At 37.8% G+C, this 62,046-nt stretch overlaps 1 protein-coding gene across 1 annotated transcript; it reads left to right on the top strand.

Annotated features, from left to right (window-relative positions):
* Window positions 1-3,134: 3,134 nt before the first annotated feature.
* LOC122062972 lies at window positions 3,135-35,692 on the top strand. Its single transcript, XM_042626638.1, has 9 exons — window positions 3,135-3,337; window positions 20,842-21,122; window positions 21,278-21,443; window positions 32,020-32,453; window positions 32,534-32,591; window positions 33,345-33,374; window positions 34,518-34,838; window positions 35,150-35,160; window positions 35,217-35,692. Exons 1-9 carry the CDS (start codon window positions 3,135-3,137, stop codon window positions 35,480-35,482), a joined length of 1,770 nt encoding a protein of 589 aa, XP_042482572.1. The 3' UTR covers window positions 35,483-35,692.
* The last annotated feature ends 26,354 nt before the right edge of the window (window positions 35,693-62,046 follow it).

Raw genomic sequence — 62,046 nt, 5'->3', positions numbered from 1 at the left:
TGAGAGAAATAATGATTAAGAAAAAAAAAAATGAGAGGGTATAGAGTGGTGCTCAAAGAACCCTACCCTTATTTTAACTAAACAAATCCCACAATATATATATATATATATATATATATTATTAAGGTAATAACTTAATATCTGAATGCCTTTGAAAAGAATTTGTATAATCATACTAGAATTCTATATGATTAAGTCTCAAAGCATTTAAAATCTATAACCTATTTTGGTCATTTACTACATCGAAATTATCTCCAAACTAGTATCATGAACATACATGTACTTTGATAGAAAAATAATAATTTTACTAAGTTCAAGGGGAATTAAAGGGTAGGAAAATAAAATTACAATATATATATATATATATATCTTTCAAGTTTAAAATTTTGATTTCCCTTCTCTTTAATTTCCCCTACAACCACTCATAGCCTTAAAGACTCCAAGGTCATTACTTTTGGTTTATGAAAATAACTCACACTTGGGTTATATTTGGTATGCAATAAATTCTACATCTAGAACGCATTCTTAAACCAGTTTTTCTTTATTTTCTTGATTCAGAATATATTGTATGAACCAATAATCTATTCTGAAAAGGCATATAATATACAGCTTGCGAATAGGCCATCTCATAGCTCCTCTTTGCCTTAGTAGTATTAGATAATACCAGGCTAATTGGAACCATGGAATAATGCAAGCACCACATTACAAGATTAGTACAGATTGAGGAGCATTAATTAATATATACAATCCACTTGGCCACTTGGCCACTTGGCCATTTGGCTGCACTTAATTTCCCTTTCAAGTAATTTTGAGATGCTTTAAAATGATGTTCAAATTGATAGCATGATTGGATGAGTGCATCACATCCTTATTCAATAATCAACTCTCAATTTATTCAACCCCGCGTGCCATAAAAGTATATGTATTCAAGAAGGTGCATGCTAAAGTCCACGTTTTGTGGTTCATGGAGTTTGGCAGAGACTCTCCCTCCCTCCCTGTTTGTAGTTGCTGGGCCCAAATGCTTATTTTGATGTTTCTAGTGCTAGCCCTTGAGCAGTAACATTGTAATTGCACAGCAGGCAAGTAAAAAGTTATTATCAAAAAGATAATTTACTGGATTCCATGTCTAATTTACGTTTCTACTAGGGAACATCTCTCTCTCTCTCTCTCTCTCTCTCTCTCTCATTACTTAAACTTGCATATTGGGAATTTCTTATCTGATTTACATAGAAAAGCAAAACGTCCATCTCTCTTTCTATGTGGCACTATAAAATCTTTAGATTGCCCCTATGAATCCCTTACATGTATTCTCTTCTCTCCTTCACAAACCCTACAGGTTGCCATCACCTCTCGGATAGGATTTCTCTCGATGGGACCAATAGAGTGATCCCAGGGCAGGGCTGATCTAGAAATGCGTGTTCGGATCCTCCCAGCCTTAGGATCACTCTCTGGCTCCTAAACTATATGGAAAAGAGCCAGATCCCACTCCAAACCTTTTGAAATCTATTGATCCCCAATTATTGGATATGTAATGAATAGATCATTGATTGAGGATTGACCTTGATCAGTTGTTTCAATTTTATTTCATATGCGTATTTACTAACTATGATCTTGAGATCAAATTGAGTTCTCCTTTATTACAAGCTCTCCCTTCTTTTTTTCTTCTTCTTCTTCTTCTTCTTCTTGTGGAAATACGTCTCGCACTGATCGGTACGTACAGAATCGAAGCATGTAATTAAGAGAAGCACGGAAAAATTAAAGATGCAAAGGCACAGGATTTATGTGGTTCGGCATGATTGCCTACATCCACAGGGCAATAACATGGAGCTCACTTCACTAATACAAGAAAAAATTACAAACTCACACACCTCACACCCACAACACTGTACATGGGACCCACCCAACAAAGGAACTCACTCACAGTACAACTCTCACCAATCCCCAAAAGAGAACATATACAGAGAAGTTATACACTGGTATTTCCCTACAAGTGATCCCACACCCAACATAAGAACACCTTAAGAGACAATCTCAAGCTCCAGTTCTTGATTCACTTTCTCTGCCTTAAGCTGAGTGCAATGTGTCGAACTCCTCTCCCTTCTTCCCTATTTATAGGAGAAGTCCTGAGTTGTTTAGCATGTTTAATGTGCCGTGTTCGGTGCTGTAGCTGCCTCGGCCTCCTCCTTTTTCAATATGGTAGGTAAAGGGTGGTGCCGGTTGAGGGCGATGTAGGCCATGGCCGGTGCCCCCTATCTTCTTATTTCTTCTCTTCTTTGAATTTTGTGTCAATAGCTTCTCATTTACAAAGGTGAGGTGAATATTTTGGATTTTGTTTTTATATCAATGATTTCTTGTCTTGTTTCAATGATGTCTCTGTCGACATCATTGTTCACATTCTGTCACTTGAAAACTAATTTGAAAATAGTCTTCACAGCTCTGAATTTCCCAAACGTCATGTTTGATCAAGTAACCACAAGCCTGTTGGTGTATGATGTCTTGTATTCCGTCACAGTTTAATCTAGGAAGTACTGGTGCAACACCTAGACAGGCAGGACGACGGTCCTGCTAGCTGGTTAGCGGGTCGTGGGGGTTGCAAGGGGGGCAGGAGGCCCCCCTGCATAGCAGGGGGTGTAGGGGGCGTAGACCCCCGCTCGAATTTTTTATTTGAGGACAATTGTAGTCTAATCCGTATTAGGGTTTTTTTCGCTATATATTTATAGCGAGAATTTCTTTCTCTGTAATACAAGCAATACTGAGAGGTGTGAGGACGAGCGCTGTAACCCTATTCTCCATTGATAGTGAAGTAGGATCTCATCTCACCGGGGATGTAGGCAACCTTGCCGAACCTCGTAAAATCCGTGTGCATTGTTTGTTTTGTTTTTCCATTATCTTTTGCATCGTTTTAGGGTTGCATTTCTACAAAGCCCACAAGAAGTTTTGCACCAAATGAACTTCTTCTTCATAACAAGCTTTGTCAAAATATCAGTAACGTTGTCGTTGGCGTAAATCTTTTATAAAGAGATTACTCCATCTTCCACCACATCTCGAACAAAATGATATCTTACAACAATGTGCTTAGTCCTAGAGTGAAACATTAGATTTATGACCAAATGTAATGCACACTGATTATCGAAATGAACAATTATCACATTCTGCTTGATTCTCAGTTCATCAAGCGACTTCTTCAACCAGATACCTTCTTTATATGCATTCATAGCTGCGATGTACTCAGCTTCATTGTAGATAATGCCACCATAGACTATAATCGGGACATTCAACTAATTGCACCACTGGCTAAAGAGAAACAAAATCCAGTGGTAGATCTCTGTCTATCATGGTCTCCTGCAAAATCTTCATCCACAAAACCAACCAACTATAAATTTTGGCTACTGTAATAGATAGCCATGTATGAAATACCCTTCAAGTAACGAAAGATCGACTTCACAGCAGTCCAATGATCTCGACCTAGCTTTGCCATGTATTTACTGACTGCTCCCACAACTTGTGTAATGTCTAGTCTAGTGCACATAAGGCTTCCTACCATTGATGCATATGGTACTCGAGACATCCCTGTCTTCTACGCTTCTATGCAAGGACTTTGTTCCAAAGACAACTTGCAGCCAATAGGAAGTGGGGTATTAACTAGTTTAGCATTTTGCATATTGAAGCAATGCAAAATATTTTCAATATAATACTTTTGAGTTATCCAAATCTTCCTATTTTCACGGTCTCTGAGTACAGTCATCCCAAGAATATGATTTACGACACCCAAATCTTTCATATCAAATTCCCTTGCTAAACGAGCTTTTAGTTCCACAATACCATCTATACTGGTACTTGCAACCAACATGTCATCAACATACAATAATAAGATAATGAAGCCACCATTACCATGATTGCGAATATAGGTATAATGGTCTGCTTCACATCTTCTAAATCCCAAGCTCACAATGAAAGAATCAAATCGCTTGTACGAGCATCTTGGTTTCTGCTCCAAGCCATAAAGCGATTTGTTCAACAGACAAACCAAATCTTTCTTATTTTCTTCAATAAATCCTTCGGGTTGAGTCATATAAATCTCCTCATCAAGATTGTCGTGCAAAAAGTAATTTTAACATCCAACTGCTCAAGCTCTAAGTCAAGTACATCTTCCATGCTTAACATAGTACGAATAGTTATCAAACAAACAACTAGAGAAAAGATTTTATTTAAATCAATACTTGACTTTTGAGCATAGCCTTTCACCACTAATTAGGATTTGTATATTTTAATGTTCCCATTAGTGTCTCTTTTCAGCTTGTAAACCCACCTGTAACCAATTGCTTTATGCCCCTTGGGTAACTTTACCAGATCCCAAGTTTTATTTCTATGCAGAGCCTCCATCTCCTCTTCTATTAATGTTCTCCGTTGGGGGAGCGTCGTTGGATTCATAGGCTTCTTGATATGTACAGGGTTCAAGCTCTTCAGTGATACATGTGTAAATCGTGACATAATCTCTAAGCCAACTGGGACATTGTGTAGCTCTCCTGGGCCGTCCTTGGTCACCCTGAGTTTTTGCACCTGGTTCTGTATGCTCCTCATCAACTTCATCTCCACTAGTTTCATCAGTATCAGTCAGTTGTTCTTTAATATGTTGATTTTAAACTTTTTTGAGAGATTCAAGTTCAAACATTTGTGGCAAGGTTGTTCTTTGTCTTTCTGCAATAAATCTTCATTGAAGACAACATTTCGGTTAACGACTAGTTTGTGGGTAGTAGGATCCCACACCCTGTACCCCTTTACTCCTTCTACATAGCCAAGAAAAATACATTTTCTAGACCTCGCATCAAGCTTAGTCCTTAACTCCTTAGGAATCCATAAGCATCACAACCAATGGTACGGAGAAACAAATAGTCAACAGATTTTTCCGACCATACCTCTTTAGGAATTTTACCATTTAGAGTAGTTGATGGGGAATAGTTTACCATGTAACAAGCTGTACATACAACTTTAGCCCAAAAATGTTGCTTCAAGTCAGCACAACTCAACATACTCCTAGCACGATCCATAAACATACGGTTCATACGCTCAACCACTCCATTTTGTTGTGGAGTTCTCAGAACTATGTAGTGTCTCCGAATGCCAAGTTCAGTGCAAAAATCTTTGAATTCTTGTAAAATGTATTCTCCACTATTATCGGTTATCAGACACTTAATTTTTGTTCCATTTTGATTTTTTACCAAAGCTTTAAATTTCTAAAATGAAACAAAAACTTCACTCTTCTTTTTAAGGATATAAACCCAAAATTTTCTAGAATAATCATCAATAAAAGAGATAAAATACCTCCAGCCACCCAAAGAATCAACATCTGCTTCCCAAGTGTCAGAATGTATCAAATCAATAACATTCTTACTTCTAGCAGTGGAATCGGGAAAGGGAGCTTTGTGGAGCTTTCCAAATAGGCAATCCTCACACAAATCCAAATTAATAGATTTTAAACCAGGAAGAAGGCCACGATCAAGAAGAACCTATAATCCTTACTTAGTACCTGTAATCCTTACTTACTCATGTGTCCCAAACACCTATGCCAGATTGTAGTAGATTCTGTCACAGCATTAACAACAATAGCTTCACCGACCATAGTGTCTCCAATCAGCCTGTACAACCCGCATAATAAATCCCCTTTTCGCCATGATGAGTGCTCTTTTAAATATCTTCAATCGACCCTTTTCCCGAGTAATTTTTAAGCCATCTTCATTAAAATTTCTTAAAGACAATAGACTCTTCTACAGGTTTGGTATATGTCGTACACCAGGAATTGTATAAGTGATGCCATCAAACATCGTGACTCAAACATCTCTGATCCCCACAATTCTGTATGAATGATCATTACACATGTAAACTGAACCACCACCATGGAATTGATATGTATGGAACTAGTCTCTGTGTGGCGTCATATGGAAAGAAGCGCTCGAATCCAAAATCCACTGATGATTCATGCTCTCATCTGGAACCGTGCCATCATCGGATGAATCGTCCTTCTTAACAACATTGCCTTGAGAACTTGTTGAAGTAGATGATATATGAGAATCAAACTTAGAATGTTGTTGATTCTCATTGGATTTATAACCCTTACGCAAGTGACCCTTTTGGCCACATTTCTAACCAGGACCATTTTTACGCCATTTCAATTTGGATCTTGACAATCGACTCCCACTGAAACTTCCATCTTTGGATCTCCCTCTAGCCATCATTACATTACCAGAAGAGCCCTCGAGTGTTTTTCTACGAGACTCTTTTGTGAGCAACGTAGCTATAACCGTCTCTGTATCAGGTCCGTTCTAGAACTGAGATTCTTGATGAAAGATTCCTATGAATCGGGGCATAGAACAAAGAATAAGTGTTAACTTTTCTTCATCATCGATCTTCACTCTGATGGCGGTTAAACTGCTCAATAGGGTATTAAACATGTTCTTAGAACAAGATACCTTCCTTCATCTTCAAACTGTATAATTATTGACGAAGAAAAGTTTTATTAGACATCGTTTTCCCTTCGTAGAGAATCTTCAGTTTGTCCCACAAACCTTTGGTGGTGGTTTGATCAGAGACATTGAACAACAGGGAATCATCTAAGGAAAGTAGTAAGTCTATCATTGCCATTTGATCTTTTTTTGCGAGAGCAAGGTCATCCATACTTGTCAGTTTCTTATCTTTTTCGTCAAGTGCAACCGTACACTCGTCTCTTACTAACACTGCTTGCATTTTTAGCTTCCATAACCGATAATTTGATCCGTTGAATTTTGACACTTCGAACTTTATAAAAGTTGAAGTAGGCATAACGCAAAGCCGAGAAACATAAGTACTATCACGTGCTAATAAGGCTCTAATACCAATTGTTGCAAAAATATGTCCTGCATTGATCGGTACGTACGGAATTGAAGCGTGTACTTAAGACAAACATAGAAAAGTAAAAAATACAAGACACAAGATTTATGTGGTTCGGCATGGTTGCCTATATCTACAGGACAATAACATGGAGTTCACTTTAAGGAAAAAATTACAAACCCACACACCTCACACCCACAACATTATACATGAGACCCACCAACAAAGGAACTCACTCACAGTACAACTCTCACTAGTTCCCAAAAGAGAACATATACAGAAAGTTATACACTGACATTTCCCTATAAGTGATCCCACACCCAAACACAAGAACACCTCAAGAGACAATCTCAAGCTCTAGTTTTTGGTTCTCTTTCTCTACCTTGAGCTAAGTGTTGTGTGTCAAACACCTCTCCCTTCTTCCCTATTTATAAGAGAAATCATGAGTTGTTTAGCACGTTTAATATGCCGTGTTCAGTGTCCTAATCGCCTCAGCCTCCTCTTTTTCAATAAGGTCGGTGGAGGGCCGGTGCACCCTCTCTTCTTATTTCTTCTCTTCTTTGAATTTTGTGTCGGCAGTTTCTCATTTACAAAAGTGAGGTGAATAGTTTGGATTTTGCATTTATATCAATGAATTTTTTTGTCTTGTTTTAATGATGTCTCTGTCGACATCATTGTTCAAACTTTTAAAGAAGACTGCAAAAATTAGAAGATTCTCTCTCTCTTTCTCTCTCTCTCTCTCACAAAAAATGGAGAGATCGTTGGCTTGCTACCTCATGGATCAGTGGTGATCTAGCTAAGGATGAGACCGTCGTGATGTCCTGGCACCTATCTGCAGAGGAGGCACATATAGGTGTGGGGATGCTTGGTGTCAAGGAACTCGACCTAGAAGGCGAGCACCAGAACCACCTACTCTGGGTCTTTCTCTTCTAGACCGTGGCATCCTTTTAATCTCAAATTAACTTTTCTTAGAGAATCCATGCATGTTCACTGTCAACCTAAACTATTATCTTTGATCTTGATTGCCAACCATTAGCTCTGATAACACTTGTTGAGGTAGGCAAGACTTTGTTCCCTTTCATAAGCAACTCATAGAAATGTGTACAACACACAAAACTATATAAATTAATCGATAGAATTACATATGAGACACAAACTTATATGCAAGAACAAAGAACACATGAAATAAAATAAGCACAGATATAGAAGACAAAAGAATTACTTGATTTGACAAAACTTCCTACGTTTGAGAAGAGAGATTCAATCTCCCACAATGAACAAGAAAAAAGATACAATCTTCATAATTTGATTTACAAACCCAACTCCCTTGAACACCCTTTTTCCTTCCCCTTCATCACTTGGTTACTCTCTCACTTTCTCTCTCTGCCTTGGTGTCTTTCTACTGTTGGTTTCTCACTCTCATTCCTTGTTAGACACGTCTCCTCTTTTATAGACTTGTCCTTCTTCACTCTTTGGAAGACTCTACTGATTGCAGTCACTTGGAAGGTTATATCTTCCACTTCATGGAAGCCTCCACTGTCTTGGAAAACTCTTCTAATTTCCTTAAAAGACAACAATGGAAACCCCAATGAGATTGTTGACCCAAATCAACTAACAAATCTAGATAAAAGACATATACCCATCAACAAGATCTGTTAAAGCAAACACCAACAAATACAATAATAAATAGTCAACAGATCTGCACAATACAGAGATTTAACGAGATTCACACATTGATGTGATGTGTTACGTCCTCGGACAAAGAAAAAGATGTTTTATTATGTAGAAGAGAGATAACACTCAAGTAGCGGTGAAAAAACTCGCCCTAAAACCCTAGCTTGAAAAACCCTCTTTAATTACAATGATTTGCTTAACAAGATGATAGTACATTACATACTTCAAGTCGTGATCGGTCGAATCGATCCATTGGGTCGCCGTCTATCGGTCCAACCCCTCTGCTTCCATTATATATCTCAGAAAACTTCTTATTCGTCACAAAAAAATATATCAAAATAAATCATTCTTCAAAACGGGTCAAGAATTCAAGACTAACTTAACAAGATTAATTGCATTGCCATCAATCACACAGGGCATCTATTTGCCAAACTCTCCTTGGAGGGTCATCTCGGTGCAATGGCACTACTTGTTGGGGGAGATACACGCAAGGTTTGCGACGATATTAACCAATGATTGGGGATCTACAAAGTTAGTGCAGTACTAATGATTGGTGGTGAACTGCAGGGCTTGTGAGATGTTTAGTCAAGGGAGAAAGAGAGGTACATGTTTACTTTTCTCATGCAATCATTTTAGAGTGGTTGCCTGTGATTTCTTACTTTTCGTGACAAATGGTCCCAACTGGTATGGCATAGTCTGAGTGGTGCCATGTGAGAAAGGAAGAGGGAGAGGAACTACACAAAACCAACAAACGTTTGGTAGAATGGGACAAATATGAAGAGTACGTTGGACGGGTAGATGCGATACGGTACCCAATCAGGAAGGTAACCCCTTTCATGTAAGGCCAAGACCATGATGAGTGAGAAATGAGGAGTGAGGACCCATTCCATCTCATATTCTCATCTCAAATCAAGGCCATGACCATGACCATGAGGACCCATTCAATATCATCTCAATCCACATCCAAGTATTAAATAAGGAGCTCATTGAAGTCCTACTTGTACTTTTTTCTCTCTCTTCTAAGTCTACAATAAATATATGTGGCAAACCTCATTTCATGTGGGGAAACATTACAAAATCAACACTAATTTTCATCTTTAAATTAAAGAAAAGAGTTCTCTGTTCTGGAAAGTGATTTCTATACCAGTGGAGGAGCCCATGGGTGCATGTCAGAGCATTTTAAGTAGGTAGGCATTTTTTATTTTCATGGGTGCTAGATGGTTATTTCACCGCTTATGTGTCTAGGTATAGTCTTTACACTCTCAGATAATAAATTAAAGGAAGAAAGAACGTTATCTGCTGGTACAAGTACACACCTAAACACAAGGGTGCAAAAAGACCATACTAACCCCATATTGAAGATGCTTGCATCAGTATTCCCGTTGGTGGTGTGTACTTATGACAATGAGTAGTGTTCCCTTGCCCTAAATTAAATTAGACAAAAAGACTGGTACCTATCTAGTACAACACCCTATTTTCAAGGTATGTGAAAAGATGTTCCTATCCTGCATGAAAACCAGTAAAAACATCATCTGCCGTCGATGTGGTGGTGCAGTGAACATCTGATGGCCAGAACAACATCAAGGCGCATGCCAATGTCGTCTTAGCCCCGATACTCACAACACCCGTGGTAGACAATCATTACTCTGAAAGCTAAGGGGTTGTGTTTGGTAGAGAAATGCAAACGATAACATTCCTCATATCATTAAATTAAAAGCAAAATATCGCTATCTCATCGTTTGGTCTTTTTGCCTGTGTGCAGGGCATGCGATCTGGCAGTTTTTTTTTTTTTTTTTTTAAATTATATTAAGGGATTAAAAAAAAAAAAAAAAAAAAAAAAAAAGGAAAAACAAAATTCACAAATCACGTGGAGTGGAGTGGAAGGACCAATCCCATTTTGTTTTTCCTCTTTGTTGTTTTGTGTGAACTGGGAATTGAGTTGTTGTGCTAATTAGAGTGCAACACCTGTCTGCTATGTTTTCAGGGGGACAAGACTTCCAAGCTGGTGATTCCAACTTAGCTGGATGGTACAGATTAACCACATCTGCCAACTCACCCCTTCACGTGGCTAGAATCTAGATTAGTTTTATAGAACCAGAGCCGCAGGAGTGTTAAGGTGAAACTGAGAGAAACACCGTTTTATTCGTCTTCAAAGGAAAGGTACGCTGGCTTCTACTTTCCTTCATTCCTGTTCGTTTTAAGCATAGTTGAAGGGATCATTGGATCAATTCCTCTTGAATGTGCAATTCTTGTGCACCTAGGAAACATCCATAAGGGAGTCATTTTTTCTTGCATGGAGGACGGGCCAATCATTTCATCTCTAATGTGTTTGAGTGTAAGGGCCCTCCAAAGAAAACAATTTCCCAAAAAAAAAAAGAAGCAAACTTCATTTATTTACCCTTTCAATAAATACAGTTTTTTTTTTTTTTTTTTTCGAAAGAGAATAAAATATGTCATTTTGACAAAAATAATTGCATTAAATACTACATTAAAACTTTTACTAAAAAATATTGTGTTAAATAGTTTTTTATTTTTTGAAAAATCTTTTCTATCCCAACATTAAATATTACATTACTTAAACTTCTAGGAATAAGATAAGGGACAGTTAAAAGCATAGTTGGAAAACTAAGTTTTGACTCAAGTAAATCACCGGAGTCTAATCAAAATTTAAGAAAACCTAGTCAAGAATCATGTAGACTCAGTTAGGGTAAAAATTGCAAGACTTGTCCATTATCATCGTAGACACATAAAACTAGCTCTTTTTACCTGAGTCATTATAAACTTGTCGAGTCCAGTCATTTTTTAGAATACCATCACCAGTTCATTACTTTATTAGTTACTTATATTCATGGTTTTAAGTATCTCCGATACCGATACGATACCCTCCGATACGTATCTTAAATTTAGTCGGCCGATACGATACACACCGATACGATACATTGAATTTTTTAAATCATTTCGTATCGATATATATCCTACAATACATACCGATATGCATCAATACACCACTAATACACATCGATACGATACGACATGCCTCAATACGACTCTATGAAAAATATAAAATTAAGGTAAAATGTACGTTTCAGTATGTATTGGTACGTATCGGTGAGTATCGGTATGTATCGATCGATACGTATCGGTATATATCAGCACGTATCGGTGAGTATCGATATATATATATATATCGGTACGTATCGGTGAGTATCGATACGTATCGGTGAGTATTGATACGTATCGGTGCTACGGTCATATAATGGCCAATATGGGTAATTTTTTAGAAAAAAACGATTTTTGAAGGGTTTTTGTTCTAAAGTTGTTGTCAACCATATTTTTCCCTAACTAAAGTGGAAATCAAGGTTGGGAACAAGGATTTTACATTTATGGGACAACTACAGACCTTGAATTCTTAGTACTATACCCTCAATTTAGTGTTTATGCATAATACATGTTATCAATAGCTTTTTTTAACAAATTCTTTATGCAAAAGTGTTTAAAAAAATGTTTCCTATCCATTTATGTGTGTATCTTTAGCGTATCTTAGTGTATCTCCGATACGATACGATACCCTCCGATACGTATCTTAATTTTGACCGACCGATATGGCGATCGATACCGATACTTTAATCCTTGGACGGGTTGTTTGTACCTGATGACATGGAGATACAGGATAAGATTGTGAAGGAAGCACACAGTTTTGAATACTCACTTCATCCTGGAAGTACAAAGATGTATAAAGATCTTAAACAAAGCTATTGGTGGCCAGCAATGAAGACCACTATTGCCTTATATGTAGTAAAATATCTCATATGTCAAAAGGTTAAGGCAGAAAGACATCAACCATATGGTACTCTACAGCCATTCCCAGTACTAGAGTGGAAGTGGGATAGGATCACCATAGATTTTATCATAGGACTACCCTGTACACCCAAGGGAATGGATGTAATTTGGGTGGTAGTTGACAGGCTTAGCAAGACTGCTCATTTTGTTCTGATCAAGACTAATTACTCCATAGACAAGTTAGCCCAACTTTATATGGATAACATAGTCCATTTACATGGAGTACCAATAAGAATTATGTCAGACAGAGACCCAAGATTCACATCAAGATTTTGGAAGAGTCTCCAGCAAGCCTTGGGGACACAAGTGAATTTGAGTACTGCTTTTCAATCACAGACCGATGGGCAATCAGAACGTACCATACAAATACTAGAAAACATGTTTCAGGTCCTGTATAATGGAAATGAGTGGTAGTTGGAAAGAATATATACCTCTTATGAAGTTTTCTTATAATAATAGCTATCAAACCACAATCAGGATGGCACCATATGAGGCATTATATGGCAAAAAGTGCAAAACATCCCTATATTAGGATGAAGTAGGTGAGCGATGGATGCTTGGACTAGAGATGATACAGATGACGTGTGACAAAGTCGACGTCATTCGGGAAAGAATTAGAGTAGCCCAATCATGCCAAAAGAGCTATGCAGATAACCGTAGGAAAGATATTGAATTTCAAGAGGGGGAGAAGGTATTCCTAAAAATCTCTCCTACCAAAGGTTTGCATAGATTCCACAAGAGGGGCAAACTAAGTCCGAGGTATATTGGCCCATTTGAAATCTTGGCTCGAGTTGGCCCTTCCGCCTTCTCTTAGCAATGTTCACAATGTGTTCCATGTGCCTATGCTGAAAAGGTACATCCATGATCCATCATATGTGCTTCCCGTGGAATCGAAATATTTGGAAGCTGATATGACCTACGAAGAGCAGCCCACTAAAATCCTAGACCTAAAAATAAAGATTCTTCGTAATCGCTCCATCACTTTTGTGAAAGTTCGATGGGCCAATCATTCGCTTGAGAAAGCATCTTGGGAGAAAGAGGATGACATCCAAATCAAGTATCCTTATTATTTCGAGCAACAAGGTACTACAATTTTGAAGATGAAATTTTCAAAAATGGACAGTAAATGTGATTACCTACTTTCTAAACCCGGTCTAATTTCCCAATTAGTTCGGTTTAATCTTGTAGGACCTGAAACCGAGTGAGCCGATTTGAGTACCTTATGAAACATGATAACTATAGTGACTCTGAACTCCAGTTGGCCAAATGAGTTGGATTCAATGCCTAGCGAAGTCCACATATTCAAACTGTGTACTTGCACGTATCACGCGTCCATGCACGCATAATAAAGGTATGTAGCTGTATTTTATGTCAAGTATGCATATTAATCAATTACTGGGAGTGAGATACATGTCGAGGCCGAGCCCATCGAAAATCCCAATGTTTGGGTTAAGTATTGGCCGACTGGTGGGTGGTTATAGATGGGTCGGACCCACTAGTGTGACCTACCACTCTGGTCTTTAGATATTTTGACCCCACTATAAACATCATTTATTACCTTTCCCTCACCTCATTTATTGTTTTACATGGTGGGTGAGAAAAGTAAAGAAGAGAAAGAGAAAGAAGAAAGAGGAGAGAGGAAGGAAGAAGAAAATGGGGAGGAAGATGGTCGTAGTGCATCGCCATGGTCAGATCTCTTGAATCTGACACCAGATTAATGACCCTCATCTCGAGATCTATGATTAGAGGTGAATAAGTCCATATTCCTTAAACCCTTATGAAACCCTAAGCGAAACCCTTCGATTTGGGTAGCAATCCTTTAGATCTTGTTATGATCTCTTGAGAATGTAAATCTAAAGTTTAATAAAGATTTTATATGTTGTTTATAAAGGATTTAGAGGAAGACTTGCTAGATTTGTGAAGCATTTGTTAATCTCTTGAGCTAAAGAGAAGGATTTGAGGTGTTCTTGAGCAAAGAGGTAAGATCCACGCTTAAGACTTTGGATTGACCTTAGATCTAGGATGGAATCATGATTTGTGGAAAATATGGTTGAATCGACCCGTGATAGTTTTCCCAAGGTGGGATGAAGAATGGAAGAGAACATAAAAAATCCTAGTTCTGATTGGTGGGTGCCTGGGAATGATCGGACCCACCAATTCAGCACCCGTCTGTCCTAGGTAGGCTGCTGGCTCGACCGACGTGCAAGACCAGTGGGTGCCCTAGCCCATCTCTCCTGGCCCGTTGGTCCAAATAGAGCTGCTGGTCCAATAGGCAAGCAAGACCGGTGGGTGCTTGGCCTGCCTCTCCTAGCCCGTCAGTCTAGGCAGAGTCCTTGGGTCGAGCAGCAATCAAGGACTGGTCGGTACCTTTCCCACTGGTTGACCCACCAATCCGACTTCTCAGGTTCTGATTGGGCCCAAATTTGTCGAGTAACTTACTCGGTTGATTCTAAACACATTGGGGTTATCATACCTCACTGGTTATGACCCTAATGTGGAGGTATACTAAACCTAACTCTTTTTATGATAGGTTGTACTAGAACTCGCGTCATCGTGCGTTAGATCTTCCTTATACCAAGGGTGATCTTTGTACACTACTAAGTAAGTGAGAAGAGGACATTACATCATGTCATTCTAGTTGTAGACTGACCGTGTCATCATATCATTATTGTGTAGACTAGTCATCCATGTGTGCCATTTGTATGCATCGATGTGTGCATTACAAAATTCACTTATGACTGGACATGCCGATATCTTTAATTGTTAAATTCCTATTCTTACTTTTTGATATGAGATGGATGACTTTAAATTATCGAATATGATGCTTTGCTAGACTAAATGCCATAGTTGGTTTGAACATGAATGCATTGGTGGCCTATGGAATGGGATGCGGTGGCACTATACAGTCGTACTATCTCACATAGGAGCATACGGTTAGGAATGATATATCCCTGTGCTACGACCCTTTCTAGCAGGGGTTTAGGTGTTGGGTATATCATTGGGGGGAAGCCCAAGGTTATGAACCAATAGTGCCAGTTAGAAGTATACCCGACTGATCATTAGGGCGATCGGTAACTTTAGTGATATAACAAGAGGGTCAATCGTACTGCTTTTAATTTAATGTCACCATATCACACCCCGTTCCACACAGAACTAGACTGGGGACCGAGTTAACCCTTATTAACCCAAAACCTGCCAGGATCACATGACGCAGTAATCACAGCACAACATACACACACTAAGTCCAATAAAATTTGTATTTCAGTGGAAGTCTTACCTATACATATCAATAAAGACCCCAATACTCTTGATACCCAAATTGTATTACATAACATAATTGCACGTGGGCCCATAGGCGTGATATATACACAAGAAATACAATTTAAGCATCTAGAATACAAAAGGGGGTAACATTTCCAAAATAAAAGAATCCTTGAATGGTATCAGTGTTGCTGACTTGCAACATAGCTTTAACAGGGCACTCGGCCCAGTGCCTAAGATCTTCAGGGACCCACCAATCCTCGACTATTCCACAATGGGTCCTAGCTCTAGCTCTCTGACCAAAAAACCAGCAAGATCAACTAGAAATGGTGTGTACATGGGATGAGCTCTCTAGCCCAGTAAGTGAAAAGAAAGACCACACAAGTATGCACAATACAAATGAACATATATGCGTGCAGTTCATGTTATAATCTTAGTCCACCTGGACAACAATTCTAAGTCATAGGTTATGTGCTACTCCCAACCATAGTGCACGTATGCCCCGAGTCTGAGTCGCGAACCCCATCCCACGATATGCCCCTAGGGTTGTCGGAGAAGGCCAGCCGTGGATATCAAAAAGTAAAATGCCCACCCAGAGTGATATGAAAGTAAATTGCTCTCCCAGAGCAATATTAAAGTAAAACGCTCACCCAAAGCGACATTAAATTTAATAGTATGATTGGCCCTCTATTATATCACTGAAATTGTCGACATGATATACCCAACACCTAAACCCCTACTGGGAAGGGTCGTAGCACAGGGATATGTCAATCCTAACCACATGCTCCTATATGAGATAGTATGACTACATAGTGCCACTGCGTCCTATACCACGGGCCACCAATGCATTCATGTCCAAGCCGACTATGACATCTAGTCTAGTAAGCATCATAATAAATAGTTAAAATCGCCCATCTCACATCACAAATAAGAACAGGCATCTAACAATTAAAGATATAAACAATGTAAATCATAATTGAATTTCATAATGCACACATCAATTCATACAGTGGCATTCATGGATGACTAGTCTACACAATAATAAGTGATGAGATGAATAGTCTACAACTAGAATAACATGATGCAATATCCTCTTCCCACTTACCTATTGTGTACGATGATCACCCTTGGTATAAGGAAGATTCGGCGTGTGATGACGCGAATTCTAGTACAACCTATCATAAAAGAGTTAGGTTTAGTATACCGCCACTTTAAGGTCATAACCAGTGACATTTGATGATTCCAATGTGTTTAGAATTACAAGAGTAGGTTACCCAACAAATTTGGGTCCAATCAAAATCCAAAAAGTCGGATTGGTAGGTCAACCGGTGGACAGGGCACCCACCAGTCCTTACTTGCCTGTCAAGCCAGGAACACTACCTAGACCGATGGGCCAGGAGCAGCTGGGAAGGCACCCATCAATCCTTAGCACCTTGCAGTTGATCAAACAGATCGTCGATGCACAGCAATGGATACCGGTTCTTGATGGTTAATTTGTTTAATTCTCAATAATCAATGCACATACACAAACTGCCATCCTTCTTCTTAACAACAAGACCAGTGCACCCCATGGTGAGACACTTGGATGTATAAACCCCCTTTTCAACGGATCTTACAACTATGTTTGCAGTTCCTTTAACTCGGCTAGTGCCATTCTATACAGAGCCTTAAACACTAGGGCAGCTCCAGGGATTAAATCAATGGCAAACTCCAGCTCTCTGTCAGGTGGTAGCTGGGTTAGATCATCTAGGAAGACATCAGGGAATTCCCTGACTACCTCCAATTCCTCCAACGGAATAACCTTTGCATCCACATCCAGTACTAATGCAAGGTAGCCCTAACTTCCATCTTCTAATAGCTTCACCGCTTGTAAGGCAGAGATAATAGTCTTTCTATGTCGCTTCGCCCTTTTAGCTTGATACATAAGCTCTACTCCTTCATCATCCTTCATCTTAACTTGTTTCTTGACACACATTACATTTGCTCGATAAGCCAACAATCAAGCCATGCCAAGAATGACGTCAAAATTCTACATATTAAGATAAGCTGGGCATCCAGCTTCTTCCCGTTAATCTCAACTGAACATGGCCCACATACTTCTTTCAACTGTTCCACCGTGCTTATAGGTGTGCTAACCATTAACTTGCATTCTAAGGTCTTAGATGGCACATCAAACTTCCTAGCAAATCTCCTAGACACAAATGAATATGAAGCCCCAGAATCAAGTAAGACATATACAGGTATACCTGATACATATAAGACATCTAGCATTGTATTGCATATAAGTATAATGGGTTACTTAAAATTTATCACAAAATCATTTAATTTAAAGTGTACCTACTACTACTTCAGTACTGGCTTCGGCCTCCTCAGCTATTAAGGCATACATCCTTCCCTGAGGCTAGTTTCCCTGAATCAATACAGGTCTATAAACAGGGGCCTTATTTACTGGTGCCGCTGCTGGGTACCGGCAATCCTTGGCAAAGTGCTCGTACGAATAACAGTTGTAGCATTGGTTCAGTGATGCTTGAACCAGAGCAGGAGGTCTCTGTACTGATCCTAGTACAACTGAAGGACGAGAGGGTCCCGGAGCCATAGGCACCACACTAGTATTAAGGCGGAAAGATGTAGTGTCTGATCCACTAGCTGGTCGGGAAGGATAACCCAATGGCCTGTAAGGCTACCGGTGAGAGGGACCATAAGAGTATGACCCATAAAAGCTCTTGCTCAGGCCACCCGAATCAGCATATGGATTTGCCTTCTTCCACAGTCCTAGTGTAAGGGGTGGCTCTCCCTTCTGCTTGTCTTCCATTGTCTTGGCTTTTTGCACAATCTGTGCATAATCAGTTAAGTCCAACACCTCCAGCAATATACCAATAGATGTGTTTAGTCCCTTCAGAAATTTTTGGGATTTTTCCTCAGCCAACTGCATATGGTGAGGAGCAAAATAAAATAAGATTTCAAACTGTTGCTGATAATCCAGAACAGTTTTGCTTCCTTGAGTTAGTGCCATAAACTCTGCCTCTTTGCGGTCCCTAAAGCTCTTTGGATAGTAATTTGATATCAATATAGGCTTGGAAGCTTTCCACTAAGAATAAGCTTCTATGCCTCTGTACACTCTACAATATCAAATACTTTCTCCAACTCTTGGATCCATTGATCCGGCTCCAATGGGTCATTACCCACCTTGGCGAAGATGGGTGGCATGTACTTCTTAAAAGACTCTACCACCTTTGCTGTAGTGGTGGATGGTGGGTGATAAGGTGGATAAGCCGGATAGTAGGGATAGCGTGGAGGCATCATGAATGGAGGAGTTCCAAGTAGTGGAACCGGAGGGGTACCTCCCAGCTGATCTTGAGGTGCAACCCCAAGCGGTGTTCCTCTAGATTGTACACCAACACCTGACCCCATGGGAGGGTCCTGTGGAATAAGCCCACTTAGAGGCTGACCCTGTAGAGTAGGGTTCAAGTATTGTTGCATAGTAGCCATGAAAGTTTGTTGCTATTGAAGCAACTGTTGCTGAAAGGCCTCTTGCGACTGTTGTATAAGTGTTGCAACATCACCTAGAGTGATGACATATGGGGGACCCAGAAGCTCATTCTCAGGTGGGTTACCCTGAACTTCCCCTAGTCCATAGTCCACTTGTGGCGGTGGATGTGAGGATTTCCCCACGGGTCGAGGTCCACGGGGATTAGGTGGTCGACCAATGGAACGGGAACCCCGAGTGGTACCTCGAGCATTACCACCAGATCTGGTGTGGACCATGGTGTTCTGTACCTAGATTATTCCAAAATGTAAGTATCGACTGAGTGCCACAACATTTATATATACATTCACAATCAATTGCATTTTATATCACAGGTTACATTGATGCACCAAACCTCATGACCAAACGCGCCCACATTAATTATCAATGCATAGTTGGGTTTCCCAACAATGCCTAACTACGCGACGAAAAACCCCTATTGGCACCTAATTGGGCCCACTAGTCACAAAATACGAGAAATTCCAACTCGTGCCTTTCTGGGCCTTGATACCCAAACCGATGGGCTAGACCGGTGGGTAAGCTTAGGCTAGGGCCCGTCGATCTGCAGCCCGCCTTTCGCATCCAAGCAACTTAAAAAATGGGTTTTTAAAACCCTTTTTCCCACTTTCTTTTTTCTTTCTTTCTAACTCAAAGCTAGGGCAATTTGAGGGACCTATCCCACACTTCGACTCACGATCTCACTCACGAAATCGGTGTTCAACTCTTCTTCATCTCCTCAAGTATTCAAGTAAGTTTCCTTTCCTCCATTTTCTCTTTGAGAATCATGTTTTCGCTGTTCTTTCCTTTTTAAAACTTAGAATCTCATCATATGCTTCCATGGAATGTATGTTTCCTAGCAATGTGATAGTTCATTTGTGACTTCCATTTCTTATTGGTCTTGGTTGACCGATTATAGAGAGAAAATCTCAACTTTTTGCCCTAATTTCTCTATTTTAGGGTTTTCTTTTCATTTCACTTATTAATTGCAAATTGATGGTTCATATGATATTCTTCACTCTCAATGTACACACACATTAGTAGAAATCATTTACATTCATGTGTGCTTGGGATTCCCTTCCTTTACTATGAATTTACCCCCTTTATAGTCAAAATCCTTTAAAAATTTAGGAGTTTTACTCATTTCCTTTCCGTTCCTTATGAACGATGGTTACAACTATGTGACCCTCTATAAATTTGTAATACACTTGTCTCAGAATAATATTTTTGCAAGAATACATCAACTTTCCACTATGATTGACTCAACTTTTCTCATATAAAATCCTCGATTTTTCCCCAGTTGTTGTTTTTGGGATTTCTATCAATTTTTCTTCAGCATTAATGAAACTATTTACCACCATTGTGCTCTTTACTATCTATTTATTGCATTTAGGCCTTGAGAAAATATCCTTACCCTCACTTCCTTTCATCTCCATTTATTTGATGAGCATCATTGACTTATTTATCATTACATATATATACCTCTTTGCTTCATCTAAAATTTCACCACTTAGCATCATTGTATTTAATATTGGCAACCGCATTTTGAAGTTTTATCATTTATGTCACCTTTCTTAGGGTTCATCTCACCCTCCCCCCTCTTTTTATAATATTTCTTATCACATTCTTTTCATACTCCTTTGTTATTTATACTTACACATTTCCTTGGTGCTTTTCAGGATATCTTCTAGGAAGGGTAAAGAGGCTGCCTCTTCTTTCAAAAGGAGGAAGTCCGCCACCTTTAGGGGAAGAAATGCAGTCCCAGGTTCCTCTTCATCATGGGTCCGTCCTACAAAGGAGCCTTCTGTCGATCCCATGGACTTTGATGAGGGGTTATTCCATAGCCTCGAAGCGTCTGTGGCATGGTCGGTCTTCTCCAAGAAATCAGTCATGATGGAGAAGACAATGGTGATAGAGGATTTTGCAGCTTTTCAGTTGATAGAGAAATTCACAGCCCTGGGTTGGCAACCAATGCTCCACCTTGATAGTTTCATGCTACAGGACCTCGTTTGATACTTTTATTGTAATTTAGAGGTCTCCTATGAGAATGGGGAGTACTCCCTCACCAGCCTGGTGAAGGGAGTAAACATGTCCTGACTGTGGATCTATTGGCAGGAATCTTGGGTATCTCAGCTGAGGGTGCTCATTTCTACAATCCCCCAAGGATCAAGGTTGTGGGCCTGGACTTGAGCTTAGAGATGCAGGAGAGCATCTATATGACTATCAATGGTAGGAAGGAGAGTCCATTATCTGAGACAGCTTATACCGCCGATGCCAAAGTGTTTGCACGCCTAGCCCAGTTCATCCTGCTCCCCAGAGTGGGTCACAGGAACCAAGTGAGCTTTATGATAGCCTACATTGCCTACTACATTTATGTGGCCTTGGAAGAGGGTGCTTCCCAACTTTACCTCCCCTACATCATGATGAAGACTATGGAGTACTATACCACTCACCCTAATGACTCCGGTTTCCCCTATGGAAGATCACTCACCAAGGTCTTCAATACTTCCAAGTGGACATATTGGGAGAGGAAGGGAAGTATCTAGGGGACAAGTTCACTAAAGAAAACTTGAGGAGGATGGGGTTGTCAGTGTCGACGGGTGCACCATAGGAGGCAAGGGGCCAAGACGCAAAGGGCTTAGAGCAAGAGGAGGACAGTGAGAAGGATGAGGACTACATCCCTCATCCCGATGAGGATGAGATTGATGAGGAGGATATCCTCGAGGAGAAGCCTCTGGAGACCAGAGCAGTAGACCCACAGTTTAGAGCTCCACCAACTTCAGGTGGGGCTTTTGATTTTTAGAGATTGATGGATAGTATTAGTGCCCTCAAAGACGGACAAGATCGGATTTTGGAGCATGTGGGGGAGAGTGTCGTCCGAAGTTGGCTAGCGTAGGTTGGGGAGAATGGAGGCTGATTTCTAGACTCTAGTAGAGGACTTGGACAAGATCTCCAAGGGTATCACTGTCGATTTTCGTCAAGTGCAAAGAGAGGTCACCTAACAAAAGACTAGCTAGACTTTTATGACTACCACTTTCATTGCAATTCGTGGTCCAAAAGGGGAAATACATCCACCGCGCCCAACGGCAATTGATGAAGTAGAAGATTCTTCCCTCTACCTTACCTTGCCTTGGCGATCCTCTACTTTCTTTCTTTTCTATCTTTTATGTCTGATGGTGATAATTCTGATGCCTTGATGGTTGTATATTTTGATACATTCTTATGATTTGGAACTTGGTAGTATTTATGTGGATATTTATAACTTTAGGATAAGTTTTATTTGCTCTAATACCTTGGTTTGAATGAGAATTACAAACACCCAACCATATTGATCATCACATCTAAAGCGACATTGGACCAAATACATCAAAATGCTCATTACCTCACTGACTTGGGATAAACAGTATGAAAATATAGTTTGGAAATAAGATGCAATAGTGACTATCATACTTATTTCCAAATTGGTCCAGGATCGGAAACCAAATGAGCCCTATGAAACAGATACCGAAAGTTTCATTAACTACAAACGTCTCCCAAACGCTCAAGCTTCGATCAAAGAAGCCCATTAGGAGTGGGTCCAAATTTCCTAAAACACTAGACCTTAATCAATCAAGGCTTTACTAGTGACTGAATGTGTGTGTATTGACTGGAACGTCAAATACCAAATGAGGTAAATATACCACATATAGCCTCAATTTTCTATGGGAGGCAAATAAATAAGTGTATACACATTAAAAAATGGCCATTATAAAATACATGTATATTCTCAAGAACAATAATGATGTATCATAAATACAAAAACAAAGTGAAATAAATTAAAAATTAGATGCAACTGAATATATGAGCAAAGCTCTCAACAATAAAATACATCAAAAGAACTAACAAAGTCCCTTATCAGTGACATGCTCTTGGAAAACTTTTGGAATCAAGCCCTTAACTATTTGACAAATAATTATTTATTTGTAGTAATGTAGTTCTACAGAAATTTTTGATTCATGAGCTTACTCCCACTGATCTTTAGATAAACCTATTCGATTCCTCTCCTTTTCATAAAGAACCTTAGCTTGAACATAATAACAACCACTAGCTTAGAAGGTATATCAATCTAAGATTAAAATCCATTATCATAATAGTCAAAGAAATATTAAAGGATTAGTTTCATTCCTCAAAATTAGAACCATTCAAGGTTTTAATAGAAAATAGCGGGAAGTCAAAGCTGACAAATATAACCATTGATATTTACCAAAATATACAATATATGTAAGAACAAAAGGCATATTAATATCCCAACAATATATTAAACTTGACTAATTGGGTTATTAATCAGATTTATCCCAGTATTGTTTTCAATAGCTGTAGGAAAACATAATTGAGAAAAGATCCGATGCCATTGGGGTCACACCTGTGGTGGTAAGATCACCCAACACATAATGGAATCTTTCACATACAAGGTGAGATGCTCGAAACAACACTACTCTAAAGATTCTGTCACCTATGGTGGCAAGACAAGAACTTCTAAAGCTGTGAAGTATAAAACGTCACCCTCACACTATCAAGCGAAACTGACCAACGGAGACTCACCTCTGGTGGCAAGAGCACATCATTCGTCATATGGTCTCCTTGATTACAACCCATCCCGAATAGTCAATAATGATTTATCAATCTCAACAACTAGCCCACTAAGTGGAAGCGTAATCATCGAAATTATGAAAAAAACTTATAGACTTGAATTGTTACCAAATGGCCATGGGTTTAGATTTGGGTGCAAATAACAAGATGAACTATTTCAATATGTAAAAAAAATATTTTCAGCCTAAGCCTACAAAAGCAAACCATTGTAAACTAAACCCTAATAGTCAATATGGCAACACCATAATTTAGCAGTTATCAAAGTGAATACATTTTTAGTATGATAGTTTTGTACTTCTGGTCATTACCATAAATAACTAAATATGATAATTTCCAGTAATGATAATATGCTAAATATGACAGTTCATAACATTTATTCATGATAGCAAAAACACATGAAATATGTTACTTTATCCAATACATTAGATATAAGAAGTTGTATACAAGCATGATCTTTAGGCCTAACTAACTTTAATATCTTATACAAACATTTATTTATAAACTTTAAAATCAATCACAATAAACCCCTAAGTAAAAAAATTCATTAGCTAATAGGGCACATGAACTAAATAACTTATAGGTCAAAACAAAAATAAATCCTTAATAAATAAAAGTAATATGAGATTAGATCTATAGTAAATGTAAACAACTTCATAGACTTTATACCAATAAGCCACTAAAACTTCAATGGACTCATTTAAATCATTTAAGTACGATATATCTATTTTATTTCGATGAATTTTTAATAAAATTGGACTTTTATCACAAGTACACATATAAATTCAAAGAAATTTTACTTAAATAGTGCACTTATAATATTTTGATTAATAATAGGGTGTCAAAACTCATAATTAAGTGTCTCGTAATAAAACTGCATGTCACGGGTAATAAATATTTTGTTCTCCCATGAATACAAGAGAGTGGGGACCAGATGACCTAATAAAAGTACCAGTTATAAGAATCAATATCACTTCATATTAGAAGTAGATCTAACTGTTGGCTTGAACAACAATGGTCAAAATAGTCAACAACATAAACAGATTTCAAAAATCATGTTAATAAAAGAATATCAAATAATTTCTGATTTCACTTGCATAAATTGTTTATGGTTTATCTAATTGTTAGACTTCAAAATTGGATTTCATTAAAACTATGATGGAAATAATTAATAAACCACTAACATGTAGAGGCAACTTAGGATGATCTTGCATCATAACATCTCAAATGTGAGTATAGGTATCAACATTATTAATCTTTAAGATGTCAACTATATCTACAAAGGATTTCACTAAAGCTCATTTAATTATAAAAGTCATAAGATTACATAATTGAAAAACCCATGACAAATAGACTAAACCAGTAACCAAATTCAACTTGGTGAGATTCACATGCATAGGCTGGAATAACTCCATCACTCAAGAGTCATAGATAAATATCTTGAGACAGATGCATATCAATTGTCCAAGGGCATTGTTGTAGTCAGTGAAAAAATAAAATAAAAAATAAAACCTATGGAGCCCTTTTAAAACATGTGACTTGTATTTACAACCATTATAGCCAAGTGCTAATTTTATATAATCGATATATGGTGTCGATACATTTCAACATTGTAAAAATTGATCAATACACTTGGTAAAGAATCAATAGGTTATAATACTCTTATAGAGCATCATTCGATTAATGATGCAAATAAATAATATGAGTGAATATAATGTATAAAAAATATACAAATTCTACATTCCCCTTACTGTGTTAGGATAACATAAAACATCATAATAAAGTAGTGCAAGGCAATCGAGTGGTTGACAAACATAAACATGGGCTTATTGATCTTAATGAAACTTTTCAGTGTGCTAGCCAATGATTAGACATGATTGGGCTGAAGAAATAAATTACTTTAAAATTGAAGCTAGAATAAGGGAACCCATTAGAAAAAGATACGAGCCTAACCATTTAAGCTCAAAACTTTTAAAACAGCCACCATTCAAATACAAGAATTATGAACCTCATAATTTCTTTAAGAAATTTTAAGTTGCATGGATAAACCGAACAACCTAATTTTGTTTTCATCATTACTGAACACAAGGGTACACAAGGTTCATCTCCTCAAACCACAAACTAATTTCAACAAAAAATAATAAATAAATAAATAATTGAGGATCCAACTTTATCCAACTCTGATTTGACCCATTTGAACAAAAAGTAGGTAAGAACTTATTTCTAGGTAAATGAATAAAATACATTTTCCATTCAACTTGAGTCATTAATTTTTTTTTTTTTTTTTGAATAGAATACATAATAATGTAATCTCATACCATTCATGAATAAGAATTATTCCCTCTATGCACCAATTCACTTTCGAATTAGATTAGAATGGTTCAATCTTGCCCAAACAAAAAAGAGATCAAACCAATCATGGTCAGAGTAAACGGTTAACTAGGTTGGGTCTCCAGGTAAATCATCTGAACCAAAAAGGAAATAAATCAATATTAGATTTCGGGCTAAACTCAACGGTTAACAATTAGGCTGACCCTTATATGGGTTGGGTGGGATTTTGGGCTACCCATATAACAAGCCCAAAGAACTTAAAGGAGACCCTAGTAATTAGTGAGCTTTTCAATAAGCCCAGCCCAAAAGACTTGTCTTATCCCAAAATATTTTCAATTGAAAGATGAAATGATAATCTGGAGCCCAGAACATCGGTTCAATAAAATCAACTACGTTATCATGCATGATCCATGAATGTATTACCAAGAACTAAAAAAAAAAAAATCTTCTTAATATTAACATCAAAATTATTATTTTCCAGAAATTTTATAAGAATCAATTCTAGATTACCCTCGCTATACTTGATAGCTGAAATCTAGATATTTTTCCTGATCATATTTTAGGTGGGGTCTAGAGTAAAATACCCCGCAGGTCTAGATATCTCCTTTGAGCAGGTTTGGATCCTCTCCAACTCTTTTTTTCAGGTGGCAGCACTGGACCACACTATAATACACAAATATACATATAATGATGCAACTAAGATCAAAGTACTAATTAATCCAGTGGGCATTTATAGTAAAACAGATTTTCCATATCAATTGCAAGGTTTTCATAATGAAAATAACAATGGTGCACCAAATAGGAAAGGAAAATCTGAAAAACAAAGCTATATGCAATCAAGAGGAAATAGAAGAACTCATCCAAATAAGATTTAAATTCTGACCAAAATGAAGATGTCTCAACATACCATGTGGTTTCAGGGATACTTTATTACTCTAAATTTCATCCAATACAATTCAACTATGGGTCTAATTTGTTCCAATTTTCATGAGAATATTGCTGCCATAGTTTAAAAAAATTAATTAGAATCACTCATGACTGTTGTGTGTTTCTAGAAGTTAGTCCAAATCAAGTTCAGATAGAACTCAAAGAGCAAAATAAAAAACAAAAAAATGCTATAGTTGAAAGGAGTCACTAAGTACTTGATACTTGGAATTGGCATTGGGACAAATAGGTTAAAAGAGGATAATAACCAGCTAAAAACAATCATATGATACAAAACCATTTTCAATCAGGGTTGATACTGATCCCATTCAATCCAATTCGGATAAGATAGAAATAACCTTAACTTTAATTATTCTTATTATTATTTTAACCATTTATCTGTACCCAGTCTATGGAACCACTGATATACCAATTCGATTTTTCAAACCGAAGAAACATAGAGGTCTAGATTTTTCATAATCACCAAAGAAAACTTTTGTGATTTAATTTTTTTTTTTTTTATTGAAAGTCATAAACTTTGTACGGCTTTCTCACAAGAGAAACTTATAAAAGTAAAACTTTTTTTTTTTAAATAAACATTAATGCTTGTCAATCTCAATTCCCAAGATGAATAAAAAAAAAAAAACTTTAAACGGTTTCACCAAAATGGCTTAGAAACTCAGCTGCCTAGTCAAGTTGGTGAGCTGTGGTGTGCAAAAACCTCATGCTCACCAGGAGGTCTCAAGTTCAAATTTCCTGGTTATTACCTACTTAGCTCCTTACCTTAGAAAAAAAAAACCCCTCAATAAATTAAATCTCTTTCAATAATTTATTTCATATTTTTTGTCTTTATTTTAATATAATATAAATATATAATAAAATATAATTGAAAAGAAAAGGTAATTGAATAAGGGAAATAATCTCTTTCTTCCAAACTGAAACTAGTCTACAACTAATAGAGTGGAGTACACAGCGGCCTTCTTAATCACCGCCGGCTACCTAAAACCCCAATGAATCTCAGACACACTTTGACAAATAAAATTCCTTCCACAATCATTAGAAAAAGAAAACCATGGCCAAGGGTGAAGGACGAAAAACCCTTGAGGGTTTCCAAATCCCTGCCGCTTATGGCAGCCAAAACACTGTTACTGCCAACCCTTGGCCCCGACAATAATGTCACCAAAAAATATATATATATATATATATATATTTAACGTCGGCCAAAAGTCAAGAATGTAATAAAAAAAAATCCCAATATAAGGGTTTCTATGCACGAAAGCAATTACTGAATCCAAACTTTTTTTTTTTTTTTGGTATGAAATGCAACTTTCATTCATACAATAATATATATATATTGCAGCCTATTGTCTTGACCATGAGCAGGATCTGATACCATTGATAGAAAATAAATGCGGAAATTATTCATAGAGATCGATGAGCATGCACGATAAACACTACAAATATATGTTTTAGGTATACCTAAATCCATTGTTGAAGAATAACAACTCTTCAAGACTCTTTTCGTATGTTTCTTGTACAACAGGATCAATGTTGGTCGGGTTTATCTTCTTTCTCTTTTGCTTTAGATCATTAATCTCACTTAATTGGTTAGTGATAACTATATATAAGGGTGAAGGTAGGGACCAACTCTGCAAGGAAATTAGGGTTTCCTCCCCATTAAAGAAACAATACCTTAGGTCCATACATAGTAATATATATTTCATACCATTAAGGTGTGCTAACAAAATCCAATATCTCCATAGAGATCACTTACCATTATTGGATTCTTTCTACTTACTCCATTTATAGTCAACACCACTAAATCGGTTTTTGGAAACAAATCTTAAACTATGCTAGCCCACCTAATTAAAAATCTTACAATATGAGTACCATCCGACGGGGAGAAAACTCTACAACATGAAGAAGGGCGCGGGAAGAGAGCCATACAAATACGAAAATATGAAAACTCTCAACGAAATGGCTTGTATACCTTAGGTTTCTGGCCAAGCATGCGTCAGAGAGAGGTGCCTAGGGAGATCCGCTTCAAGCCTCATAAATACCACTTCAATGGGTGAGTATGAAAATCTTCCTCACACTACTAGTAAATCTAGAGTCGAGGGATATATACATGAACCATTTAGGAAGATGGTAGTAGCATACCCAGCTGAACAATCATCATGGTTAAAACTTCCATCGCATATAATAAAAGAAGATGTGCTTGGAATTAACTCTTTATATTGAGAAAGGATTTTTATTTATTTATTTATTTTTTTATGAGAAAAAGCCAGAGAGAGCTTAGATTAATAAATATTTTAGTACATCTATGTCTGGATTTTGGATAATTAGACTAAAGTCATTGTTCGTTGCCTTATGGGCAATACAACTCAAAAGAAGTACCACGTCGTTGTTTGGTTTGAGCCAAAAATGGGTCAGTGAAGATATATGCCAAAAGAAGGGGGGGGGGGGATATGCTCAAAGGCCATGTGTAGTACTGTTGTCAAAAAGGAGCCCACGAAGCTCACTTGCATTACTTCAGATCTCAGCAATGCTCCAACCTGCTTTGTTTGCTGACCTTAGTCCATGATATAATGCCCGCGCACATGCGTCAAAAGTTTCTCCTATCAATACATAACCAATCGCCAATAAAACACATTTCCCATTCAAAATAATGCACACAACCCACCTTGATTTCTTCTCCTGCTTTCCAAAGAATATAGCAATAATTAGAATTGGGTAGTCCAATGTGGGAAAATTAGGAAAATAAGTGTTCGGGATGAAAGACATCGCCTGTTTGCCCTCATGTTTACTTAAAATGCTTATCCACTGTTGTGCTGGTACCAAAATATTGTATGGGTTTGGTGTTACATGTCTTTTAAAAATGATATTGTTTCTATGCTTCCATATGAAATAACATGTAATAATGAACTTCACAAAAAATTATTTAGTGTGGGAACCGATGATAGAGGTGGTATTAATAAAATACATAATTAGATTATTAAAGGAAGAAGCTGTTATGTTCTCAGTTCTCAACCCTAATTGGCTTGCAACTCAAACCCTTTTAGTAAACTCATATGAAAGGAAAATATGCCAAACTGACTCATGTTGTTTGTGGCAAAACAAACATAAAGGGTCAGAAGATGAAGATTCAAAGAGCATCCTAGAGTTTTCAAGAAGATTCAAATCGCTGATCCATTTGTTTATATTGTTTTTTATTAAGAGAGGGTTGAGACTAGTAAGGGCTTCTAGCAGTCCAAATGAAGTAACCGATAATAATAGAAACAAATAGGAAAAAGAATATCTCCAACTTGAATGTGACATATTGGGTGACAAAATTTTCCAAGGGAAGAAGAGGTTAGTTTGAAAAATGTTCGGTTTTCAAGCCCAGTAATCCTGCTGCCTAAATGCACTTAGCAAAGCAACACGAAAAAAAAAAATGGCAATCTAATTCCTATTCTAAAAGGCAGAGGGGGCATGAGTCATTTGAAATCAAAAACTTGTTCATATATTTACAGGGAGAAATAATGTTACCCATTTGTGTTTTCTACGCCAAAACACAATTCTTTAAATCAAGGGCAGAGCGGCAGAGCATATTTTCATAGTTGTTGAAAACAATTTAACGGTGTCAATTTCGGATCAGAACCTAGAGAATCGTCTTAAAATCGTCCCGCTAAAACCTAATATTGGACTGTTTCATTAATAAATGAGATGATATTGAGATCTGATTTTGATATTGAATAATAAATGGGACAGGACGGTTTTAGGATAGTTCTCCCAATGGTACCAGCACTAAAATACCATTTAGGTGCCAGATGGAACTGGTACAGCTAGTACCATTTTAAAGTATATATTTCATGTTCTCGTGTTCAAGCTTTATGGCTATATTTTGATGTATTTAAGTGGTATTTTCTCTTATGAAGGTTTCAGTTGATGAACCTTTCAATTTATTACTATAACAGCACTAAAACATGGGGTGGCTGAATTGACAAGTGACTTTCACCCCAGGAGGCATGTGGTTCTGAAGTTTGACTCCTCTTATCCCTTTGGGGCCACCAAAGCTGTTTAGTGTTCTTCACTGCCATTAAAATAACAATGACAGAGAAGGTTCTTTCTCCCATGTTTATTAATTTTGTTGGTAAAAAATAACATAAAAATGACAAAAACACGATGGAACTCTGACCCCAGCGGAGCCGCATCTGTACTGAACCCTAAGAATTTTTGGGCTAGGCATGAAAACCCGGCCAGGTTGCACCCCTGCTGGTGACAGCTCCGTCTAAGTAGCAGACAACCGGAGTAATGCCACCTTAGCACCTCTAAGTCCATCAAAAGGGAAGCGTGGATAAATAAAATCAAGTTCCCCCACTCCTCCAGGGTCGTTTGTCGCTGCAAGTGCAAGGGACCTAGTTTATCTCCCAAACCTAAAAGTTTAAAATGTTCCTCATCCCAGCTTTTGGGAGCTTCAACTTTCTAGTAAACCACAACTTCAATGTCTAATTGCCAAGGAGGCAGCAGCTCTTCATCATTTTGTGAACTGACCCATCTCTGATTCTGAAATGCCATCTTACCTCTCGACACTTTCATCTTCTTACAAGCTTTCCACTGATATGCTTTGTGCCTTTTCCTCTCCTTAGGTAGACTGAGATGAACATAAGTTGGAATGTATTTTATTGTAGGCGTAGTATGAAGATCCGTATCTTTGTTTCCTGAAACAGTTTGTGCAACCTTAGGTCAATTTAAGTATCAAGATCCATACATCAGATTTTCTAGATAATGGGGTCTGAGAAACATTTTGTCATTTACTTGAATATTCTACCAAGGGAGAAAAAACTACTTTTCGTAGACCTGTTTTATTTTAGTAGATGTTTTAGAGTTGGATAATCTAGGCGTGGAATGATGGAAACATATTATTGTGTTTAGGAACAATATTTGGTACTGAAATGTCATTTCCTCCAAATCACACTTCTGCATTTTATTATCAGGAGATTTCTGGTTCCGAGCTCACCTCCTAGTTTTGCTGTCAACACCCATTTTGGGCCAATATACACTTATGTGGTCGATGGTGCACATTTGCAACCAGCCATATTACAATCAAATATCCAAATAGCTTTTTCGAAGAACACATCTCGTACAGTTACATTCACTAATTCCTTCCCAATTGTGCACTGTGCTGCAACATTACAACTCAACATAAACGCTGGAGAGAAATCTGATGTTGGGCATAACCTTCTGGCACAAGCTGATACGGGATTATTGCCGAAACAGACCATCTCTGAAGATGTTGAAGGTGATAGTGATTCTGATTCTGATGAAGGGGTTGGTGATGTGGATCATAAGGAATTACGGAGAAGAAGAAAGATAGGGTTAGCAAATAAAGGGAAAATTCCTTGGAACAAAGGCCGGAAGCATAGTGCAGGTAAAAGCCTTGGTTTGCTTCTTTATTAGTTTAAACCAGTTTATTTAGTTAATTCTTCAATTACCGTCATTTACCTGCAGAAACCCGCACTCTGATCAAGCAGAAAACTATAGAAGATTTGAGTGACCCCAAGGTAAAGTCATGTAAGAATCAATCGGTTTCATGATTTTTGTTAGACACTGTTTGAGATATAATTGAAACTATTTGAAATAGTTGTATTTTATATGACATGCATGTTTTGGTTCTTGTTATTGTAGTAATAGAGAGAAAAAAATTTCGTTCACCATGGCGAACAGAACAATAATGGTTGATAACCAGTCATGTGGTGGTACTAGAGTGGTCCATGTGATGGAGGACCCCCCTGCACCCACTTTGTTCGTAAAATTTCAGCTCTTAGTGTGCAGGGAATGGCTACAATCAAGCCGTAAGTATCAAAAAGTTACGGATTAGTGAAATCTATAACTTCACCTCTTTTGGCATTTTTGTAATTTTCCTATCAACTGAACTTTGAGCCACTTTACTTACATGTTTTAGGATGAAATGTTACATGTGAGATGGATGCCCCCCCGCCCCGGTGGTATTATGGACCTAACCATGTACTTAGAACCTTGACAGGTTATGAATCAGTAAGGTTCCCTAGGCATGGGGAGTGTTAGGACCCATAATGATTTCACTACTACTACTGCGCTAGTGTCACTAGTACTATAGCCGCTACTTCTATTATTGTTAAGAAAGAATATTTCTTCTTAAATTTCATTTTTCCTTCTTCCTTTCATAATGTTTATAGTTATTATCGATCTTGAGTATAGCCTCTATCTTTTCATGAAATGAATTCTTCTCTCCCATCTAAATTTTCTTCTATATTTTCTTATCTAATTTTCGAATCCGAAGGAAGATGTCCGAGTACCCTCATGCTCATACGTATGCTTCTATTCTTCAAGCCCAGGGGACAAATCCATGATACTAGTAGATTCTTTTTGTCTCTCACCACCCCTGCATAATTTTTTTTTTTTTTTTGGTTTTTTTTTGGGGTGGGGGGGTGGTGGGGTATGGGGATTAAGTATATGGTGAGAATAGTCTTACAGGCTAGCTTACGTGAATTGCTTGATACTTCATTAGTAGAATCATAACTGAGTCTGGCCATGTTTTGCCACCTGTCGTGGCCAGGCATACAAATGTCCTTGCTGATTTTCTTGTGTTTCTGCATTTATCAGTGACTTGGTCTTTGTTGCTGTTGACTTGGTGCTATATTACACATGAGTGGGTGACGTGGGGCCTATATGCCTGTGTTTTGGGTACCACATAGGCTGCCATGTGGCAAACACGCATCTGTCCCACCAATGTTGGCTGGACTGGCATGTACAGAAAAAGGTTTTGTATGCAGATTATCCAGGTTTCTTTGGTTAGGGAACTGAGAGATTGTGCGGTCTGTACATACTGTCCATCTGGACATACCTACTGGACTGGCCACATTGTCCATTCTCAGAGAAACCTCAGCTTTAATTAACTTGTATTTGACCTCTCAGTTCTTCCTTGTCATTTATGCTATTTAAATCTAAATTTTAATGAAAAAAGAACCCTATCAGTGTGGTGTAGGGAATGCACTGACAAAGCTCCTGTTTTCAGGAGACTGTGAAAAGACGTCCTGCTTCCCTGAAAACAGGGGCTGTGTCTTGGTGTTTCCTATGCCAGACTGTCTTGGTTCCTCCTCCCACTCTTTAATTAAACAAAGACCTAGAAATAAGGATGTAATTTGCTATGTGGCATGGTGCTTTTAAGCAGAACATGAGTAGAGTGCTATTGCCAGCATCTGGAGCATTTTTACAGATTGCAAAATTTCCTGTATTTCTTTGCACCCCCCACTTCTCATTTGTGCCGACATGCAGTCTCGAAATTATTACTCCTCACACTCACCTGCTTCACTGCCTGAGTCACATTCTTATGATCAGGGAACTTGATTCTGGATTTAGACTTTGTGACTTGGACCCTTTAACTTTAAGGGGGGGGGGGGGTTTGAAATGAGTTTCTGAACCTTACTAACTCAAACCCTGTTCACTCTTTTAGCACGCAAAGCAAGGCAAGAATAGGCTATGCACAGAGACAGGTTTGGGCAAAGCGCTTGAAATGGAAAAGACACGGTGAGAAATTATATCTGAAATGGGCAAAAAGCATAGCAGAAGCAGCCAGGAGAGGTGGGAACAACCAACATGAACTAAAATGGGATAGCTTTGACAAGATAAAAGTTGAACTTGCTGTCAAGCAGCTTCAGTGGGCTGCAGACAAGGAAAGGGAAAAGGAGCTTGCAAAAATGAGAAGAGAAAATGCAGCTGAGGCAAAAGCTGAGAAGATGGCAAGGATTACCCTGAAGAGAAAAAAGAAGGGAAAGTAAGTGAAACCTAAAGGAATAACGAAGCGAAAGATTGATATATCAATGGGTGAGAAAGAAGACTTGGCTGTTTCAAAGGAGATAAAACTCAAAGCAGTATTAGCAAACGTGGAAGTGTTCCCATGATCCCAGCCCTAATTTCTTGGAATTATGTAAAATACCTCTTCCCCATCCCCCCTGGTTTTCTTTTTTCCTGTACTAATTCAATCTCCTGCCCAATAGACCAGTATGATAGGGCGGTTATGAGATTTTGATTTTCTGTTCATCTTGTTCTCTCTGGAGATTCTGATATGTGAATTTTCTGGCCTAGGATGTTTCCTTGTTGGAGGGACTCTGATTCTGTGTATCTGTTTCTCTCTGTATTTTACTAATGCTAGTACATGTTGGACCTCAGATTCACAGAAGGAAGTCAAAAAACAGTCAAGTTGGTAGTCAAGAAGACACAACAACAGGATATCGGCCGGCTATTGAAAAATGGGATCCAAAGTTTATTCAGAGAGAAAAATTGCGAAAAAAAATTTCACTTGCTGATCAGATCGAAGCTGCAAGGAGCAGAAGAGCAGAATATGCAGCACAGAAATCTCTGGCAGAGTCTAGGAGTCATCCTTCCATTGCATGGTCAATGGGAGAAGAGAAGAGTTAGCTTAAGGCTCACTACCTGCAGCATCAGGAGGTAAGATAATTGTAGGAAACTGTGATGTTATACTTGATGTCATGGGTTTAGATTTGTTGGACCTAGTCATCCTGTGTAATTTGGTTGTGTTTAGAATGGTTCATGGACATTCCCTAGCTCTTCAGCTGGGTTTAAGCAGTACAATGGTGGCAGCAGACTAAACATCCATTGGCATCCCAAGTGCGATTTTAGTACTTGTACACACTTCATAATTTGTGATTGAACCTCAAATTAGCTTTTGAAGAACCCAATAAGGTCCTGATATTGTCATCATTAAGATGAACCCAATTGGTATTTGGAGTTAAAAGAATTAAAGCTTTTTCTTTCCATAATTTGTAATTTTCCAAGATATTTAGCCAACAGATTGTGTGAAAAAGTGGTATTTCAACTTACAAGTACATGAACAAGGGTACCATATCCTGGAATGGATGTTTATTAAAAAAGGAAAAAGAATGGATGCTTGTCATTGTAACTATTATTTCTTTCCCTCTTCTTTTTATAGAGATTTCCTATATGTGAGTGTGACTCTTACGAAATCGGCCCCTCCCCCAAAAGTAAATGTCAAGTGTGGTACTATCACTTGGGAGTGGTCACAAGAAAATTGCCGAATCACTTATAAACTCCTTGTGCCTTCTTTGTCTCTCTTTTTTCCTCTTTTAATGACATTTGCACACCCAAATTCTCACAAACTCTCATCTAGGTTATCTTGGCTATTTTGGGTTATCAAGCATCAATTGTTAAAATCTTTGGGTTGTGGCCTTGTTACCTGTGGTGTAGAGATCCTCGTTCTTACCCCAAATAACAATAATAATAATAATAAAAAAGGAATAAAGATCCTCTTGTTTCCTTGGTGGTAATTACATGGCTTTCTAACTGTTAAATTTGTCTCGAATTCTTGGCTTGTTTTGAAGATTGACCCGATCCGACATATTTTGGTGGCAATCCAAATAGGAAATTTTTTGAGATCTGTAATGGAAGCAGAGGGGTACGGTTTGACCGGATCGGCTGCGACCCAATGGATCGACCCACGACTTGGAGTATATATAATGTACTATTGCTTGTTGAGAAAATCATTGTATTTTGGGGTTTTTTCGAACTAAGGTTTCAGGGTGAGTTTTTTTGCTGCTACTTGGATGTAATCTCTTTTCTGTATAGTGAAACATCTTTTTCTTCGCCTGAGAACGTAGCACACCACCCCGATGTATGAACCTTGTTAAATTTCTGTGTCGTGCGGATCTATTGTCTCTTTATTTTTCATGTTTCTTGGTGTTTGATCTAACACTATCTGTGTTTATGGATGCTGGAATTGGCCTGCTTTTTCTTACCACGTTGATAGTGATAATTAGAAATTACTCTTTTCCTTGATTGAATTTGAATCTTTGGAGAATAATGATGATCCATTTTCCCCTTCTCAATAATCTGGACTGTCCTAGATAACATAGCCACGAATGAACGGTGAATTAAACTATTAATCAAAGCCAAATTACTTGCCGAGACTGTTTACATTGTGGTTGTGAAATGATGGGTTGGGAAGAGATGAAACAAGCATGATGTCATCTTCTGTGCTACGAGATAAAGTTTGCAGCTGCCTCTGGAATTTAAATTTCAGAATCTAATGTGATTGACAAGATAATATGGAAAGCTTCCACCACATGGGTTTTTTCGGTGAACTCAGCATATGGTGTAATTTGGCAAGGAAGTTGTAAGCCTCCTTGGTTTAATCTGTGGTTTGGGCAAAGTGTCTGTAGCCACACCATTCTCTTTTAGGGTAAATAACAGGCTTCCAACTGACGATTTGGTTGGAGCGTAATCATGGAAGGTTTGAAGGTAAAGGCTGTTGTAGTTAAACAAGATATCAAGAAGGCTGCTGTTTTCATGTCTTGAAAAAATAAATCGTTGGATGGTCTGATTGCATCTAGGTGGTTTGGAGTTTCTTTCTTGCCTTCTTCAGCTGGATATAAAACCTGCTGCAGGTTTTTGGGTTTGGCAGGTGCAGGAGGGATTTTCAAAGACTCACATGGGGTGTTGAGAGGCTTTTTTGCGAAGTTCCTTGGGATTTAGACAACTTTCAAGCTTTCTTTATTGGTTTAAGAATGGCAAAGGAGATGGGGATTTCTAACCTATGAGTTGAATGCGATTCAATGGTTGTGATCACCTTTATTGGTCCATTCCGTGGTTATTCCTCCAAGAATGGCTCTATTGTATAAGTAAGTTTTTTTTAAATTTCTTAATTCTTTATTTATTTATTTTTTATTTTAAGTTTTTTAATTTTAATCTTCTATCACTTGAAGATAACACATCGTTTCAAGGAAGCCAATTCGGTGGCTGATATGTTAGCAAAGAAAGTTGCGGCTGCTTAGTTGTCCAATGTATGGGTAGACCAGCCAAGCTATGTGGTTTCAGATGTGATTTAGGATGTTAAGGAAAACCTAGATAACGATTCTTAGACTAATTTATCATTTCAATTTTGATGGTTTGTAGTTCTGTTGATGACTATGCCAAAGGTGGATTTATAAGTCACTTTTAGTGCAAGCCGTAAACTTGGATGTCCTAAGTTCGACTCCCACTTGGCACGTCTTGGACCACTCACACGAGGATGTTTAGTGCAGTGAAAGTTAAATGGTTCTTATTCAACCCCCGTATGACCCGGTCCATGTGGTTGTGGGGTCAGTATGGACCCACGGGAATAGTCAAGCTGAAGGCTTAGATACCCGTCGTTAGAAAAAAAAAACGTCAGTTTTTAGGGCCTTCCTATTTCCTTTATCGATGGCAATAGGGTGGGGGATGATCAAGAGGTTTTGTATTTTTATTTTTTCAGTTTGGGAATGCATGTACCTAATCTTGTACATCTTTCATTTACATTAATATACTACTGCTGATTATTAGATGGATAAAAAAAATTGATGGTGAGGATGATAGACATAGTGGGAGAAACAAAGGTCCTTGAATAGTTGAAGGAGCAATTTTTTGTGGTGCGTCATGTCTCCATCGGAAGGAGATTGCAGCCATGAAGCTTCCGAAATAAAAAATAGAGACTTGTTCTTGCTTCCCAACTCAGGAAGAAGGAAATTGCCGGTTGGGTTGGTCCGACCAAGAAAGGCATGGGAGCAAAAGACCTTAACCCCAGGATCTCCAGGATTGAATTTGCTAAATGGAGTCGGACTCCAAGATCTCTTTTTTCCCTCTTTCTTCGGTTGGTTGCGGGTTTGAATTGACATACCCTACTATCGTTCATTGGTCCTTCAAAATTGTTGCTTATAGTATGTCGGCTTCGGCTTCGGCTTGGGGGGCTATAATCACTACCATGGAGCACCCTTTTCCCTTTACCTAAGAAAATAAAAATGTTTGGATCATTTTCCAACAAAAAAAAAAAAGTTACGTGATTCATGATATCAAATCATATATGGAGCTCACAAGTTTAGCTAATGCAAAAATCAATAAACTTAACAAATTTGATCGACAAACTCAACTAAAGGTACGAATAATCCCTAACTGTCATAACTTAATCCTCTTTTGACATGATGACATGTGAAGAGTACCACACATAAAAGATACACTACAAAACTTGGCTGCTACCTGGATTACAGCCAAGTAATGCAACCCCTACTTGTAACCTAAGAAATGAAATCTTAAAGGATATTTTTGAAAATACTAAAACCTAGGAGGATATTTGTAAACCGAGGGAAGAAGGTAAGTTATTCCTTTTCTTTGGCTGTGGGAGGGGTTGAAGCCATATATTTTCTATGTAGGATGCCACTTGACTGGACAAGTGTGTTCTATGGAGTGGGTTTTTCCACGGGCTAAGTACCAACTTGGAAAAAGGGAAATTTTCAAATCAGTCTCCTATGGTCATTATGTCCACGAATGATCCCTTTTCTCAGCGTTTTAGCTGTTAAAGTACTGAAAATGTATTTGAATATTTTTGGACATCTGCAATCCCCGGAATGCTCGTTTCCAGAGGACAACTTTGCTATTTCTCAAGAGGTGCATGCGTTCCAGAGAATATGAACCACCACTTTCCTATTTCTTAGGGAGTTGGGGGCTATGAGGCCAAGTCAAAAGTGTCAAACACGCCCATTTCCTTTGCAACAAGATACAAGATACGATCCTTGTGCTTACCAACAACACATCTTTGCTGTTTGAAGAGGTGCAGGGGAAAAATCTTTGGTTCATTGAACAAGTGCATGAAAAATTAGAATGTTGGAAGTTTTTCCATCAAGGTGCACCTCTCTCTCTCTCTCTCTCCATCCGTTTTATAAAGCAGGATTAAGGTTTTGCAACTTTAACTAAACTAGGTGTAAGGTTTAAGACAAGGTTTTGGGATCATCAAATAAACTTGGAAATTGGTTTACTATAGAAAGGCTGAAACTTTATAGGAATGAAAATGACACCAAGAATCAACATTTAGATAAAGCGAAATCTTAGAAATTGGACAGAGTGATCTAGAATTATTCATCAAATTTGGATGGAGCGAAACCTTAGAAATTGAATTAGATAATTTAGAATGTTTTTTTATCAAATTTATCAGTCCTTTTCATTTATAGGAGTTGTAACATGAAAGCCTTCCAATACCATTGCATTGATACTCCCCGTAGTAGATTCTTGATCGTTTCTTAAGGTTGACCTACTCAACTTGTGGATCACGTTACTTCTCCCGGTTGAGAGGTTTGTGGCCCTGTGCCCACACATGGTGGGGGCGAAATGACCACTCTACCCTTCATGAAAAATGAAAATCTTGTCCCTATTGATGCTTATACTAGTGCTCCTATTGGGCCATGCCAACGCTAGCCGTCTGCATGTATTGTACTGCACATGATAAAAGGAGAGAGAGAGCATTGCAAATGAGAAAGGGAAAGTCACATGGCTAAGGAAGTTGGGAAGGGAATAAGTATATCTGATTGCTAATCCTCAAGGAATTAGAATGATGTTGTTTATAATTATTATTATTTTTTAATAAAGGACATGCTTTCTCTAATGTATGAAGGCTATGTTTGGTTGTAAGGGGAATAAAAGGGAAGAGAAGTGAAATTTTCATACTTAAAAAAGAAATATATGTAATTATTATCCATGTGACTTTAACATTAACTTCAAATCTTTCCTTATTTAGTTGTAAATTTTCACTTTACTTTACATCCAAAACCCTTTGCTATAATATGTAAAATAAAAATTAATGTAAAATACATTATTACTAAATATGGTTAAAAAAAATGAAGTGGTTTATACAATCATATGGGTAATGACTATAAACATTTCTATTTAAGGTATGAAAATTTTACTTTCCTTCCCTTTAAATTTCCATTGCAACCAAATGGAGCCGAAGGTGTTTTTGGAATTACAAGATTAAGAAAAAAACTGACTACACATACCATGAAAAATTGTAGGAACCTCCTTCCCTTAATGAAGTAGTAAACGTATTCTATGCTTCAACAAATAATTTTGTTTTTCTTAATCCTAAAAATTTTCTGTTGTTTTAGATAACAATTTATGTCAAGCAATTTATTTATTTTTTTTCTTTCAGGCAAACACCTTTTTACCATACTTTGTTGATGAAGATTTTAGTCCTTTAAGTGTCAGATTTATGGTCAACGAGATGCTTAATCATGGAAGCACTTGCACTAAGGTTCAGTTTAGTTGTTTTACTTCTTTCCACTCCTCCTCCACTGAGCCTTGAACTACATGAGTAAAATGTTAAAAGTGGTTACCGGTTTCAATTTATGATTTTTTATTGATCATATGAATTGGATTGACATGAGTCACTTCACTCAATGAATTATCTAATTACTGACTAATATATAGATACAATCAGGTTGAGTGTAGTTTTTTTTTTTTTTGTTAATTCTATATCGAAACAAAACATCAATACTGAGAACAACTACACAGAGGTTAATTTTTGTACGGAATATCCATATCGTGTACTAAATGTTTCCTAGTCATTGCCTCTTTGCCAATATTTTTTATCATCAAGACAAGGTTGTTGTTAGTTTTTAATAAAAAGTTACGTGGGTCAAAAAAAACTTCAATTTCATGCGGAGGGCTATTGTTATCCAAGGCAAAAAATGTTTGCTAGTGTCAAAAGTTTCATCCAAAAACTGAGATAAGTCATCATCGCTCTAGATTTCGTTCACCTTCCATCTCTTCTCTCTAGCCTTCTTCAACTCATAAAGAAGTCCCCTTGTTGTGGTCTCACCATTTTTTCCTGTCATCAAATAATTAGCCTTAAATAAGATATTTTGGCCTGTATGTAAAATAGCAACAAACCATCCAGAAATGTTAATTGTATGATCAAAAGTCCCTGTAACAACAAGAATCATCTTGTGGCAGAAGGGAGAGGCATAGCATTGGTAGCTTGAAACGTAGAGATAATCACCTGATGTGCCACAAATATATCAGAATATCCATTAGTAATCCATAATTCAACCTATTCGAAAATGACATGTGGGTTTGATTTTCAAGACAAAAAATTACTTGGTTTTTATGTTTCTAAATAAAATAACATATAATCATGAAAGTGGAGAGGAAAAAAAACAATTCATTTCTATTAATATCATTGGAATTGAAGAAATACATGAGTAAAATGTTAAAAGAGGGAAAATAAAAAATATCAGGTTTGAGTCCCAAAGGGCTAGAAGCCCAAACTCTTCTAGAAAAATCACATTCAAGGAGAACATACGATAAAGTAGGGTGTAAATTTGGCCCTAAGAATCCGAACCCGCCCTAACTCGCCCTGAGCCCGAATAGGGCCTGGGCTAAGTTTTCTAACACTAAGGGGTGGGTTAGGGTTGAAACACACCAACCTTGGGTTAGTGTTGGGTCCGGCCGGGTTGGGGCCAACCCAATCCTAACTTTTAACCCTAATTATATAATATGTTTAATATATATATATATATATATTTTTTTTTTCTTTTACTTCGTTGGTTGTACATATTATTATAATATATACATGCATTGTAACATAGGTTATAATATAATACATTATAAATATAATATATTATAATGTTACATGCACACAACGCTTACATTTTTAAACATAATCTATTATAAAGTATAAATCTATGACCCACTTTTGATTTTAAAAATCCATTGGAATGATATCTCATTTGGCATAGATATATGATGGAAAAACAAAAAAAGTGGGATAGATGTAAGAGCCAGACCTAATCTGGCCTATCCTAAGGGCGGATTAGGGTAGATTTTTTCCAGGCCCTGGCAAGGTTGGGCTAGGATTGGGCCCAATTAAAGGGATGCAGGGTGTTACATCTCGCTCCCTCTAGGATACCAGTAGTGTGAATAAGACGCTTACTCATCTTATATCTCTACCAGGATCTCTGATAGCAGTACATTAACCATCACAATTATAACAGAACTGTACCATCTCAAGTGATAGCAATGGAATCAGAGTACAAATATAAGAAAAATAATGTAAATCAATTTGGGGAAGAACTAATGTTAACTAGTTTATTCTTCACCCCATTCACCAAAACATAAGTATAGTAGTCCAGAAAATAACATCCAAAAATATGACACCAAGAAAATTGCAGCTTTGCTCTCGACTTAAGATGCAGTATTTGCACAAATATCGCAAAGACAGTCGAGATCGTACTCCTCAGGCTCTGAAGTCCACCAGTAGCCAACATATTCAGCCATAGAAAATGATGTCTCACTGCCCAATGGCACGACGGTACCTGTATCATTATCTAAAAAGCAACACACATATGGTGTGAGCTCCAACTAGCTCAGTGAGGGATGAGGTTCATACAAGTACACACATATAGACTATGATGTGAGAATGATACAATTCATTTTACTTTTACCACCTATCATACAACTAAGTCGGCTTTAAGCTACTACAATGCATTAGGTTGTATCCCTGATCTTGAAAATCACACATTGGTCACCCAGCGATACAAACCCTAGTCATGATTAGGAGCTTGTCGATCCCAGAATGTGATCATCAGTCACCTAGAAAACCCTGATAACCTCCTATTGGCAATCATGACACCAGAATTACCATCAGTCATGCTGGACTAGTTTCTACCTCTGGCAACAATCTCATCATATCGCAGTGGTAGCATTCTGGAAAGTTCATCGAATATACCACAGTTGGGTTATTCAACACCTTACCCTTGTTATGAAGGGACCATAACATAGGATGAGACTTAACCACAATATACTACAAGCCTTTCATAAAGATACATGTAGTATAAAATAAGATACCAGAGTTACCATCAACCACATTGAATCCATGTCTAAGCCTATTTAGCATATATACGATTTAATATGGGATATGCAGTACCAAAATTACCATCGGCCACACTGGCTACCCATTTCCAAGTCTGACCATGGCATACATAATATCAAAATTACAATCGGCCACACTGTACATCTATAGCCATAGAAAAATCTATTGTGCACCCAATGCATGATGCAATCATCCACACGGTGATCATAATACTAGAATCCACCTCGGCCACACCGGATCCCATCACACAATCAAAATCATATATATAGTTCAATTTCAATAAAACACAACATACAATTTAAAATATCATACATGTAATTGAATTGACTAAACATGATTGCTCCCCCAAGGTACTAAAGCAAGGACCTGGCTCAGAGTTTCCACCGCATATAAATGAAATCAACAAGTGGGAACGAGAACGAGGCTTTCTGCTCTTTGATCACTTCCTCGAACGCAGTAGCACGTTCGATGAGTTTGGTGAAAGTAGTAATCCCGACCGGAACGAGGGCACATCTGAGATTCAAATGTCACCATGAAACATTGATGCCCTAGGCTTTCATTGAACAATCGAATTACTATTATCGTTCTAGGGCTAAAGAGTTCAAACGTTAAATAAGACCGGTAAAAGGCGCACTTTTAATCGAATCGACGAGAAGGCTTGTAAGCCAATCGAGCCAATACTAATATAGCTGGTTGGAATTCATCTTAGTTCCTAACCTCTATCTAGGTCAACATTCAATAGTATGGGACAGGTTCATGGAATGACCCGGCTAGGAATCCAATTTATAACGTTACTTCAACTCACCATCCAACTATTCCAGTATGCCCATTGGAAATATCCTTACACCCTGTTGAAAAAATTCTTATTATTGAGGTGGAATGAATGCTACTGCTTTCGGCCCCATAAAATCACCTAATGTTGCGCATCGGATCAGTTAGGTGCCGGGCAGGCGGGGGGTGGGGCATAGGAACCAGCAAAAGGTCTTTATGAGGATAGGGATCCAGTGCCAAGGCGTGCAAGCGTAGCTTCCCTTTTGTCCAATCCCTCAGTTTCTGGTCTTTTTGTCCATCCTAGATGTGCATCCCCGTCTACTAAAGGGAGGGGCCGATGCCTATACTGCTTTGGTTAAAAAAGTGCATCTCTTTACCTGTCTTGACAGTTGCCTACCGCAAACCCCGAATTTGAAAAGTATCTAAAATCTTCTAACATGCATACAATTCTATAAGGTTAAAACACTCTAAGAGAATGTAAGACACCACTCACCTCATGTATCGACTAGATGGGTGAAATTTCCCAAGTTCGATACCCAATTCAAATCCTACTAGGCCTCATCAAATTGGGATCGTCTCTATCCTAGGTACAAGGGGAAAATGGAAGTCAACACGTGTCAAAAGTATCCATGGGGTCCCACATGATTTTCCCCAAAAAGTATCAAAACTGTCAAATTTGACAGTTTAGTAACCTCATCGACAATGGTTCACTAGAAGGACACTATGCTCAGTCGGTGGTATGGACAGAGGCTAATTAGGGCCTCAAAAAGTCATCTGCTACAAGTCACCAGAAGGATACTATCGACCCGATGGACTTTCACTGGTGACCTGCCAATGTTCAGCAACTTCATGGGGCATTGTAGGCTCGAGCCCGATCGTTGGGGATGGTTTTATGCGGATTGTGGGGGTCTTCCCACCTTTCATTTAAGCCAAAATATTTAGGTTTTTACCAATCCGTTTGGGAGATATGACAAATTAATGGATGAAACCCTAATCTTCCTATTTGGTCAAAATGGCTTGAGAGCTTAAGTAGCTAACTTTGAGCTCAAAAAACATGTAGGAGAGTGAAATGCAACCACCCGACTATCAAAAGTCACTGAGGTTGAGGCGTACCCCTCCAACCCGATGAATCCATTGTTTACTTATTAGGATTTAATATGTAATCGTAAACGTATGGATCAGTGTAGCTATGGGTCGAACACAGGGAGAGCAGCCACTTTATTTTTTATTTTTGCTTCTTTTAATAATGCGAAAGTGAACCGATTAATGATTGTGATCTAATTCTAATTACCGTCCTAAACATTTGTATCTAAAATAACATCCTAACCATTCGTCATCTAAGAATTTAAAGACACAAGCCACGTAATTAAAAGTTAATAAATAAATAACTGAAAATAAACAACCCACGCAATTAAAAAGCAATGAAGGAAAAAAATGCTGAAATAAAAATAAAGTAAATGAAAGTGGATAAAGCTAGAGAGAGACTCACAAGTAGGTTTCTCTACTTAGCCCGAGGGATGCATCATAATATGAGCTTCCCTACTTGACCAGAGAGTCACTCTTACAAGGGTTACTCTACTTGGCTTTAGGGAAAGGGAGACAATTAAAATAAAAATAATAAAATGATGGTTCTATAACTAGGAGGGGCAAAGCCAACACATACACTAGCCATGAACCTTGGGGGAAAGGGATAGCAATAATGGAACGACTGAAATTGAAATCCTAAATTAAAAAAGAAAGGGTTGTTAGAAGAGGGAATGAGAGGGGGAGAGAAGACTACTGAAGGAGCCTACTTACTTGAACTTCAACTCTTGAACTGAAAACTTGATCGATTTAAGATACTACCAGACTAAAAACCAGATCTAGAATAAACCAAATCTAAAATTTCTACTACTAGAAAAAACAAATCTGAAGAAAAAAATTGAACTTGAAAGATATGCTTCATAGTTTGTTCTTGTCACCTAGAACTAAGCCTAGAACTAGAACTTGAAAATTGCAACTTCAATTGCTTTAACAATAAAAATAAAAGACTGAATCAAAAACAAGAGTGCTTGCATTAATTGAATAAAAAGAACTTACAAAAGTATTAAAAGCATAAACCTAGAACTAGAGCTAGAAAGAGAGATAGACCAACTAAAAAAAAACCCTAGAAGAAGAATAAAGTGACTCCTCCCCTTGTGTTAATTCTATTATATAGAGAATGGGGGAGGGAAGCTAAAGATTTTAGCTTCTAAAAAAAAAAAAAATTTTTTTTATCTTGTTGATGAGGTGGAGTAGAGAGAAGATAGAGAATTGTAGGAAGTAGGGAATCTCCAACGATTTTGCTTCCTTTTTCCTTCTTTTTTTTTCTCTCTCTTCTTCAAACGTGGGTAGCATCTTGGACGATTTTTTTTTGTAATTATTTTTTTTTCCTTTCCTATTTTTCTCCCTTTTTTTCTATTTTTCTCTTTATTTCCTTGTTTCTCTCTCCTCTTGCGTAAGAAACCCTTTGGCTGACCTCCTTTGAGTGATGAGTAGGAGAGAGAAAATCTTATAAAATAAAAACCTCAACAAAATGCTAGCTAAGAGGTTCGAACTTGAGACCTCCTAATAAGAAAGGGATATTGAACACCACATCTCACCAACTACACTAGGTAGTTGTTACCAAAAATGAATCTTCAATCACTTAAGAATGTGGTCCATCGATCCTTATTGGTATTTAGAATATTCCTTGTACCTCTGGGACAGCTACAAACAGGCTAGTTCTGCATCTCCGTTCAGTTCTGATCCATTATTCTTTTTCTGGCTTAAAAAGAATAATCACTTGTACAGGTGACCAAACGAATGTGTACTTTTAATTGAACACATCCATCTTGCTTAGAATTTCGTCCTTTTCGCAACCATAAAAAGAAATAGGATCTCTTTATGTGTAAAATTGGAGATATAGCACCCGATAGTCCTTAAGGCCTTGAAAATATAAAACTTTCAAAAAGAGAATAAAACCCAAGGTAGCTTTAATCTGAATATATAAAATGCATATTTTACTACCCTAGATTTCACACATAATTGTGCTCATCAGAATTCTCCCACACTTAAACTTTGCTAGTTCTTAAGCAAAACAAAAAGAAAAAGAATAAAAACAAAAAACCTAACTCATTTTCGTAGGAATCACGGTTGCACTTAGCATGTGCAACAAGCCTTTAGACCCCTAGGTCACCCCTAGTGGACGAGTTGTGTCTCGTGGGTGTTTGCAGTGAATATACACCTAAAATTCAGAATAAACAAATCCCAACCTTGGCTAAAGATAAGGCCCATACCGATCCGAAGCAAAGATAATTTCTCTTACAAGGGACCCCCACACTTGAACTTTTATAACCCTTTATCAATTCCAGGCACTAGCATATTTCTTAATTTGGAACTCACCTCATCTCTTCCAAAACATCCTTATCTTTAAGGTAAAATCACTTGTGAAGAAATAGGGAACCAATGACTAAGGCGTTGGAGTGTTTTTGACCAAAACATATTACCAAGTATTAATGACATTTGCATATTTTTTTCTCCTTTTTTCGCTTAATAAACTCTATTTTACTCCACTACTTTTGGCCTGAATGACATGGTGAAGCAAACACCAGACACCCAAGTTACTATGTAGCTTCGCTTTTTGCATATGCCCACAATGATAATGATGCTAGAGTTCCTTTATAAGTTTTCTCCTAAAGAATTTCGATCAAGACACCACGCTTCCTAAGGTGCAATGACCTGTCTAGTTCCAAGGGAATTAACTCTTATTCTTCTTCATACCAAATTTCACATTTCATTTAAAATTGTGTATATGTCAACTCATGCTAAATTGAAAAGAAGGTCTCAACTCCAAATCAAAAGTACAAGGAACCCATAGGCTTACATATGGTCCAACACCATAAAATAGGGGTCTTTTATTTTTCAAAAGAAAGTCCCATCTTAATACACAGGCTTGTTTCTTTCTTCTCAACAGGGTTTTTATTCGTTCAAAATGGGTACCTTAATCAAAACTTTTATTTTCATACATCAAGCAACCAAATGGTATGATCATTAGCCAAAAGCCAAAGTAGGACTTCATCCTTTAGCAATCTCAAAAAACAAAAAGAAAAACAGATAAAACAAAGTGGAAAAAGCAAAAACTGGTTTCCCTCCCCCACACTTAAGTCATGCAATGTCCTCAATGCATGGAAAGAATTAAAAATGAAGACAATGCAAGGGGGTCATACCTGATTAAAGTTAATCATCAGTGTAAAGAGATTCATGGAGATCCATGACCTCTTCACTACCAGTAGTAGGAAACTTGAGGAACGGTTTCAAATGCTGACCATTAACCTTCGAAATTACCCCTGTTCCTGGATTCAAAATCTCCATAGCCCCATAGGGATATACATTATGGACAATAAACGACCATCCCATCGGGATCTAAGCTTACTAGGGAAAAGATGCAATCGAGAGTTGTACAATAAGACCTTATCACCAATTATAAAAGATTTGCGTAGAATGTGCTTATCATGGAAAGCTTTAGTCTTTTCCTTGTAAATCGTAGAACTTTCATAGGCATCATTGCTAGTTCCTCCAACTCAGATAGTTGGAGCCTACAATGAATTTCTGCATTAGACAAATCAAAGTTGGGCTTCTTGATGGCCCAAAAGGCCTTATGTTCCAACTCAATTGGTAAGTGAGAAGCTTTTCCATACACCAAACGGTAGGGAGATTGGCCAAGGTCAGTCTTGAATGCAGTCTGATGGGGCCATAAGGCATCAATGAGCCTAAGGGACCAATCCTTACTGTTGGGATTAACAGTTTTCTCCAAGATTTGTTTGATCTGCCTATTAGACACCTCCACTTGGCCACTAGTTTGGGGGTGATAAAAGGTAGATAACTTATGGGTGATCCCATACTTTTTACTTAAGGCCTTACAATGCCAATTACAAATATGAGTATCCCTATCACTAATTATTGCATGTGGTGCACCAAAGCGGAAAAAAATGTTCTCTTTGAGAAACTGGACTACCACTTTGTGGTCATTAGATTTACAAGGTATGACCTCTATCCATTTAGAAACATAATTAACGGCTAAAAGTATGTACAAATTCTCAAAAGAATTAAGGAATGGTCCCATAAAATCGATGCCCCATACATCAAAGATCTCAACTACCAAAATAGGGTTGAGGGGCATCATGTTCCTCTTATTGATACGGCCAAACGACTGGCAGGCAGGACAAGTCTTGTAAAAATCAAAAGTATCTCTAAAAAGAGTGGGCCAATAAAATCCGTATTGGAGAACTTTTGCAGCAATCTTCTTAGGTCCAAAGTGTCCACCACATGCATAATCATAGGAAAAAAAGATAATAGAATGTTGCTCATGATTAGGAACACATTGTCTGATAATCTAATCTGGACATATCTTAAAAAAATAAGGATCATCCCAGAAAAAGTGCTTAACTTGGGAATGAAACCTATACTTATCTTAGGTGGACCAGTGATCTAGAGTCACACCTGAAACTAAGAAGTTGACAATGTCAGTAAACAATGGTTCACTGAACATTGCAAATAATTGTTCATCTGGAAAGTTCTCATTGACTGGAGAATCAACAGTCAAGGAATTGGGAAGTCGGGATAAATGGTCTGTAACTAGGTTTTCAATTCCTTTTTTATCCCTAATTTCTAAATCAAACTCTTGCAAAAGTAAAACCCACCTAATGAGATAGGCTTTGGCTTCCTTCTTCTGAACTAGGTATCTGAGAACATAATGATCAGTATACATCACCACATGTGAACCAACTAAGTAAGATCGAAACTTTTCTAATGCAAACACAACAACTAAAAATTCTTTTTCAGTGGTTGTATAATTGAGTTGTGCATCATTTTAGGTCCTATTAACATAGTAAATGACAGTGGGCGACTTATTAATCTTGACCCAAAACCGCTCCTATGGAAAAATCTGAAGCATCACACATTAATTCAAAAGGTTCAGTCCAAACAGGTAGTTGAATAATGGGTGTATTGGTCAACTCCTTCTTAAGTTGTTTGAAGGATTCTAGGCACTCTTTAGAAAACTCAAAAGTTTGATCTTTGGCAAGTAATAAAGTGAGAGGTTGGGCTAACTAACTAAAGTTTTTAATAAACCTTTTGTAGAAGCCCGCATGCCCTAGAAAAGACCTGACATCCTTAATAGATTGAGGAGGTGGTAAATTATCAATTAAATTCACTTTGACACTATCTACTATAATTCAATCCTTGGATATTACATGGCCTAAAACAATACCAGATTTAACCATGAAATGACATTTCTCCCAATTCAAAACAAAATTCTTAGATATGCACCTTTCCAAACTACTAGAGAAAGATGATGAAGACATTCAGAATAGGAATTTTCATGAATTGAAAAGTTATCCATAAATACTTCTAAGAATTTTTTGACCATGTCAGAAAAGATACTCATCATGCATCGTTGGAATGTAGAAGGGGCATTGCAAAGCCCAAAAGGCATACGCCTGTAAGCAAATGTTCTATATGGGCATGTAAAAGTGGTCTTATGTTGGTCCTCTAAAGCAATTGGGATCTGGTTATAGCTGAAATATCCATCAAGAAAATAATAGTATTCATGTCCAACTAATCTCTCTAACATCTGGTCAATGAATGGCAATAGGAAGTGGTCTTTCCAGGCTGCCACATTAAGTTTTCTGTAGTCTATGTACACTCTCTACCCTGATTGGACATGGGTTGGAATTAGTTCATTATTGGCATTAGGAACTCCAGTCACACCAGACTTCTTAGGCACTACGTGAACTGGGCTTACCCATTGGCTGTCAGAAATAAGATAAATTATTCCATGATCCAAGCACTTTAGGATCTCTTTCTTAATGGCTTCCATCATCACTAGGTTAGCGCTTCTTTGAGGCTCCGTGGATGGTTTGGAATCCTCCATAAGATGTATATGATGTTGCACAATAGAAGGGCTTATAGCCTTGATATCAGTCATTGTCCAACCTAAGGCTTCCTTATTATCTTTTAATACTTTAAGTAACTCCTCTTCCAAGCTAGAAGTTAAATTTGAAGAAATTTTTATAGGAAGAGTGTGGTCAGGCCCTAGGAAAGCATACCTCAAATTAGATGGCAACTCCTTAAGATCTAGCTTAGAGGGCTCAACTATGGAAGGTCTGGGAATAGAATTGGAAAGGGGTCCTAAGGGCTCTACAGGTGTGTGAAGACTCAAGACTTCAGAAAAGAAATTTCACTATCATCATCCAACTCATCCATATACTCTTAGAATTCTGAATCAAAATCAATATCAAAGTTGGTAACTAAATCATTAGAAAAATCCAAAAAATCCTCAAACATATTGATCTCTTCTTCCATATGTGGTTGCTTGCTTATCCTAAACATGTTAAACTCAACAGTTTGGTTATCAAAAGATAATCTTAGGAAACCATTCCGGCAATTAATTAATGCATTACTGATAGCCAAGAATGATCTTCCTAAAATTATTGGGATCTCATCCTTGGTTGAGAAGGGTTGGTATCTAAAATAATGAAATCAACAGGAAAAATAAATCCCCCACCTTTAGTAAGACATCCTCAACCATTCCTTTAGGAATCTTAACAGACCTGTCTGCCAACTGAAGAGTAGTCCAGTGGCTTTCAAGTCTCCCAATCCTAGTTGTTTGTACACATGGTAAGATAAAAGATTCACACTTGCACCAAGGCCAAGTAAGGCATGCTCAATGTAGGTGTTGCCTATGACACAAGATATGGTAGGGCTCCCTGGATCCTTATACTTGGCTGCTATAGGCTGAGTAATTATGGAACTAATGTTACTTGCCAATAATGCCTTTTTGGGCACACTAGTGATACGTTTGTGAGTACATAAATCTTTCGTTACCTTTGCATAGGCGGGGATCTAGGATATGGCATCCAAAAGAAGGATGTTCACTTCTACCTTTTTAAAGACTTTTAAAATTTTATCCATGGAAGCAGTCTTCTTTTTGTGTACTAAGCGATTAGGAAATGGGATAGGATGAATATAAGGACTATTAAGGATTTACTCTTTTTCAGAAGAATCATTTTTGGTTTTCTCAACTAAATCATCTTTAGTTTTAGAAGAATATTTAGGTTCATCAGACGAACCTGGAACAAGAAGCACACTTGTGTCCTCAATTGAAGGAGAGTTAACAGGAATAATAGATGGGGAAGATTTAGGAACGCTCTGTTTGTACTCTCTACCACTCCTAAGGGCATAAAAAATATTACATTGGTTAGAGGGCCCTTGTTGGGTCTGACTTTGTATTATATTCAGTGGTGCATTAGTTGGTGTTTGTGAACTAACAGGCTGATGATGCCTAGGGTTAGGCTTTGGTTGACTGGTAAAATTTCTTTCTCCCTTTCATGCATAATTGAGACAACTGGGGTGAGTTCTCTAGTTAGATTTTGATGGCTTGTCATGAGGAGGGCCATATTTTTTTCAAGTCACTTATTCTACTTGCCTCTCCAGTGTTAGTAAACCCAGGGGGTTGCTAATAAGTTGATAGCAGAGGGGCCCTAAGAAAACTAGCTTGAGATCTTACATTTGACCTAAGAAAAGTATTTTAGGAAAAAGATTATTGTGCAAAGGGAGGCCTTTGGGGTCCAGATTGACCTTAATTATGAATATTGGAAGGCCCTGCTTAGTTGCCCTGATTCCAGGAGAAATTTGGATGATTTCTCTATCCTGGATTGTAGGTGTTACTATATGGATTATTCTGATATAAGACATTAACACTATCATTAGAAGTGCCCTCAGAGGTGTTGGGGCATTCTTCTATGACATGTCCAGGGGAGTGGCACTAAGCACAAATCTTAACCAAATTGGCTGATGATGGCTCTTTAAGAATAATAGCCTCAATCTTCTTGATTAGGCTATCCAAATGGGCTTCCTTGGCTACTATCCCATCCATAAAATATATTTTCCCTCCTATGGTTCTTTCACTCTCTTGGGTTGATTCCCACTCATGGGTTTTGTCAGCTAAGTCAAGTAAGAATTTTCATGCATTTCCTTCATCTGTAAAGGATGTGAATCCCTCATGGCACATAGACTCTATCATTTGTTTAGTTGGGTAATCAATACCCTCATAAATTATTTGACATAAATGCCATAGGTCTAGGCCATGGTGATGTAGATCCTTGAATCTCTCCATAAGTTTGGAAAATGACTCACTAGGCTTTTGCCTAAACTGAAGGATATCACTTCTAAGCTTATTGGTCTTGTGAGTTGGGAAAAACTTCTTAAGGAAGACAACTGTGAACTATTCCCATGAGGTTATGGAATTTATGGGTAACCCAAACAACCTCTTCTTAGCTTGGTCTTTCAATGCAAAAGTGATAAACCTAAGCTTAACAGCATCATCAGAAAGTTGTTGGATCTTAATTAGAAAACATACCTCTTCAAATTCCCTTAGAAATAGGTATGCATCCTCAGAGGTCAACCCAAGGAAGTGAGGCAACATAGTGATGTATTGAGATTTGAGTTCAAAATTATTACCCTGGGCTTATAGTAGAACTATGCATGAAGGTTGGGTTATTCTAGTGGGGTAGAACCTATCTTTCAGAGATTTAGGTAGAGAGTTTTGCTATTGGTCTCCCATATTGAAGGGTTTTAAAGAGAGCAAATGTATAGGGCCACTACTTGTTGGATCTCTTATTTCTAACCGATTCTTAGTATTACATACCCACCTAATACTCATGCAATAGAAAACTATCCACAACTAGAGTAAGACAAGCACAAAAGAATAGATAGCAAAACTTTTTATTTTTATGATTTTTTTTTGATATTTTTGATTTTTTTTTTTTTTTTTGTCTTTTTGGGAGCTTACCGGCAGGGATCTGGGGTTGCTCAAGTCAATTCCTGAGGTACTGTTACAGGGCAGAACCTATCTTTATCATACTGTGAGGCATGGCGACCTCCACTGATACAACTATTATTGCAAGTTGATTTTCTCAAGAATTCAATAAAAGAAAAGAAAAAACAAAACAAAGCAAACAAAGCACTCCAATTTACCAAAAGAAAGCTAAAAAATAACATGGAACTGTCTCCCCGGTAATGGCACCAAAAACTTATTAGGATTTAAAATGTAACCGCAAACGTACGGATCAGTGTAGCTATGGGTCGAACACAGGGAGAACAACCGCTTTATTATTATTTTTTTTTCTTCTTTTAATAATGCGAAAGTGAACCGATTAATGTTTATGATCTAATTCTAATTACCATCCTAAACATATGTATCTAAAATAACGTCCTAACCATTCGTCATCTAAGAATTTAAAGACACAAGCCATGCAATTAAAATTTAACAAATAAATAACTGAAAATAAATAACCCACACAATTAAAAAATAATGAAGAAAAAAAATACTGAAATAAAAATAAAGTAAAAGAAAGGGGATAAAGATAGAGAGAGACTCACAAGTCACAAGTAGGTTTCTCTACTTAGCTTGAGGGATGCATCATAATATGAGCTTCCCTACTTGACCAGAGAGTCACTTTTACTAGGGTTACTCTACTTGGCTTTAGGGAAAGGGAGACAATTAAAATAAAAATAATAAAAAGATGGTTCTATGGCTAGGAGGAGCAAAGCCAACACATACACTAGCCATGAACCTTGGGGGAAAGGGATAGCAATAATGCAATGACTGAAATTAAAATCCTAAATTAAGAAAAAAGGATAGTCAGAAGAGGGAATGAGAACGAAGAGAGAAGACTACTGAAGGAGCCTATTTACTTGAACTTTAACTCTTGAATTGAAAACTTGATACATTTGAGATACTGTCAGTACTAAAAACCAGATCTGGAATAAACCAAATCCAAAATTTCTAGTACTAGATAAAACAAATCTGAATAAAAAAATTGAACTTGAAAGATATGCTTCATAGCTTGTTCTTGTCATCTAGAACTAAGCCTTAACTAGAACTTGAAAATTACAACTTCAATTGCTTTTACAATAAAAATAAAAGACTGAATCAAGAACAAAAGTGCTTGCATTAGTTGAATAAAAAGAACTTACAAAAAAGTTTAAAGCATAAACCTAGAACTAGAGTTAGAGAAAGAGAAAACTAGAGAAAGAGATAGAGCAACTAAAAAAAAAACCTAGAAGAAGAATGAAGTGCCATCTCCCCTTGTGTTAATTCTATTATATAAAGAATGGGGGTGGGAAGCTAAAGATTTTAGCTTCTAGAAAAAAGAATTCTTTTTTTATCTTGTTGATGAGGTGGAGGAGAGAGAAGATAGAGAATTGTAGGAAGTATGGAATCTCCAACGATTTTGTTTCCATTTTCCTTCTTTTTTTTATTTTTTTTTCTCTCTTCTTCAAAAGTGGGCAACATCTTGGACAATTTTTTTTAATTATATTTTTCCTTTTTTTTTTTCCTTTTCTATTTTTCTCCCTTTTTTCTATTTTTCTCTTTATTTCCTTATTTCTCTCTCCTCTTGCCTAAGAAACCCTTTGGCCGACCTATTTTGAGTGATGAGTAGGAGAGAGAAAATCTTCTAAAATAAAAACCTCAACAAAATGGTAGCTTAAGAGGTTCGAACTTGAGACCTCCTAATAAACAAGGGATTTTACACACCACAACTCACCAACTACGATAGGTAGTTGTTGTTACCAAAAACGAATCTTCAATCACTTAAGGATGTGGTCTATCAATCCTTGTTGGCATTTAAAATATTCATTTTACCTTTGGGACAACTACAAATGGGCTAGTTCTGCATCTCGATTTTGTTCTGATCCATTATTCTTTTTCTGGCCTTAAAAGAATAATCATTTGTACGGGTGACCAAACGAATGTGTACTTTTAATTGAACATGTTCATCTTGCTCAGAATTTCATCCTCTTCACAACCATGAAAAGAAATAGGACTTCTTTACGTGTAAAATTGGAGATATAATACCCGATAGTCCTTAAAGCGTTGAAAATATAAAACCTGCAAAAAGAAAGTAAAACCCAAGGTAACTCCATTCTAAATATGTAAAATACATATTTTACTACCCTAGATTTCACCCATAAATGTGCTCATCATTTACCAACAACCTAAAACAAAAATTGGGAAGGAAATGGGTTTGGGAAAGGTACACACTTACCTTTGGTGGCAACCGGCAACACTCAAAGTAGCTAGGAGCTTCTCCCCTTCCTTCCCTTTTACCTTATTCTCTCCCTCTCCCACGTTTTGTCCTGGTTAGAAATGTGTTCATTTCTCCCTTATATAGTGTCCTTAGGCCTATTTTCCTACGCACTAGTTCAGGACCAAATCGGTTTAAGAAGATGGACAGATCCCACAGACCCACCATCTTGAACTCACAAGGTGTGCAAGTCAAGGGAAAAGGTGCCATGTAGTGTGGGAGGATGGTTGGAGTTGGTATGATGCACATAGTGGGTCCCACGGACATTTAAGCTATTTCAGTATAGCAAGGACACCAGAAGGAGGTCACTGGATGGAGGTGGTCTTGTCGATGGGTTACTGCCAGTGGCCTTCCCAGTTGCTATAATTTCCAGTCTTTTATCTCCTTTCTCTAATCAGTAATGGGGTTCCCTAGGAATGTGTGCAAGGTCTTTCCGGCCAATTATAATATATATTGGGATTCAAGTGGAGAGGTGTTAGGTCACTCACTATTTAGACTTGGAAGGTTTGAATCTCTTCCAATGCTTTAGGCAAAAAATACGTTGGCAGGTAGGGTCATTCCTTCCATCACCATAGTTGACTCACTACAATTATAAGGCAACAGAATTGACAATATCTGATGTGAGACCTAATACAAAAGTTCAATGGCATATCCAGCGGCCAAAGATGCGGCATGGGTGCCGTGACCTTCGGTGCTCCTGGGAGACATGGATTTGAAAAACTCTTGGATGGGGCTTCCCTCTCTCAGAAAGGCTTCGTAACCTTTGTAAAAAGCTCTAGCACCTATGATTTTCTTGGTACAAGCCGGGAAATCAACCCCAGTTTCATAGATACTTTTCCAAGTCTCGGACAATGAAGAAGAAGGAGAAGAAATGGCTCAAGGGGGAGAGACTTTAGGTAGTTCACGTATCAAGTGGGATAGTGAAGGTCTCACAGTTAGAAATGAGATTTTGGAGAAGTTTGTAAGTACCCAAATCACATTTACCCTTTCTTTAACCGTTACCAAGTTTATAGGTTATTGATTTGTAGGTAAAAAGTGGTAGCAGATTCACCCTAGTTTTTTGGAGTTCGTTGAGAGGCCTCATGTAAGACATGCAATATTCATCTATCTTCAGGTTATTGTTGGAGAATAGAAGAAGAAGAATAATTAATTTGCATGTCAGTGCCCGGGTGGAAGACATAAACCTTCAGACCTGCTTGTAGAGCATAGAGAATCAATCGATTTGTCTTGGAAAAGCTGGGGCTCTCAAGAACGATACCCGTATCCAGAACATCAATTATAATACATCGACGTAATCAGAACTGGGCCAGAGACCGGAAGCATTGGAGAGGTAGAGAAAGTGAGGGGTGTGGGTGGTGTGGAGGTGGCAGATCTTGTCGGGGATGACGGAGAGCATGCCTGGAAGGTGGCGAATGTGGGCTGCCTGAGAGTATGTGATCTCGATGGAGAAGCCAGTGGTGACATGGCTGTAGGTGTAGATGATTTGGGGTGGGACTTATGGGCATTTTAGGTACTTCACATTTAGTCAAGGAATTTTGGTATTGAAAATAAAATATAGTAGCTGACATTAGCATATAAGTTATATTCCTTAATAGTGATTGAGGGTAGGGGATGTGAGTCTAATTTGGTGAAAGAGAGGGATTGTTCCTATAATATTGGCATTCTCCAGGGGGTGGCACTGTAAATTACCCTAACTAACTAATCATTGAATAGTTGTTTCCTGTTTTGGATTAGTCACCAAAGTTTTGGACCCAATTTGTAGTGTATGTTTCACCATGTTTGAATTCTAATCATGTATTTTCCATGGATGAACTAAAGTTTTCTACAATTAATCAATCATGGCCCAAATTTTAGTCCCAAGGTGATTTGGACAATCGATATTGAAGAAATCTGAGCCTCAATGGAACTGTTATGTGGTTGATATTTGGGTAGTAAAGATAATCTTATCTTAGTGGAGACCTATTGCCAAATTATAATCACTTTATAGTTTTCAATGGAAAATTCTTGTTCTTCCTTCATTTCCATCTTTCTTTTCCTCTTCCTTTATATCTTTCCTTAACAAACCTCTTTCTTTCCAAAGTGAAGCACATAAGCTTTGCCTTATGCTAATCATCAAAAAGAATTTCACTTGGCCTAAGTAAAGTACCTAGGTTGCACTATGCCACATTTTTACACTAAATTGCACATTCATATGCTTTTAGAGTTAGTTGATAAGATCAGACCGTCTAATCCATTATATGTGATTTTATATTTGGATTTTTTTTATATGGACACATAAAATTATAAATTGAATTTAAAGTTTGATAATGTGATTATAAATTCCTTGAGATTTTGTAAACACAGAACATAAATTTTCAGATAAAATTATATTCATGTTTCAGTAAATTTTTTATCGAAGAATATAAAGATATAAATTTTTAGATATGATCAACATATAGGTAATGTATGGAATGTAGTCAACATTTAATAAAAATAGAAAATTGTAACCATTCAAAAGAGAAGAATTGAACTAAATAAAATAGAATTAAATATTTACCTATAGTTTCATCCATGATGATCAAATACTATCAACCATCTAAATGTAAGCAGCTAACATTAAGAAATCTCTCATAAACAAAGTCTATATCAATTTTCTACTATCTTGGTATTCACTACACATTTTTTTTATATAGTACCTAATTTTATTTTTATTTTACAAACCTTGTTTTGTAGCAATATTACATATCTGCAGTGTGAGAACTGTCACGACTATTTGGAGTAAGCCAAGCTCCAATTATACAACATTTTTCTGAATCTTGTTTAGGTTCAACCACTATTAGGTGCTTCAATCACGAAGAGAGGTTTATGGAGATAAACCACAAGTTAGTAGATGGGTATACTCAGCCAAAATTTCATTTCTCAAGTGCAATCGAGTGGTTATACTTTTGCATGATATATTGTCTTTTTGGTTTTCTTGATCTTAATGCCGAAGGATGCACTCAATCTTGGTAAAATTTTGAAATTAAGATTTTTATAAAATAATTCTTTAGAGAAATCATGATATATTGATTACGCAATGTAGTGTTTGAATTGATTTTGTTTTCTTTTCTTTTGAGTGGAGAAAAAGAAAAGATACATTCTAGAGAGAGAGAAAGAGGGAGAAGGTGGAGCTTGTGAACGACTGGAGATTAAAGGACATAGACTCAGGAGAGAGAAGCTCTGAGCCGAGTAAGGATACAGATATCGGACATGAGCCAAAGGATGGCTGGCCTCCGGATCATGGTAGACAGGCTTTGATTACTGATTTTTTGAAACCTGATTTTTCAAGGAAGGATTCTAGATCGACTTCTGCTACAAATGATGCTAGATCTGTAGAAGGCGGCGAGGATGACCAGGTCAGGGATGCAAAAGAAAATAGGGAGGAGGTGCGATGATCCTACTCTACTATGGTGGGACGTGCTTTTCCGGAGGTGGAATCTTTGCCAAATCCCATTCACGTTGGAGCGTATACCAAAATCATCATCCCTCAAGATGCCTATGAGGAAAGGTTGTTATGGTTCAGGTTCGCATTGATAGGGAGGGTGAACTTTAGATACCTTTCAATGGATGACATTCGAAAGGAGGCAAGGGAGAATTAGAATCTAAAAGGCAGGGTGAAGATGGCTCCTATGGGGAAGGGGTACATTCTATTTCAATTCGAAAGAGAGGGAGACATGGTAGCTATGTGGAGACGAAGTCTTACAAGAGTCCGTGGTCAGGTGATCAGACTCCAGCCTTGGAAGGCAGATTTTGATGTTCACGCCAAGAACATCAAAACCAAGTTGGTCTGGATCAGATTCCCTGACCTGCCACTTGAATGCTGGCACGAGAAGATTCTGCTAACCATGGCTAAGGCATCAGGGAGACTCATGGCACTGGATAGACGCACTCGATCTGCTGCAATGGGCACCTTTACGAGGGTCTAGGTAGAGGTCGAGATTGGTGCAACCACACTCAAAGAAATCCAAGTTGAATGAAGGCAACAAGGAACCAATGAGATATTTTGGTTCAAACATGAAGATTCCTTGATCAGATGTGGGTTTTGCAAAAAAACGAGACACTCTATCCATGCATGTAGGGCGAGGAGGGAAGCAGAGACCAAGAAGGAGTCGCAGCGCAAAGAGACTATCCCAGGGGCGATCTATGCAGATGAAGAGGATGGTGTCCAGAACAATGGTCATCAGAAGAATTGCAATGGCCGCCAAGATGAGCAAATTCTGATGACTGGTGCGTCTAATTTGGGAAGGATTTCTTCCCTTTCGAAGGAACAATCTCCTCCCTTTTTTGAGTCGCACACTTTAAGGAACATTGAAGGCAATTCAGTTATGAATAATTGGAATGGAGACATTCAAATCTGCCTTCCATTAGAAGAAGAATGGAATAAGGAAGGGAATATTCCAGAGGGGTGCATTTTTGAACAAGTCAATGAAAGGGAGAATGTCACACCCCGTTCACACAGAACCGGGCCAATGACCAGGTTAACACCGGTTAACCCAAACCTGCCAGGATCATTTGATACAGTATCCCACCACAACACACCTACAACTAAGAAAGTGTTCAACAGTTCAGCGGAAGACTTGGGATGAGCTCACTAGCTCAGTAAGTGAAAAGAAGGACCACACAGCAGTCCACACAACAAATCACAACCATTTGCACTATATGCTATTCAATTCATTTTTAATCACATCCACCTAAACAACATTACTAAGTCTTTGGTTTAGTGCTACTACAACCACAGTGTGCGTATACTCCGGGTACGAGCCGCGAACTCCATCCCGCGATACGCCCATAGGGCTGTCGGAGAAGGCCCACCTTGAGTACTCAGAAAAATAAAACATGTCGACCACCGGCTCTCAACATAAAGTAAATGACAAAAATTAAAGGTGCTGACTCCAGCAATTTAAAAGCAGTACGATTGGCCCTCTTGAATATACCACTGGGGTTGCCGACTGTCCAAATGACTAGCTGGGCGTATGTCTAACCGCCACAGTGACCCGACAACCGCGACCACTGCTTCCCCCCAAATGGTAACCCAACACCTCAATCCCTATTGGGAAGGGTCGTAGCACGGGAAGATCATAATCCTACATCGCATGCTCCTTTATGACATAGTACGATTGCATAGTACCTCCGCGTCCCAATCCACGGGCCACCAATACACTCGTTTCCAAGCCGATTACGGTATCTAGTCTTCTGATGCATTATGCACAATGATGTTATCATTCATCACATATTCACATCATCATTTGACATTAAGAAAATAAACACAACACACAAGTCATAATAATATGAGGATGGCTAAGTTACACATAACTCGCATGATGACATGACTAGTCTAGATACAATTAAATGAATGC

This window comes from Macadamia integrifolia, unplaced genomic scaffold (genome assembly GCF_013358625.1).
Source record: "Macadamia integrifolia cultivar HAES 741 unplaced genomic scaffold, SCU_Mint_v3 scaffold1159, whole genome shotgun sequence".
In the NCBI taxonomy this organism is placed as follows: domain Eukaryota; kingdom Viridiplantae; phylum Streptophyta; class Magnoliopsida; order Proteales; family Proteaceae; genus Macadamia; species Macadamia integrifolia.
This window is presented reverse-complemented; position numbering and strand designations above follow the sequence as displayed.

What these genes read in the sequence shown, in the direction of transcription:
- LOC122062972 (XM_042626638.1), top strand. Translation starts at nt 3,135, where the DNA reads ATGAACAATTATCACATTCTGCTTGATTCTCAGTTCATCAAGCGACTT. An exon ending in GTAGATCTCTGTCTATCATG is followed by an intron (nt 3,338 to 20,841) that starts GTCTCCTGCAAA and finishes GGTGCTTTTCAG; the next exon opens with GATATCTTCTAGGAAGGGTA. An exon ending in GAGTACCCTCATGCTCATAC is followed by an intron (nt 33,375 to 34,517) that starts GTATGCTTCTAT and finishes TCACTCTTTTAG; the next exon opens with CACGCAAAGCAAGGCAAGAA.